The following is a 72,089-nucleotide window of genomic DNA, read 5'->3' on the forward strand; positions in this document are numbered from 1 at the left end:
AAAAGGTACAAGGATGCACCCCTGTTGAACTCTTCTCCTTAACTTGTGGGATGCTGAGCACTGGCCTCAGAGCCCTTATCTCACTGAGGCCAGTGAGTTCTGGTGGAGGTCTCCTAAGAATTGCACATTCTTTACCTCAACACCACGTTCAGAAAACTCCCCAATTTCTCTCTATGAACCTGGTCAAAAGCTGAGCTAAGGTCAGTAACAGCTAAATGTGATAAACCATTTTAGCTACATTATCTTTGTTTATGATTAAGTGGAACTTTAAGCACCGATTAGGCATACCTAGAACTGAGACCCTATGTTCTGAGACGATGACATCAACCTGTTATGAACTATTCGCTCCATGATCTTAACCACCGAATCTCTCAGGGCGATCTTTCTGTCACAACAGGAATTATCCTGAGGGATAAGCCCTGGCAGACACCGCTGACTATGGGTGGGCGGAATTTGTATAGTCGCGCTACGCACAGCTCCGCGAAACAGTATAAAATCTCTGCGAGAATGCGCAGAGTTCCGCGAACATGCGGAATTGCTTGTTCCGCCCGTTTGCAATGCTTTTTTCCTGTTCGCGAACGCTGTTTGCGCGCTCGATGGGGGAATATCTCACGGACACTCATTTTCAAAGCAGAAAAAAAGAAAAAAATTCCGCGAAGCCGCGGATCATAGACTTTTTGCCAATTACGCGTTTCTCGCCGAGTGCAAAATTACCCAAATTCCGCGAGCGGAATGGAATTTACCGCCCAGGCCTAACGCTGACAACATCCTTGGGTGTGAATGTGAAAGATGGTAGCAGATCCTCTGTGTTCTTCTTGTGAGGAAGAAGGTGATCTATTTAAGCTGGCCCCAAGGGATGTTATTGTGGCTGAGTCTTTCTTTCAGCGTGTGGTGGGATATGGTGTTGAATGCAGCCAAGAGGTCGAGGAGGATCAGAGCTGCGCTATCTCCTCATTCAAGCATTCGAGAAAGGTTTGGATGTCGTCAGTGGCTGTGATCAGGGTGGTCTTGGTGCTGTGATTGCGGTGGAATCCGAATTGGGAAGCGTCCAGTGGCTGGTTGTGCTCCAGGTGTGTTGTGACCTGCATTCACTATTGTGCAATTTCTAGACTGGAGTGTTTTGCTATATTTTTTATCACAGACATGCACATTCTAACATATTGGCGGGGTGTGCTAGTGGAAAGCTTTGTGCTGCCTTTGTTGCTGGGTCAGTGCTTAATTTGTAAAAAAAAGAAGTGCAGGTGCTGAAAATTTTGCCATGGAGGCCACAGCTCACTTCTTCCTCCGGTGAGCCACACTTTCAATACTCTCACTGCCTCAGTCTCTATCTTCTAACCTTGATCTGTTGTCTTTCCCCTAAGTCTTTGCTCTAAGAGTCTATCCTCTCACCTCTCAAATTTTCTATCATCTTTGTCACACCTGGTGTGTTACCTTATTCCCTGTATTTCTGATTTGCCCTCTATTCATTCTAGCCCTGCCCTTTTTCCTCTTCACTTTTATCCATGCTCTGCTCTCTTCTACCTCTTCCCGATCTTGGCTCTTTACTATCACTCTTCTAACAGTGATGGAGAAGTGTGGCTCACTGGTGTGGAGAAGTGTGGCTCACTGGTGTGGAGAAGTGTGGCTCACTGGTTAGAGGAGGCAGACCTGGAAGCAGAGGTCAGCCCGGGACCAGGGTTCAATTCCTGGCTCGGCCTTGAGTCCTAAAAAAAAAAATGTCCATGGACTCGACAATTCTCGCTCCGGTGCCTACTCGATTCACGGGTTCACCCTCTGCGACTCTGGGCAATAGCTTGCTTAATCTCCACAATGGCCCCTCGCGGCAGGATGCCTGGCTTTCACCTTGCGGATACCCTGCCGGGGTCATCTCACAGGGGAATACCAGGACGGGTTCCCTAAGCAAGCACTTAGAAACCGCTTGGTGATTTGCGCTATATAAATTCCTGTACATTTACATTTACATTTAGCTGTGTCTCCGTTTTATCATTTGTCTGCTTTTTTTCCTGTGTCCTACATCCTTTCATTCTAGCTTCTCTCTTCTTAATGCTCTTTTATTCACATCATGGCTGCTTTCTCTTTGTATCTGATTTGCTCTCCTTTTCTTCTACTTAGCTCTGTCTCTTCTCTCTCCTCTCCTGTTGTTTCTTTCTCCTCTTTACTCCTGCTCTCTCTCTCATCTATAACACTGCGGCTGCCTGTGACCCCAGTCGTCAGCCTGTACATGTTCCTGCTATTTTGAACTCTGCGTTTTCCTGTTGTCATTCCTAAAGAAGTGGAAGATGGCATGTTTTACTTTCACCTACACCAAGTGTAAAAACAAAATGTACACCAAATGAAAATGCTTTTTTGCATATATTAATCAGTGCAGTATGACTGGGTTTATTGCGGAACAGACGGCTGCTCGAGCAGAGCAGGTGATGTCACTGCTAGTGCTGCCTGTAATTAGTAGGTCCAGGGATGGCTATAGCATCTGCATCTACTGCTCAGCTTTCTGTGACCCCGCCTGCTACAGCGCAGGCTTTGTCCCCAGCAGTAATGCTGCCAAGTATGGCTGTGGTGCCTACTGGACTCACGCACTCTCAACAATTACCATGCTGGGGTGCAGCGCACAGATTTTACAGGTGATGACGAGGTGCACAAAAGTTGTGTTGGGCCACAGCCGCATCGAGCTTGTTGAGGATAGCAGCAATGCAGGGCTGCAGGATATGCTACTCTGGCTATGCAGCAAGTGGAAAGTCCACATTTACTTTCATTTATTCTTCCTCAAGAACCCTGACCCCAAGTTCCAAATGCGGTCTCGCAGCTTCCTTGTCTCAACTCTGCCATAAGCCAACCCCCAGCTACAATTATCCAATGGGAGGCTTAGGCTCAGGCAGTGCCTTACACTAGGGGAATAGAATGCAAGCCATAGCTTGTCGATGACTTCTTGGATTTGTGATCGCGTGATGACATCATCACTATCATGGCGATACACAATCATGCCTGCCTGGACAGGCGTATGCTGGCCTGTCTATGAACATTTACCAGCCAGTCACCCTGCAATGTATGTTATTCTTTTTATTTTGAATTTGAACAATTAATATTGAGACCACCACCTGCAGGGTCAGAAATTTTAGTCCCGGAACTGTGAAAGAAGTGCCGGTGCCGAGCACCTGAAAGCACCTGCTGAAATTAAGCACTGTGTGGGGGCAAATATTGCAGCTATGCTGCAAAACCAACCCGTGGTAACAAAACCGCCCCCACCCTAGCGGCCCACCAGGGAAACGCCTGGTGCCCGCTATGCCCAGTCCAGACCTGTTTGTTATAAGCTAGATGCGAATATTAGAATGCCCTTGACATGAGTGACTAACTTTTGCAAAAGTCGAACGCATTGACTGTTGTTTTAACGTTTTGTTCAAGAATCCAAAAAGAAAAGAAAAGCATCAGGAGCTTTCTTTTGAGACCCTTTGGACTCCTATGAATTAACTTGATGAAGAAATTAGTGACCGTCAAAAGGTTCCTCTCTGTATTATTTAATTTATGTTATACAAAATGGCTGCCTACAACAGCAATGCACATGAGGAATAGCACAATAAGCAAAATGGTATCTTTGACCAGAAAACACACGAACATACAGAATACAGAGGTAGAAAAAAAGGTGTTTTGGCCAAGCAGCACACATGAAGAATAGTATGCTTGGTGATGTGGCTGACTTGCCAGGCACACCGCAGTGAAGATGATACATGAAGGATTGACCATCAAAATAAGAGGCAAATTAGCATATTAGAGAAGCAAGGACCTAACAACATAATGCATTGTTAAACTTTGAAAAAAATCTAGGACCATAATTAGTCCTCCAGTGCATCCACCTCATATATTTGTATAAAGCAACAACTGCTTTAAAGCATGGTTATCAAGTGACTGATTTAAATTTTTTCGCTTTTTTTCAGATCTTTGTGTAACTTTTTGTCCTGTAAATGTTTGTGTTGTATATGTAGGACGGTCACCTGATGAAGGCTACAGGCCGAAACGCGCGTTGTGTGGTTTAACAGCATATTGCCTACATCTGTAAATACATCGACCAATATTACGTTATGTATATGTTTTTTTGTATTTTTCTGTTTATATAAAATCTATGTGTCTTGAAAATTTTATGAAATAAGAAAGAAAGAAAAAAATGGATAAAATAATAATTTTCTAAAAAATATCAAAAATAAATTATATCTCAAACTCATATTGTATTTATCATGTGCTCTATTTGAACGTCATTTGTTATATGAAAACGATATGTTGATCACTTTAGGGCAGTAGATATCCTATTGTTTGCTAATTATGTCCTTTACTTACCTGTTTAGCCACCCCATATAGGAAAATTCGGAACATATCTAGGGCCACAATAGTTTCCCTGTCACCCCAGACATTCAAGCAAACACGCACAAAAAGTGCCCCAAATGGACTCGAGGCTCCATTGAATACAGAGAATAAGGGCAGGAAAACTGAGGAAAATGCCTGTGGCTTTCCATTGCTCCTTTGAAGCACAACACATCAAGGGGACACACAAACAATAGCAGAAAAGCCAATGTGCATTTTCCCCCAGGACCTCTAACACGTGGAGAAAACCAGAAGAAACAGAAGGAATTTTTGCAGAAAAAGAAAGAGCAACATGTGTAGCCAATCCAGCGCCTCAGCAGGCAAACAGTGGGCACCCCATTGTCTTCTATCACAGCCAGAATCCAACAGATACTCAGTTAAGTTTACAGATAAATCAATTAATAATTCCACTGCAAGCAGCACGCAAAATCACGATTGATGATCTAAAATGCACTAAAAGTAAAACTAAGGCCACTCCCCCAAAACAAAAAAACACACAAAAAAACATTCAGCAGACAAATGTCCAGAATACCTGGAAAAAATGTGGGCCACACTTAGGTTCCACAACATCACCTGAGGTTTATTGCACCCAGAGCTCACTAGCACCGTGTATTCTTTATTAGACCTACGGCCACACCAAAACATCCTAAAACTGCATGATTTCAAAACAAATAATGGGATCGGACCAAATGCTTCTATGCGAACTATACTAGGAAAACAAAAATTATCTGTCACCCACTACAGAAAATAGCAATGCAGAAAGAAAATATCAGTTGCCCTTCTGTCCGACTCGGATATTGACCAACATGCATCCATCCACTTCATCAACAAACAATACATAATCTCACCAAAAGTAGAAACACATATTCATGTTTTCCCTTGTTCATTAATCAACAGCCTATCAAATAATATTTCTTGTCTGTATTTTCACAACAGTCCTGGGAAAATGGAGATAAAGTATGATACTCTATTGCAATATCATAATGGACAATGCTCAGACAGCCACTAAACAAGAGGGCGGCGAACAGCAGAGGATGTTGGTGTAGTAAGTAAGAAAGTATATTGGCTGCTCCACTTCGTGGCCCTTCTTTTATGTAGAAAAATATCACTATATTGTTTGCAAAACACATTTTATGAAGGTAAATCTCACAAATAAAAATAACAATGTTGCGATAAAAAGGATACTAACATCCATTCAATTTCAAAGACACAAAGTAAACACTGCAAGCGCAAATCCAGTTCTCAATACAGCTATCATTCACAAAAATGATATATCCGGTGCAAAATGAATCTCTTGAGGTACATATCCATCCACAGCCTAACACTTTTTCAGCCAGTTTGTATGGAGAAAATGTTAATGAAATATTTCTGAAATGCGGGATAAATCTTTGGGTTGGTGTCCATCTACACAAAGTAAATAATCAGGATCGTCACAAAACTTGGCAGGCAAAAACACATTTTGAAAAGCCCTATAAAAATCGGCATGGGCTTTTCAATAAGGTGAGGTCTGGTTCTACATGGAGCTAGCAGGAGTTGTACTAATGTTGCTCAGTCCTCCTCCTCTTTGTTATTTTTCAGCAACTCTGGCAATGACCTGTCAAAGTCAAAGCAGAAGTGGAGTTTTGGAGACCAGAACACCAATTAACTCACAGGTAAGGAGACACCATTCCTAAAAGAAAATCAAAGCAGTGAAATACACATACAAAAGGCGAAACTGTAACTTCCCAATGCCCTGGATCTATGCTTCCAAATTGATTTTTAACCATAAGTTCTAGCTTACCAGTGTAAAGAAGTTTTGGACTCTAGCAAGAGTTCTGTGAATGCTGTCTTAAAGAGTTCTATGAATTATATCTAGGACAATCCTAACTGAATTCACTGAGAGATACTGTGTTGCAATGTTCAGAGGTTTTCTGGCTAGCTATTAGTTGAATGTGCAAAGACACCAATAAGAGAAATATCCACAAGTGAATTGTGGCAGGTTCCCAATTGCTAGAAATATCCACAAGTAAATTGTGCCTGGTTCCCAATTGCTTCAATTCTTTAGAACTGCCTCTTTTGGCAGTGATTCTTGCTGTGGCATTGATACATGACAGTACTTGTCACTTGATCTTTTTTAAACTCTAGTTCCTAGGACATTTCCTCTTGTTGCACTTGTTCAGCATTCTAGACCACAAAAGCTTCTGTCTTCTACTCTGTCCCTGTGTCTGAGTTTCTGGTCTGCCTGCATAGGAATAATAGCAATCCTGATGCTCTCAATTGATCAACGTTCCAAATACTACTTAATGAAGAAAACTGAGTATAACAGGAAGAACTGTTCGAGATGGAGAATTGTAAAACATTGGGTCTAGACCAGAGAGTTATTTTTGCTACAATGTGAATGCCAGTAAACTCCAAATTCTGGACTTTTCACAATCCAATGATGTGGCCAGAGTTGTGTAGAACACTGGATTGCCATCTGCTAACATGCTTTCAAGTTTGACCTTATAATGGCCCAAGTTCTTTGCATTAGCAAATTTCCTGCTAAATAGAAGTGATCCTTTTCTTTCCTTGGACCCTCCCTATGGAACTCTCTTACTATCACACTACGGGAGAAAACTGTTTACGGTAGCATCCGTAGAAGATTGAAGACTTGGCTATTTAATCAGTAATTTCCTCATTCTTCCTTTCCTACGAGGTTGGCGTCGGGAAACCCTTTGGGGTAGCTGCTCACCTTATAAATTTAAATAACATAACATCCTCTCCTGTGCGACCTCATAAAGCTTCTTTTGGGTCCTTCTAGAAGTCCATGAATGGTTTAAGAAAGACATTAAAAAGTGAAAGTAATGGAAGAGCCACATGTGACGGGAACATAAGCAAAGCATCTGAAAAACTGAAACATAAACCTAGAAAAAACAAAGGCCTCATTTGAGTTTGATGGATATGGAGTATCCAACAAGAATCAGTGTATTCCCGGTTTGTCCAATCATTAACTTCCTCATCTCATTTGGAAGTGGAGGAACTGAGTTTCTGATTGTAGAGCCTCAGCCTGTCCTGCCATTAGACACCCCATGCCGGCGAACAATCGTCCACAAAGTCACTAGAGAGCAGGTTGATTTTAGGGTTCTCAGCACATGTATAATGACAGCTGCAGAGACTAGGATAAAACCTTGATCTAGGCTTTCACCTTTGCAGTTGGCCAAAGCCAGTGAAAGAGAGAGAGACATGTATGTCAGTGATTGGGGGCACTAAAGTCCTCAAGGTGAATGTTCCTGAGTTGTATCTGGTTTACAGTACTTCATATTAGAAACAGGGCATTCTTAATGACCTGAGGAAAACTCCAAATTGGATAATGTTGAGTTGAGACTTTCGATACCTCTGTGTTAACGTCAACCTGACTGACCACATAGCGGTTTAGTCACAACATCAATAAGTGCTCACAGCCTCTTTCAAGACTGTCCGTAGTCTTTCATTACTAACAGAGTAACAGTCATTTCAAGATTTCGAACAATTCAAGACGTGTCATAATGTGCTTTCCCTTAAACATATATATATATATATATCAATACAAATGATGCTTTACTTTCAGCACGTAAACAAGCCAATGGATGGGGATCTCCAGGTGCTTCCATCCTTCACCACTAGACCAGGAGGAGGCAGTGAGCCGGAAACAGTTCTCGGTGCTCTGTACCCGATGCCTCACTCACTCAGTAGTGCTGCCAATACAAGGACTATCCTATGTACTTGTCTACCTCTTGTTCTCCGCCATGTAAAGTATCTTCCAATGTATTGTTACTTCTGAACAAAGGACACTGTAATGCATAAAAGAGGGGCGCTGCCGACTGGCACAGCTCCTGGAAGACAGTTAAAGGCAGCCTGCGGGTGTTTTCCCTGAAACCGTCAGCAGGGCGATACTTGATGTCTGTCTGTAACGTTACCTGTGGAGGGCTGGCTGGGTGAGTCACCCGGCTTTGCATACATTGTAGACGTTTGATTTAGTATGCACTGTCCGGTTGTATACTCAACGGCTTGACGGTATAGATTTAAGAAGCGTGTGCCACTGCTCGTCATCACAGTTAAGCCTCTGAGGCGCCTCAATGAAAACCAAACACCGCGAAACCAAGAGTCTATTCTTGCTCGCTCAATGACCGGGCCGGAATGATGAGGGTTGTGCTGGCAGGTCAAGTTACCCTGTTCATCTCAACAGTTTCTCCCTCAAATAGAACCCCCTAGAATTACACCGCGCCGCAGAACCGAGACTCTCCATTGGCAACTCTAGACAACAGATTCACGTTTCAGTCAGCCCCGCCTTCAGGCAGGTAAGAATGCACAGTTCAAACGCTTTGCTGGTTCAGATGTCTGTGCAATTATTACGTGTCTTTCCTACTAAGGCTTAGCCCTGGAGCTGACAGCAGCGTCGCCTGATCAAGCTACAAAGATGTGCCTGGAGCTGTATATTCGGAGCTCAGGAAAAAACTGACATTCGAAAACCAAACTCAGAATAACATACTGCTGTGACAGTATATTGCACTATTCCCATTGTCTCGTGTTGCTGTTTTTGTTGCAGTTTACATCAATGTGGTTACATGTACGTTTTCCATTTGTTTATTGTGCAGCATACCACGTATGTCTCAGCGTAGTGTGTTAACTCTGAGTTGTAAAAAATGTTTCCTGCTTTCATGAACACGTTAGACACAAACAAGACACAATTCGAGTTTGATAATCATGTTCCATATAAAGGGTATATACGGAAGGGCATTATATAGGATAACTTTGGAATTATTGCCTGATGTCACTAGTTTACCGTTTTGTTATGATGAACTAGGTCCTATGATGCCTTTAAGAAATTGAGTTATTAGTTGCAAAGAATGTGAGTCCTTCGCATGTAATGGGCCCACAATTGTCTAAGTACCCAATTGAAGCACCTGACTTTCATGGCAGTTGTCATGATCCTCCGTAGGGGAAGGGGACGTGGCGTCACACCAGACACCAGGGAGGCTTGGTGCGGTGTGCATGCTGGAATGAATGAGGCATGATTGCAATACTCTGGGGTTTGGGGCTGCCTATATATGCCCCTCCCCCCCGAGAGAGCCGGTGCTTGTCAATCACATTGTTAGAGCCGTTGGTTCTTGGCTCTGTGATGAAGTTTTCCGGAGTTGCCCCGCTGCAAAGCTCGTTCCCTCTGATGAAGGACCATTGTGCCGAGCCCTGTTCAGCTGTGGAAGAAGGGAGCCCAGCTTTGGCTCCGCGGTGTGTGTTGCATTTGAGGGATAGGTCCACCGTCCCGCCGAAGGCCACATGCTGTGGCCTGGAAATGTGCTGCAAATAACCACACTTACACCGTGTTAATCTCTAGGTGCGGACTGCTGTTGCAGCTCCGACCATCTTTATTCATATGCGCGCTGATGCCGGCTGGCGTGAGCGCAGGGGCGGGTAATGGCTGGCGCGCATCAGCATCAGCAGTAAACGCTGGTGCGCTGTTACATCCCATCTCAACTCAGTCCTTGACTGGATCTCAAGAGTCTCGTAGTTCACTTACTTGACCTTCAGGCAGGTGCTCAGCAGAGTGTTCTCGCTCAGGGCATACCTGGAAGGGCCCTGGCCGGTGCTGGAGGCAGGGAACAGAGTGATGGGTGCTGGCGACAGGTCGGGAGTTTCACGGGTGGCTTCTAGACTTGCCGGCAAGGCGGTCACTTCTGGGTGGTGTTTGTCAGCGACTTGGAGCTCCCCTTGGCTGACCTCCATCTCCCCGCGTGGTTCATGAAGTCAGTAGGAGGAGTAAGCATGTCCACTTGTTTGAACCACAAGATGTTGCGGGTCACAGTTTCTCCCTCCTCCTCGACAGTCACCAGGGTTCCTTGTCTTTTAATCACTGTCCAGTACCCTTGCTCGTACCGCGACTGGAACTTTCCTCTGGGCCGCCGGTCCTTTATGATGACAGTGTCCTCTTGCTATAGTTGGAGGGAGACCGCTCGCAGAGCTTGGCTAGCGGTGTTATTGCGCTTCTCTCTCCTTCTAAGGGTGTGCTCTTCATCAAAGGGAGGAGGAGACCATCCTGGTGCAGTGGGAAGCCCACCCCGTTGGGTGCTGTTGAACATTAGCGCCCAGGGTGCTTGGTGCATTGAGCAGTGCGGTGTGCTCCGATGCTCCCGCAGGAATCCCTGCAGCTCTTGTTCTGGATCGCTTTGTTCCGCCACTGCAATGTGAAGAGTCTTGTTTATCGTTCTCATGAAACGTTCAACCTCCCCGTTGGCTTGGGGCCACTGCAGGGTGATGTGCTGGTGCCGGATGCCATGGTAGCGCATGAATTCGTGGAACTCCTGTCCTTGGAACGGGGGCCCATTGTCACTGCAGAGCTCCTCCGGACATCCAAACATTCCGAACATCTTCTCTAGGGCAGGGCCAACATGCAGGAAAGCCGTTGAGTACACGACTTCCACCACTGGATACTTGGAGTAACTGTCTAGTAGACCTGGTATTTTTGGCATGGTTTCCCCCTATCTTTTTGCCTCTACCTCCTGTATTTTTGATGCTGTGCTGGATTTCGTTTTTGCTGGTTTAGATGCTTTGGGCACTTTGCCACTGCTGTTCAGTGTCAAAGTGCAAGTGGTCCCTGTCTAAATTGTTATTATGATTGGTTATCCATGATTGGCATATTTGTGTCACCAAGAAGTCCCTAGTAAAGTGCACTGAGTGTGCCAGGGCTGGTGATATCAAATGCTACTAGTGGGCCTGCAGCACTGATTGCGCCACCCGCATGAGTAGCCCTAAAATGGTGTCTCAGGCCTTCCACCGCAGTGCCTGTGTGCAGTCTGTGAACTGCCATGTCCTCCTGGTCAGTGTCCCCACTGGCCAGGCCTAACCCTTCCCTTTCTGTACACATTGGTCACCCCTATGGAAGGCCCAAGGTACCCCCTTGGGCAGGGTGCAGTGTATGTTAAAGGTAGAGCATGTACTGGTGCAGGTGACATGCTCTGGGAGTGAATTACAGCCATTTTCATTTTTCACTATTATAAGGCTATCTTGCCCCATAGGCTATCATGGGGAATGCTGGCTACCGTGGCTACCATCATATCTTCCCATAGGAGCAAGATGGGACGTAAAAGTCTGGTATCCCTGAACTCAGAATTTAATAACACATCTTTTAGGAAAGGTTGTTTTTAAATCCTGTGTTGAGAACAGCACTTTTAGAAAGTTGCTGTTCTCTTGTCTGACCTTTCTGTGTGCCTTGGCCTGTTTGTGAATTGACTGTCTGGTTTGTGAGTGACAGGGGTATGTGGCTCCCAGAGTCTGAGTGGGCCATCCCAGGGCTGAATAGCTCCATCTGCATCTAGAGTGGTGGGAGGGGCTAGCACCTGGGCCTGAATAGGGCTGTACCTGCCTTCCACAAGGCTGGCTCCACCTCCTGCTGGGCAGCTGAAGACCCTGTCCATCTCTCTGAAAGGAAAGGAGAGGCCTGGAAAACAAAGTGCTCAAGGAGCACCCAGAACTGGTTCAGACCGGGCTCAGAGCCCTCCTGCACAAAGGGATCAAAGACTTTTAGGGGTTTAAGTACAGGACCCCTGACTACAGAACATTAGATCATCCTGTAATCAAGAAGGAACCTCTACCAAGGAGAAAGCTGAAACTGAAGAAGGAAGACTGTCCTGCTGTTGCTCTGCTGGACTGACCTGCTGTTGCTTTGCTGCAAAGGAGAGGGGAAGGACTTTGCTTTTGGTGCTGTGTCCCCTTGCTTGAAGGAATCTCCAAGGGCCTGAAAAGAGCTGGCTCCCTGTTAAGAAGTCCCAGGAACAAAAGGATTTCACCCCCAGCTTCCTTGAACTCTGCTGAGAGAGTTCTGTCCTCCCTAGAGTGCTGTGGCCAGTTGTGTTGCCTCTGGAACTTGTACCTGTGTTGGGAAGCTGGAAACCAAGCTTTTAAAGACTTTCTGCACGTTTTGTCGCATCGCTCGCTTGCGGAGCGCATCCCCGTCAGTGCGAGGAAATTCCCGCCGCTACGAAGGCCGAGATCGTCGCCGCGCCTGTTGCTGCTGCCAGAGTCGTCGTATCCTTCGTTTACGGGATGCACCAGACCGGTGAGGGAAGATTACCATCACTGCGAATGTCGTCGCAGAGCCTGTCGTCGCTTGGTGAGATCGTGGCACTGCTTGCTGGGGGACCGCATCACGTTTGTTGGACCTGGCCCTTTTTGGCAGGTTCACCCTGAAACTTTTTGCTTTTTCCTAGCCTGTTTCTGGAACCTAGTGTTGATGGTTTTAGGCCTTTGCGCACTTTTTCACTGTGGTACAGTGTAAAGTGCGTGTGCTCTCTGTGTATGTGTGGTGAGTGACCTGCCCTCCCATAGGAATGAATGGGGAATATGTATGCCCATGGTAGTTCCTGATGTGTGGGGAGTGCAGGGTCGAGTTTGATATGTGCGAACTCGTGAGATTGAATGCTGCGTAATGGTGTATGCTGCATGATTGTGCCTAGTCTAGAAGTGCCACTTTTAAGAAGTTGGCATATTTGTGTAGTCTGTGGCTGGCGTGTGATTGGCTGGTGAGCCTAGCCCAGAAGTGCCTGGGCCTTCTTGTGGATTGACTGTCTGGTTTGAGGATGACAGGGGCTGGGGAGCCCCAGGAGGTTGTCTGAGTCAGCCCGTGGATGAAAGGCAGCATCTGCTGCCAGGGAAGTGGGAGTAGATAGCACCTGGGAGTGAATGAGGCTGTGCCTGCCTGCCACAATGCTCGCTCCACCTCCCCGCTGGGCGACTGTCACCTCTGTCCCTGATACTGAAAGGACTTCCCTATAACCAGTTCTAGCTGGTTCTCACACTGCCTGCACAAAGACTTCAAAGACTTTTCTCTGTATAAGAAGGGGCTGTGTCCCCTTCCAAAATGTTCTTGTTTTTGGACTTGAATCTGCCAGGGGCGTGCTGCTGCTTGGGCCCAGGGGAATCCCTGGGCCCTGCCCAGCCCCTGGACACCTGATGGACTTTCCTGGATGCCTGGAGGACTCCTGGGGGACCCCTCTGCCTTGCTTGGGCTGATGGGGGGGACTAGGCTTTGCCCCCTGGGAATCTCTGGGACCTTTGCAGCATGGAGAAGCTGCATTTTCCTGCAGGGAGCGCTTGATTTGTATTTCTAGCGCCTGGAAGCGCTGTGCTTCCCCCTGAGCGCCTGGGAATGCTCTGCCTGTTTTCTAGCACTTTGGAGCGCTTTATTTCCCCCAAGCGCTTAAGAGCGCTTTATTTTGCTTGTGAGCGCTGTAATCGGCCCCTAGCGCTTGGAAGCGCTGATGTGCCCGGCGGCTGACCTCGCCGCATATTGGCTCTTAATTATTGAGTATGCGGGAGCCCGCCCCGTATTTACAGAGAAATCACCGCGCTGCAGCGCGCCCCGGAGCCTGGAGGCTCGTCCAAGGGGCCGCGCTGCCATTGGCTGCCCAAGAGGAAGTCAGGCAATCCTGCCTGGGACAATGTGGGCGGGGCCTGCTTAGACAGGAAGTCCGGCAGGCGAGAGGAGCGAAGGAAGCTGTCTGCCGGGTACCCCGGGGCTCCCGAGTGAAGGGAGAGCCCCGGGGAGAAAGAGAAGTCCGGCGCGAGGGCAGCGAGGCTCCCAGAATGGAGGGTGAGCCCAGAGAGAGGAGCAGGAGCTCGTGGACCGAGCCCCGCCGCCCAGGACCGCCACCGGAGGAGTCAGGAAGCAGCCGGTGAGTGCGGGAGGGCTGGGGGCTCAAAGTAAAGGTCAGAGCGGCCCCGGATGGCAGCGGGCCGCTCCAACGGTGTGTAGAGCCTGAGGAGGCTCCCGGGGGCATTTGAATTTACACGCCAGAAAGGCTCGAGGCGGCATCTCTGGTTTCTTGAGTCCAGGAGGGACTCCAACGACGGCCGCATTTTGTGTACGAGTCCCGAGAGACTCGAGGGGCCAGTTCCTTGTTTGATGAGCCCGAGAGGCTCCCCGCCCGCATTTCTTCAAAGGCAGAGAGGCTCCAGGCGCCCTATTGATTTCTGAGAGCCCAGGGAGGCTCAAGAAGGTGCCGCAGTTGGTCACGAGGCCAGCGAGGCTCAAGGGGGCACAGTTGTTTTCAGAGCCTGTGTGGCTCCAACGTTTGACTATGTGTAGTTTAAGAGCCTGCCTGGCTCCAACGTTTGGGACATGTGTGGTGTCCAGAGCCTGTGTGGCTCCCAGTTGGCGCAGCTTTGGTTCTAGGGCCAGTGAGGGCCCTGGCGCAGTTTTGATAATTCCCAGCTGCCCAGCAATTAGTGGGCAGCTGCACCATTTAGGTCTTGGAATGTTACCAGGTGCCCAGCAAGTAGTGGGCACCTGCACCGTTTAGGCCCCTGACATTGAGACACAGGGCGTCCTAGCCCCAACAAGGCCAGTTGGCCTAGGGACTGCCACAGGTGGTGGCTTATGTAGGTTTTGCGCAATCGTGTGGTTTTTCCTTGCACCTCTGAATGTTTTAGGCATCATGTGTCTTTGCGCTATTGAGTTGTGTTTTCTTTCCTGGCACCTCTGAATGTTTTTAATGCATCATGTGTCTTCCTTGCTCTCACACCGCTGAATGTATTTCTATGCATCATGTGTTTTCTTTCCTTACACCTCTGAATGTTTTAGGCATCATGTGTTTTCTTTCCTTGCACCTCTAAATGTATTTTTATGCATCATGTGTTTTCTTTCCTTACACCGCTGAATGTGTTTTTATACATCATGTGTTTACCTTTTTCCCTACACCTCTGAATGTTTTAGGCATCATGTGTAATGTGTTCTTGCTGATACCCCAACATGTATTTTATTCTTAGGTGGTTGTTCTTTCCAGTACAGGTGGTCCTAGTGAGGTCCTGGTCCCCTGCGTGACATTCTCCTAAGGTGTTTAGAGTTGTGTAGGTGGTACTTACCTGTTCCCAGTAGTTACTGGATGTGATTTATAACTGTTATTTTATATACTTTTATTCTAATTTCTGACAGTATTTCTATTTCTAAAAGTGTTGATTCTGACAGTGGCCTATGTGGCCCTGTCTTGTAAATAATCCCTTATGAATATTGCCCGTGCCAGTTGGCACAATGTACATGTGTGATTTCTATCTGATGTTTTTTGACAATACAAAAGTTATTTTAATATAACCTTGTGTGGAGTTCCTTTTGTGGTGTGCCTAGGATGATGTTGCTGTTGTGCGCTGGCGCAAATGCTTTACACATTGCCTCCAAGTTTAGCCTCACAGCTCGTGCCTAGCTACCAAGGGGGTTAGCAGGGGTTATCTTGGCGTGTGACTCACTTGCCCTGACTAGAATGGTGGTTTCTGCCTGGCTTTGGCATCAGCCTTAGCCTACCAGAAATAGCCAGTTCTAACATTGTTGGTCAGCGGTGCGGATTTGGACTTGTGTTTGGGCAGTGCCACAGCGACAGCTGGCTACATTACAAAACTCTGCATTTTTCAAATAGTCACATGTTTGGGATTATTGTTTGTGATTTTGTTTTTCCTCAAGAGTGTCATTTTTAGATGGTGTTCCTGCGCTTTATGTTTAGTGGCAGATGAGAGAAAGTGACAAGGCGGGACGCCAGTAGAGGGGGAGGTTCCCATAGATTAGGAATCCCTTGCTGGGTTCAGTGGCCAATCCCTATCCCTGTCCCTGTGGGGGTAGATGGAAGAGAGGGAGTGTCGTGGAGGAATGGCTTGCTTGGGAGGGTGGTTATCCCCTGAGTGTAGTGTGTGTGTGTCTGGATTCCCCAGTATGGTAGGATCTAGTGGTGGCAGCTAAAATATGTCCAGTGCGTGAAGTCCCATTCCCAGTTCCCAGAGTATGGTGCCTGGTGCTCAGTAAGAGGGGTACAGGTTGAGAGTCAGGGGCAGTGAGGAACAGTCTCGCCAATCTGGAGGGGGAGTGTGTGGATGAGTGCTGTGTTGAACTGGAGGAGTGGGTGTGAGTTTTTTTTTAAGGAGCTTGCACGTGAGGTGTACCTCTGGTGGTGTGCAGGAGGTCCTGCAGAGGCACTGGACAAGAAGGTGGATGACTGGCGGTATGCTAGGTGTCCTGAAGAGGCATAGAGAGTGATTCTAAAAGTAGTGGCTTGTGTATCTGATGATCCTGTGTAGGTGAAGAGGTTCATGTGTAGCCAAGCTAGGTCCCAGTAGGATGGTAGGGGTGTAGGGACTCACGCCCTGTCTCAGTGGAGGCGGAGTGAGTGTGGGACGGTGTGTCCCACGTTGGCCCGAAACCCTGTCTCTGGGCCTGGAGGGTTCCCCCGGGAGCGCCAGGTCAGGGGCCTAGGCTGTACTTACAGGTCATTTGAGGAAGATCTTCCTGTGTCTAGAGGACGGGGAGTGTCTGTAACCAGAACTCCGGCGGTCCTGGTGTTGGGTAGTACCGCTCCTAAGTGGAGGGTGCAGAACTCTGGAAGGGGGTACAGAGGGACGGTGTACTACTGACCCCGGTACAACCTAAGGGTTTAGATCCTAGTTTGGGAGATTAGGAAGCTTCCAGGTCAAGAAGGAATCTCTGCCAAAGTAGATCAGCTGAAGAGATTGAGGGGGCTGCCCTTGCTGTGTGATCTGGGGCTCACCTGCAGTGTGTTGTTTCTACTAAGATGGAGGAAAGGGGATTTTGCTGTGTGCTGTTTCCCCCCACCTGCTTGAAGAGGAACTGTGCTGTGTGCTTTGTACCTTAGAAGTGAAATAGTTTCCAGGTGGTAGACCAGTGATGGAGTGAGGTCCTGAACTGAAAGGAGAATTGTGTTCTGGTGAGTGCTTCCCTGTGAGGGTGCGGAACCCCAGAAGTAGAGGTAGGGTGGGGCATGCTGCCCGTGACCTCTGGTCAGCCTGGGGGTGTGGTCTCTAGGTTGTTGGATCAGTGAAGGCTCTGCAAAGGGCAGGCCTCACTATCAAGCCCAGCAAGTGCCAAATAGGGCAGGGATCTGTGGTATACTTGGAACACCAGGTAGTGAGTGGCCAGGTGGCACCCCTACAGGCGAAGATTGATATCATTCTGGCTTGGGAGCCCCCCAAGACCCAGACAGAGGTGAGAGCCTTTTTAGGTCTCATCGGGTATTACAGACGGTTTGTCAAGGGGTATGGCATCATCGTTGCCCACTTGACAGAGCTGACTTCCAAGAAGCAGCCCAAGAAAGAGAATTGGACCTGAAGACTGCCATGTGCACAGCACCGGTGCTCAAGGCACCTGACTTCTTCAGTGAGTTCATAGTGCAGAAAGACGCTTCAGGGCATGGTGTGGGAGATGTACTCTCACAGATCACTGACGAGGGCTGGGACCAACCTGTAGCTTTCATTAGCCGGAGGCTACTCCCCAGGGAACAGAGGTGGAGCACAATTGAAAGGGAAGCATTTGCTGTGGTCTGGGCTCTGAAGAAGTTGAGACCCTACCTGTTTGGGACTCACTTCCGTGTTCAGACAGACCACAGGCCCCTCAGATGGTTAATGCAGATGAGGGATGAAAACCCAAAACTGTTGAGGTAGTCCATCTCCCTACAGGGAATGGACTTCAAGGTGGAACACCGCCCTAGCACAGAACACGCCAATGCTGATGGTCTGTCCCGGTTTTTCTGCCTTAGTGAAGAGAACTCCCAAGAGGGTGGGTAGTTCTCCCCATTTTCAGTTGAAGGGGACACGTGTTAGACCTGGCATCTTTGGCGTGGTTTCTTCCTATCTTTTTGCCTCTACCTCCTGTATTTTTGATGCTGTGCTGGATTTTGTTTTTGCTGGTTTAGATGCTTTGGGCACTTTGCCACTGCTGTTCAGTGTCAAAGTGCAAGTGCTCCCTGTGTAAATTGTTATTATGATTGGTTATCCTTGATTGGCATATTTGTGTCACCAAGAAGTCCCTAATAAAGTGCACTGAGTGTGCCAGTGCTGGTGATAAGAAATGCTACTAGTGGGCCTGCAGCACTGATTGTGCCACCCACATTAGTAGCTCTAAAATGGTGTCTCAGGCCTGTCACCACAGTGCCTGTGTGCAGTCTGTGAACTGCCATGTCCTCCTGGTCAGTATCCTCACTGGCCAGGCCTAACCCTTCCCCTTCTGTACACATTGGTCACCCCTATGGAAGGCCAAAGGTACACCCTTGGGCAGGGTTCAGTGTATGTGAAAGTTAGAGCATGAACTGGTGCAGGTGACATGCTCTGGTAGTGAATTACAGCCATTTTCGTGTTTCACTATTGTAAGGCTATCTTGCCCCATAGGCTATCATGGGGAATGCTGGCTACCTGCATATCTTCCCATAGGACATAAAAGTCTGGTATCCCTGAACTCAGAATTTAATAACACATCTTTTAGGAAAGGTTGCTTTTAAATCCTGTGTTTGAGAACAGCACTTTTGTAAAGTTGCCTGTTCTCTTGTCTGACCTTTCTGTGTCCCTTGGCCTGTTTGTGAATTGACTGTCTGGTTTGTGAGTGCCAGGGGCTGGGTGGCTCCCAGTGTCTGAGTGGGCCACCCATGGGCTGAATAGCTCCATCTGAATCTAGAGTGGTGGGAGGGGCTAGCACCTGGGCCTGAATAGGGCTGTACCTGCCTTCCACAATGCTGGCTCCACCTCCTGCTGGGCGGCTGACAACCCTGCCCCTCTCTCTGAAAGGAAAGGAGAGGCCAGGAAAACAAAGTGCTCAAGGAACAACCAGAACTGGTTCAGACGGGGCTCAGAGCCCTCCTGCACAAAGGGATCAAAGACTTTTAAGGGAGTAAGTACAGGATCCCTGACTACAGAAAATGAGATCATCCTGGAATCAAGAAGGAACCTCTGCCAAGAAGAAAGCTGAAACTGAAGAAGGAAGACTGTCCTGCTGTTGCTCTGCTGGACTGACCTGCTGTTGCTTTGCTGCCAAGGAGAGGGGAAGGTGCTTTTGGTGCTGTGTCCCCTTGCTGGAAGGAATATCCAAGGGACTGAAAAGAGCTGCACACAAACTGGGAGGTGTGGGGGCAAAATACTACAGCTGTATGTGGTGCATGCACTGGATGGAGGGTATTTCAATCTGAAAAACATATTTCTAACCCAGACACATCAAAAGTACCTAAAAAGTTGCTCCAATGCGGTGTTGTGAAAGGTAAGACATATACTGATGTGTGAGACATGTCCTGCTAGTGAAATACAGTGTATTTCTTTTTTCACTATTGAAAGGCTATCTGTCGCACAGGATAGAATGGGAGTTTATTTATGACATCTTATAAGTGTAACTTCCCATTGGGATGAGGTAGAAAGATGGAGTTTAGTATGCCTGAGCTCAGAATATAAAAATACAAATGAAATCTACTGGTATTTATGGATAGAGGCCTGCACACAAATTGGGAGGTGTGGGGGCAAGGTACTACAGCTGTCTGTGGTGCATGCACTGAATGGAGGGTATTTCAATCTGAAAAACATATTTCTAACCCGGACACATCAAAAGTACCTAAAAAAGTTGCTCCAATGCAGTGTTGTGAAAGGTAAGACATATACTGATGTGTGAGACATGTCCTGCTAGTGAAATAGAGTGTATTTCGTTTTTCACTATTGAAAGGCTATCTGTCGCACAGGATAGAATGGGAGTTTATTTATGACATCTTATAAGTGTAACTTCCCATTGAGATGAGGTAGAAAGATGGAGTTTAGTATGCCTGAGCTCAGAATATAAAAATGCATTGTTTACTAAAGATGATTTTTATATTTTGTGTTTGAAAGTAGCACTTTTAGAAAGTGGGAATGTTCTTGCTTAGCCATTCTATGTTCTCTGCTGATTTGTGGATTGACTGTCTGGCTTTGGAGTGACAGGGACTGGGGATGTGCATTCACTGTAGAAAATCACTGGGGGGTTGAGGTCTGTCCTACCTTTCCTGGATGAGTCAGGTCTGGGCTGAATAGACCTGGGCTGCATTTAGAGTACGGGAAGGAGATTTCCTTGCACCTGTATGGGCCTGGTCTGTCTTATACAATGCCGTCTCCACCTCCTGCCATGATGCTGGACCAGAGAGGACAGAATTGGTTTTGAGTGAGCACAGAGCTTCTCTGCCACAAGAGAAAAAGGAGAAATTGAGTATAAATATTGGGACCCAGACCCCAGAACTTTAGAATACATCTGGACTCAAGAGGAACTTCTGCCAAGGAGAAGAGCGGGGAAATCTGAAGGAGAATTACTGCCCCTTTGCAGTGCGCTTTCTAGGGTTGGCCTGCAGTGGATGTGTCTGCCAAGGAGAAGACAAAGACTTTGCTGTGTGCTGTGTATCCTGCTTGAAGAAGATCTCCAAGAGCTTGAAGTAGAGCTTGCCTTCTGTTATGAAGTCTCAGGGGCACTAAGACTTCACCACCAGCTCCCCTGAACTTCCTTGCTGGGAGTTCTTCGCTGCCAAGAGGTGCCTCTTACTGTGTTAGCCTCTTGAGGTTGTTCCTGCTGCTGGGAGCTGGGAAAATGGAGGCAACTAGAGAAGCATCATGCATACGCATAAGTTCCGATGCAACAACACTGTGTGGGAAGATTTCCTATGCATCGCCTTCATGCAGTTGAAAAAATCGATGCAGCACCTGCCCGCCGCTGGAGAAATTGCTGCACGCCAAGTCTCATGCACTGATCTTTGAAATCCAAGACCACCTTACCGACTCCGACTCAGGCCCTGCTGTGTGACTGTAAGAACCAATACATCATGGGATCATGGCTGGAGAGATCAACACAGCGCCGTTGCCACCGCCGCATCGAGAATAGACGCATCCTTGAATCCCCACACATCGCACCAGAGTGCCAAGTCTACAACAACGCCAGGGCTGCAGTAAGAAACCAACGTATCACCTCCCCACACAGTAAGGAACAGACACATCACCTCCCCTGCGTGGCAGTAAGGAACCGACTCATCACCTCCCTTCCCTGCATATAAGGAACTGACGCATCACCTTCCCTGCAGCTGTTTTTGTTTATGATTTTGACGCATCCAAGTTATTTTGTGTTGAAAGTGTTGCATATAGTTTGCTATGGACAGAACTGTTTTACCTTCTGAAAGTCATATTTTGATTATTGTATATTAGAGTTTTGTCATTTTGGTCTTGTTTGGTTTAGATGAAGATAACTTATTTTTCTAAACTGGTGTGGTGTCCATTTGTAGTGTTTTCACTGTATTACTGTATGTTTGCACAAATGCTTTCCACACTGCCTCTGAGATAAGCCTGTCTGCTTGTGCCAAGCTGCCAAGGGTTTGAGCAAGGGTTATTTTAGAAGTGTATCCCACTTACCCTACTAGGAAGAAGGGTGGACAAAGGTGCAAACCCTTGCAAACTAGACATCCCCATTTCTAACAATAGGCCACGTGACTCTTCGATTGCATTTATTGGTATAGCATACTTAGCAGTAATTTTGATATGTAGAGTGCATATAGAAGCCCTTTGACAGTGCTCAGAGAGACACACTCAACTGCTGTAATGTAATCTCCATAGGCCACAGTCTATATCTTAGGCTTTGGCTACATTTAATGTAAGGTATTTAGGATAAGACATGCCCTTGACAGTGTTCATCAAGGTAGTTGCCACTATGAACCACTGCAGTTGGGGGATCATTGACCAGCCTGACTCACTATCCAATCTACATGACTATCTCTGCCATCCAGCTTACCAGCATCTGTAGCCGCTCCAATAAACTGCACATTATTCAATCGTTTAAGTGTCCAAAGCTGGTAGACAATGTGGGCCAAAGGTACATTTGTGTAAAGACTTCCTAGCTGACCTGTTATTGCTCAAGACTATTTTACAAATGATTTTGCAAAGGGCTTTGAGCTACTGCTGTGGTCGCTGGTCCCAAATTAAAAAATGTGGGTTCATCGTTCTGCCAAAAATTGTGCTACCTGTTGGATCTTCCTGTCTTTACAAAATGACTTCACTGTCACTTAGGGTATTGTGGCTATTGATCAAACAGTATTCATCTACCATTTCAGGCCTGGCTCATCAGCATGGAGAAATGTTTGGCCAGAATCATCGACAAATCATGGACCTCTCACTGGATAAACATCACCTTGGACGCACCTTAATATTATTTTGGTACTTCCTCTCTTCAGCAGCAGCCTGTATGTGCTGCACCATCACTCCTTAAGAAGTGCTCCAGTAGATCCTATAGTTTGTACTATATTTTCAGCATGTCCGCTCTTGAAAGGTGATTTTCAATGACTGTGAGTATTAAAGTAACCACCTTACAGACTAAAATTAAATATCAGAGTTATCACTTTGTGGAGCCCTTCCTTGCTACTTCTTCCTTCTTTGCCCTTGCTGGAGATTTTTGAGAACCAAAAGTATAACTAAGTTTGAAGGTAAAACCTCGGAACGGAGTGAGGCAGAAATTCCAACCTACTTTCTCCCACTTTGATTTTTGGCACTAAAACCCAGTTCAGAGGGAGCTCAACAATGATGGACATGACTTTGTGGGACCTTGAAAGTTGCATCCTGATGAAAGACTATGATGTTTAAAATAAAGCCTAAGGTCCAAGGTTAAAATAAATGTGAATGGTAAAACACATTGGTTGGCTTCGATCTCCTCTCCATCTCAGTGGATCTAAAATAGCATCTACGTCCCAGTCAACTGTGAACAAATATTTTTCAATAATGCTTTACTTTTTGCTAGTCATTCTTTGCCTCAAAAATATAAAAAATCATACCCCCAGTTCCCCAGATTGATTTCAATCATTCTGGTACTTCTTAAGATGTTATACTGCTCAATTGATTCCGGAGTAATATTTTATTGTTTTCTTGACTTTAAGATTGTTGGTACTGCTTGAAGTTAACACACATTGGGGCATATTATCAAGGGCTTTATCTCCGCTTTTTTGGCTTTAAACACCAGTTAGCGACAGCTAATAGGAGATAGTGACCATCTTGGGCCCCGCTTTGCATGTCAGTGATATTTATCACTAATGACATGCAAAGTGGGCGTGCCAAGATGTTAGCGACTGGAAACAGTCGCTAACATCGCTATCTCCTATTACCAACTTTTGGAGATATTCGCGCTAAGCGCGAATATCTCCAAAAGCTAACACCTGCCCAGGAGCAGTTCTTAGCCATGTTATCCAATGGGAGGTGGATAACATGGCTAAGAGCATTTACTCGATAATGCATGAATATCGCTGACTTTTCTGCGATATTCATGCATTGCGGCCGTTTTTTATCGCATTTGCGATAAACCTTGCTAATAGCAAGGTTTATCTGCGATAAAAATCGCCGATTTGCGGCGATAATTTTTGTCTCTAAACAAGTTAGAGACAAAAATTATCTCTATTGGTTGGTAATAAGCCCCATTGTTCTGTGGAACTGCATGGTGCTTGAACCATAGCTACCAAGGGTTGAGCAGAGTCTCACTGAGATTTGTGTGGAGACATAACAAGCGTGTTATTTTAGTTGGTAAAGCTTCCCTTTCCCAGATAAATAATCCACTTTCTCACAAGCTTTTCCTAGCCTCCTGTGTCACTGCTTCCATTTGCACAAACAAATAATTTTCTCTGTATGACCCCTGGTGATTTCCTGACCAGGAGCTCTTCATCAGCAGTGCTCACAGGACCCCCATGGCGGGCCTCTCTGCCTGCCCTCCTCATTTACAGAGACCATGAGCTTCTCACATGGTGGCTGTGTATTACAGCAAGAATCCACAGTGCCTACTACTTTAAGCACTACAGCAAGACCAGTTGAAGAGAAGTACCGAGTTCCATATCATTCATGGCTCTTAAACAAGTGTTCTCTCCACTAGGCCAGGGAGAGAGGTATGGAGCTGATGCATCCAGCCCTGGAGAATGTTCAAAGTCTCCAAGATAACACACCAGGTGTGGGCATACCCCTAAGGCTCTTGAAGTGTCAATGTGGTACTGGTCTTTCATTCATCCTTACCAGGCTCCTTTACAGCTGTCTGTGTCAGCACAACAGTTGAAAATAGAGGCAGAGCATTCTGTGAATTGTGCATACCACACCAAATCTTGTGATGCCATATTATCTCTCCACTTCTAACTGATATTCAAGGAACCAGCCCATCACCTGTCCCACACATGTACAGCATTCTGGGTCAAATAAAAATAAAATGACAATCCTCCCCAAAATCAGAGCCCTTGTTTCTCAGGGCTCCTCACCACCCAAATGTGACTGGCCTCTTTCTTTTTAGGTATGCACCAGAGACAAATGTTTTTCCCTTCCCCATTGTTAGAACTTATTTAATTAACTGGCAGGTGCCAATGATAACTAAAGAGATTCCAATCCCACCTACTCCTTCCAGTAGGAGAATCTTAATCTTCCTTGATTCACAGGCACATTTGATTTGCCCGATGCTGGAGCATAGTAATTTACTCATTCAGCCAGGCAGCTGAAAGGGCATATTTCCTTAAGTTCAGGCTCAGGGAAATATGTTCCTACATAATTATATCAAGAATTTCCTCTTAGTTAAATTTGACCTTGCTCATAAATTGCAGGCCCAGGAAAATGTATGCAAGGCACCAACTCCTTTGGACCAGAACACTTCACTACATGGTCCATGTACCAAGCCAGCGTAATCATATTAACACCCTTTAAACGTTATATTTTATTCAAAATGTATGGTTCTGTTCCTTTCAATTAGATTATATTAAATTAGATTCAACCCATCTGCCACTGTATTTTTTATTTGCAGATTTCAGTTTGAGTAAGACAAAATCATTCCTCATTCAGTCTTCTTGTAAGCATGAGCATATGAGTATAAATACTTGTCATGCCCACTTGCTTAGATCCCCTTCCCTTCGCTCTCCACAGCAGCTAACCTTATTTTAGAAGGAGGGCCCTGGAGGATGCAGTACAAAACCACACTAATCAGAGCATTAAAGTGGGTGAATCGATGTTTGGTAGAGAAGGATTTACCATAGTCTTACACAGGAACACCCATGGAAAACATTCTTTACCATGCAATCTTTTCCATGCATGCCCTAACCACGCATCCTTTACCATTCAGATGCCTCTACCACACATCTTAAAAATTGGTTAGTTAAGTAAGTATATTTCCAAAAGGAGGTAATTTTAGGGTTCATGGGTGGGTAGTGGTAAAGGGAGTTCAGGGAAATTTTAGGGTTTAGAAGCGTGTCATGGTAAAGGGAAGTAAGGATCATTTTAGGGTTTGGAGTGGGCAGTAGTAAAGGGAGGTAAGAGTAATTTTAGGTCTCGGGGGTGGGTAATGATAAAGGGAGGCAAGGTTTAGGGGTTTAGGGATGAGCAGTGGTGACGGGTGGTAAGGATAATTTTAGGGTTCAATGGTGTTCAGTGGCAAATGGAGGTAAGGGTAACTGTTAGGGTTTAGTGGTGGGTAGTGGTAAAGGAAGGGAGGAAAGGATACTTTTTAGGTTTTGGGGTGGGTAGTGGTAAACAGTGGTAAATATAACATTAGGTTTTAGGTGTGGGTAGTAGTAAAGGGTGGTAAAGATAACATTGGTTTTTAGCTGTGGGGAGTGGTAAAGGGAGGTGTGGGTACTTTTATAGGGATTAGGGGCGGGAAATAGTAACAGGAGGTTAGGCGTGAATTTAAAAGGGGTAATTTAGCGAGAGAGACAGGGAGAATTTTATTTGCCTTACACATGCTTATTATGTGTGGTAAAGCCTGCCTGGAAAAGGCATGTGTGGTGAAGTCAAGCATGGTAAAGGCATGTGTAGTGTCATACATTCACCCCCCAAGAGCAATTATAAATGTAACCCTATGTGGATAACTGACTGACATGGACATTGTCAGGGAGAAAAAATCAAATAACTTTCTCTGCAGCCTCACTGATAAACTGCTGACTGGATCTAATAGTACTTTGTTGCCCTTCCATCATTTATCAACACAACATTAATTTACAGTGCTGCATAGCTTCCTATATATCAGTATCAATATCAGTATTAGTTCATTTAACAAAACCTACTAATTCTACAGAAAATTGTTCCTGTTTGGTAGGGTAGTGAAGACAATTATGCTCCTGTCCGGGGATGCTAGACTTGAGAAAGAAACAAGAAAGAAGTCACTCAAGAAATGATGACATCCCAGACAAGGCCAGATGGGAGCTGCTAGTGCACTGAGAAAGAACACCCTGATGCATCAGAAGAGAACTCCCCACTCCTCTGGAAGGCATAGCCATGTGCATAGAGTCTCAACACGACCTTGCTACATTGGACGAGATCTCTTCACTACATGGCAGAGTAGAATGTATGCCAGCACTGCTGACATCTGCATCATGTCCTTTTTAGATCTTGCCTGCACAGTGCATGTGCTGTGCTTCGAGACGTATTGTTTCCAATTTGGTGGTCTTACAACCCGCCCACAGCATACCAATTAGGTACTTTCATTATCACTCTCATTTGCAATCATTCGATTACTGAGCTTGTTGGCTTCCATTCCAGTCTTGTGTTAGCTCCTCCATTGAGCATGGCTAAATACATGTATTCTTCCTCGTCTTTATGCAACACTCTATTTGTTTTGTATATATATTTCAGTATTATTCCTGGACGTGTAATATGATTTACTACTTTGAACACAGGCACATAATTTCTTATTTATTTTGGTTTCACCCAATCTGCCATCTCTATTGATGCTTTAGATACTTACACCCACAACTGTACTTCTATGCTCCTCCACTCTATATCACTCTACTCCACTCTATGCCAGACTACTCTATGACACTTCACTCTACTCTACCCCACTCCACTCCACTTTATGCAACTCTACTCTACCCTTCCTTTCTTGTGTTAGCTACTATTTGGAACATGGACCAAGTGCATGTGTTCTTCCTCGTCTTTTTACAATACACTATGGGGCCCATTACAATCGCGGACGGACTTGCGTCCGTCCGCGAGCCCTGAGTAGGAGGGAACGTCCGCATGTGCTGCGGCGTTCCCTCATGTGCAATTAGGATGTGACCGCCACCCTGGCGGTCACATCCTCTATTTTTAACATTGCGGCGGGTGCTGCTTGAAGCAGCACCCGCCGCAATGTTAAAAATGAAAGCTGTGCATTTGCATGCACAAAGCAGCAGGCACCGCGTGGTGCCTGCCGCTCTGTGCACGCAAATGCAGGGGGGTACCACAGGTACCCCCATGTGCATCCCCCACCCCCCCCTTCACACCTGGGGGCCCGCAACGGGCCCCCAAACAAAAATCCGTATGCCTTTGCTCGGCGGAAATGCCGCCGTGTAAAGGCATAGAAATCCAGACATCCTAATATGGCTGGCGGTGTCTGAGAGACACCGCCACCATATTAGGCCTTTTCCGCCGCGGTTGTAAGCCAACCACGGCGGAAAAGCAGCGGACTGAAACCAGGACCCACCAGCCATCCTAATGTGGTGGTGGGTCTTTGGTGGGTCCGCAGAGGATTTTCCGTATCCGCCGGGCCGGCGGTAGCTTCCGCCGGCCCGGAGGATGCGGAAAATCCTCCATCGTAATGTGCCCCTAAATTTTTATAAGCATTTTGGGATTATTCCTGGACATGCAATGTGCTTTTTTACCTTAAACACAGGCATATAGCTTTATATATATGTTGCTTGCACCCTTTCTGCAGTCTCTATTTAGGCTGTAGGTACTTACTCCCACAACGGTACTACTCCATGCCACTCTATCCTATGCTACTCCACTGTATGCCACTCCACACTATGCTACACCACTCCACTTTATGCCACCCTATGCCACTTTACTCCACTCTACTCTACACTCTACTTTACTCCACTCTACTCTACACACTCCACTCTACGCCACTCCACTTTACTCTTTGCCACTTCACTCCACTCTGTGCCACTCCACTCTATGCTGCTCCATTCCAAGCAACTTTACTCTACACCACTCTACACAGTACTACTCTACACCACTCCACACCACACAATGCCACTCTACCACACTCCATGACACTCTTTTCCATGCACCACACTCTTTTCCACTCTACTCTATGCCATTGCATGCTATCTCACTCCATACCGCTAGTACCACACTACTCCATGCCACACTACCCCACCCCACTATATGCCACTCTACTCTATGTCATTCCACTCTATGCCACTCTACACCACTCTATGCACTCCACTCTATGCTACTCCACTCTTTGCCAAGCCACTCTACTTCATGCCAATCTACTCCCCACCACTCTGCACCACCCCACTGTGAGGCACTCTACTCTACTCTAAGGCACTCAACTCCACACTACTTCACTCTACCCTACTGTACCCTACTCTATGCCACTTACGTTTATGCCACTTACGGTTACGCCGCTCCAATCTACCTCATTCCATACCACTCCACACAATCCCACGTTACCGCACTCTATGCCCTTCCACTCTACGCCACTCCACTCTAACCCACTCCATACTACTCCACTCTGCATAATGCCACTCTACAGCACTGTACACCACTCTTCTCTATGGCACTCTATTCCACTTCATGCTTCTCAACTCTACTCCATGCTACTCTACTCTATGCCACTCTAAAGTATGCAAAAACAACAGTTGATGGACAGAATGCAGAACAATGTCATACATTCACCCCAGTACAGAGATCTGGGCCTAAATTCATCGTTTTTTTGCTCACCACACCACCCCAATTCAGACATGGCCATATGCAAATCAGCCTTGACCCTGTGCCTCATGGGAACAGTCTAGCCCGAACCGCCAAGCCATGTCTTCCTTGGACCGGAATAAAGCATCCTAGGACCGGTTTCTGGCTATCAGCCGTCTTCAGCCAGGATAGCTTGACTCCAGTGGTGTGGAGAGCACGGGACTCACGTCTGAGCATACCCGTCCCACTCGGGGTGACTAATGCAAAAACAACAGTGGATGGACAGAATACAGAACAATGTCATACATTCACCCCAGTACAGAGATCTGGGCCTAAATCCATCGTTTTTGCTCACCACACCACCCCAATTCAGACATGGACATATGCAAATCAGCCTTGACCCTGTGCCTCATGGGAACAGTTCAGCCCGAACTGCCAAGCTATGTCTTCCTTGGACCGGAATCAAGCATCCTAGGACCTGTTTCTGGCTATTAGCCGTCTTCAGCCAGGATAGCTTGACTCCAGTGGTGTAGAGAGCACGGGACTCACGTCTGAGCATACCCGTCCCACTCGGGGTGACAAATGCAAAAACAACAGTTGATGGACATAATGCAGAACAATGTCATACATTCACCCCAGTACAGAGATCTGGGCCTAAAGCCATCATTTTTTTGCTCGCCACACCACCCCAATTCAGACATGGCCATATGCAAATCAGACTTGACCCTGTGCCTCATGGGAACAGTCCAGCCCAAACTGCCAAGCCATGTCTTCCTTGGACCCGAATCAATCATCCTAGGACCGGTTTCTGGCTATCAGCCGTCTTCAGACAGGATAGCTTGACTCCAGTGGTATGGAGAGCACGGGACTCACGTCTGAGCATACCCGTTCCACTCGGGGTGACAAATGCAAAAACAACAGTTGATGGACATAATGCAGAACAATGTCATACATTCACCCCAGTACAGAGATATGGGCCTAAATCCATCATTTTTTTGCTCACCTCACCACCCCAATTCAGACATGGCCATATGCAAATCAGCCTTGACCCTGTGCCTCATGGGAACAGTCCAGCCCGAACTGCCAAGCCATGTCTTCCTTGGACCGGAATCAAGCATCCTAGGACCGGTTTCTGACTATCAGCTGTCTTCAGCCAGAATAGCTTGACTCCAGTGGTGTGGAGAGCACGGGACTCACGTCTGAGCATACCCGTCCCACTCGGGGTGACAAATGCAAAAACAACAGTTGATGGACAGAATGCAGAACAATGTCATACATTCACCCCAGTACAGAGATCTGGGCCTAAATCCATCGTTTTTTTGCTCACCACACCACCCCAATTCAGACATGGCCATATGCAAATCAGCCTTGACCCTGTGCCTCATGGGAACAGTCCAGCCAGAACTGCCAAGCCATGTCTTCTTTGGACCGGAATCAAGCATCCTAGGACCGGTTTCTGGCTATCAGCCGTCTTCAGCCAGGATAGCTTGACTCCAGTGGTGTGGAGAGCACGGGACTCACGTCTGAGCATACCCGTCCCACTCGGGGTGACAAATGTAAAAACAATAGTTGATGGAAAAAATGCAGAACAATGTCATACATTCACCCCAGTACAGAGATCTGAGCCTAAATCCATCGTTTTTTTGCTCACCACACCACCCCAATTCAGACATGGCCATATGCAAATCAGCCTTGACCCTGTGCCTCATGGGAACAGTCCAGCCCGAACTGCCAAGCAATGTCTTCCTTGGACCGGAATCAAGCATCCTAGGACCGGTTTCTGGCTATCAGCTGTCTTCAGCCAGGATAGCTTGACTCCAGTGGTGTGGAGAGCACGGGACTCACGTCTGAGCACACCCGTCCCACTCGGGGTGACAAATGCAAAAACAACAGTTGATGGACAAAATGCAGAACAATGTCATATATTCACCCCAGTACAGAGAACTGGGCCTAAATCCATCGTTATTTTGCTCACCACACCACCCCAATTCAGACATGGCCATATGCAAATCAGCCTTGACCCTGTGCCTCATGGGAACAGTCCAGCCCGAACTGCCAAGCCATGTCTTCCTTGGACCGGAATCAAGCATCCTAGGACCGGTTTCTGGCTATCTGCCATCTTCAGCCAGGATAGCTTGACTCCAGTGGTGTGGAGAGCATGGGACTCACTTCTGAGCATACCCGCCCCACTCAGGGTGACAAATGTAAAAACAACAGTTGATGGACAGAATGCAGAACAATGTCATACATTCACCCCAGTACAGAGATCTGGGCCTAAATCCATCGTTTTTTTGCTCACAACACCACCCCAATTCATACATGGTCATATGCAAATTAGCCTTGACCCTGTGCCTCATGGGAACAGTCCAGCCCAAACTGCCAAGCCACGTCTTCCTTGGACCGGAATCAAGCCTCCTAGGACCGGTTTCTGGCTATCAGTTGTCTTCAGCCAGGATAGCTTGACTCCAGTGGTGTGGAGAGCACGGGACTCACGTGTGAGCATACCCGTCCCACTCGGGGTGACAAATGCAAAAACAACAGTTGATGCACAGAATGCAGAACAATGTCAAACATTCACCCCAGTACAGAGATCTGGGCCTAAATCCATCGTTTTTTTGCTCACCACACCACCCCAATTCAGACATGGCCATATGCAAATCAGCCTTGACCCTGTGCCTCATGGGAACAGTCCAGCTCGAACTGCCAAGCCATGTCTTCCTTGGACCGGAATCAAGCATCCTAGCACTGGTTTCTGGCTATCAGCCGTCTTCAGCCAGGATAGCTTGACTCCAGTGGTGTGGAGAGCACAGGACTCACGTGTGAGCATACCCGTCCCACTCGGGGTGACAAATGCAAAAACAACAGTTGATGGACAGAATGCAGAACAATGTCATACATTCACCCCAATACAGAGATCTGGGCCTAAATCCATCATTTTTTGCTCACCACATCACCCCAATTCAGACATGGCCATATGCAAATCAGCCTTGACCCTGTGTCTCATGGGAACAGTCCAGCCCGAACTGCCAAGCCATGTCTTCCTTGGACCGAAATCAAGCATCCTAGGACCGGTTTCTGGCTATCAGCCATCTTCAGTCAGGATAGCTTGACTCCAGTGGTGTGGAGAGCACGGGACTCACGTCTGAGCATACCCGTCCCACTCGGGGTGACAAATGCAAAAACAATGCCACTACACACAATGAAACACAATGACACTCTGCAGCACTCTATGCCATTCCACTCTATGCCACTCTAAGCAACTCCACTCCACTCCATACTAAACCACTCGACTCTGTCACTGTACTCTTTGCACTCCATTCCAGTCTACGCTACTCTATTGTACAATAGTCTACTCTATGTCATTTCAATCTACATGACTCCACTCTACTCTATTCTATTTCACTCTGAGCCACTCTACTCAACGTCACTCTATGCCACTGTACTCTTCACTACGTAACTCCATACCATTCCATTCTACTCTTCCCCCTCTAGTGTACACTATGATTATTCGGCTCCTCTACTCTATGCCAAACCACTCAACGACAGCCCACTCCACTCCACTCTATGCCACCCCACTCCACTCTACTGTACTTCACTCCATGCCATTCTATTCTATGTCACTCTCTGCCACATTGCTTTACACCACTCCACTCTATTCCACTCTACTCTACGCCTCTCTTCACCACTCTATTCTATGCCACTCGACTGTATGTCACTCTATTGTATGCTCACTGGAAGCTCATAAGCTATAAAAGAATATCTTTTGTAGCTTATGAGCTTCCAGTGAGCCAATGAACTCATTGGCTATCACAAATATATACATTGACATATTATTTAGAGCAAAAAACCACAAAGATGGTCTACTTTGTGCCATATCACCAATGCAAAATCTAAACATAAAACATGTCCTCAAATATGTCGTGGCCTGGTCCAAAATGTAACAGGCACATGAGGCAAACAATTGACAGAAGGGGAAAGAGCCAAGCAAGATAGTGGCTCAAGTTTCCAGACATATAGCTCATCTTTGTGTATTTATGTTTACGCAGATGATGCCAGATCTAAGAAGGTTGAATTTCACCATTCAGAGACATTTTGCAGAGTTCGCAGTCTACCTACTTGCCACAGTATCTGAGCTTGACTGTCCATTTACACAATCCATCTTTTTGAATACTACATAACAATGGTCCTGGCATGCAGGTCAGGTGTACACACTTTGCAACTCATCAGCTCCCCCTGACTTGTCACCTATGTTAAACGCATAAGTGACTTTTCAGCTTCATTAATGTCCCCTTCATGCTAAAGCTTTCCATTAAAGAAGGCTGACAAAATCCGCATTTGACTATTTTCTCAATTGCAGGAGTTGGAACCTGTGAATAATGAGAAAGAAACTGACACTTTCACCGAGAAAAATGAAATGACCAGGTTAAGGTATATGTAGGTTTGCTGTTAAGTACGGGCCCCTTTCTGTTGCGTGAATGGGACACCTTCTGTACAGTGTCTTCCAGATACACCCACTTAGCTTCTGGCTACATTAAACCCCGCTCCGCCTGTACATTCTTGAGCCACTTGCCTCGGCCTAGCATCTTCCCGTTCTACTGGTCCGTGTATGGATGCCGCAGTCTATAATCTTTTTCTTTCAGGTCAACAAGGAATTATGCTTTAACGCGATATTAAGACGAGGGGTGCATGCGCAATTAAGGTCCTGCTGCCCTGAAAATGGATTTCAACTGCTTGATCGAGGTCAACAGATGGGTTACGAGGCCGGCCTCCGCAAATGAAATAAGCACTGGATTGAAAACAGAGATGACAATGTTTTCTTTTTTAAGGTTATGCAATTTGCAGTGCAGAAATGTAAGTCTCTTTAATACTGTAGGTAATTACTTCCATATAACTGATTTCCTTCTTTGAACACCGTGTTTGTTATTGTTTCTCTTAATCCCTATCCTTTTGTCTCTTTCTAGCTCTGGCTGCATAGCTCCAGCTCTTTATGTAAGTCAGTCCTTTTCAGCTAATACTTCATAATAAAACACAATTTTACCTAGAAATATAAATTTGATTAGCCCAGAACCTTATCAAATGAACCACCTGGCGCCTGTTATATGGGAATAGCTTGAGGGGTTTACATTTCCAAGGCTAAGGGCCTGATTTAGATTTGGTGGTAATCGAAAAGTTTCTAAATTCTGGTGCAAGTGCTAACTTCAGAGGATAAACCACAGGTGGGATATCCTCCACCATGCACCCCAATAATAGGGAACTATGTATGAGTGTATTTTTCTAGGGCTTTCACACTTCTGTATATAAGATGAATTTCCATTACCACCTAGGCGGAATATTTACAAGCCGCTATCACCACCACAACGTCACTTTGAGTGACATGATGACGATGGAGGCAACACTGTATTTACAAGGCAGCGTTAAGCCACTTAATGTTTCTTAGCGCTGCCTTGTAAATAAGGCACCCTTTCTCTCTGTATTTAGTGTGAAAGGCGTGGGCAGTAGGTGTTGTGGTGGACGTTCCACCAGAACACCCATTGATTGTGATGCTGCCTCCAATTTACAAGGGCAGTGCAGATAGGAGGCAGCGCCAACATTAAGACCAGGGAAAATCTGCTCTTAAACATGGGAAATGAGGAGAAATGCTATATTTCTCCTCGTCTTTGTTGTTTCCATGTGGGCTGCCTTGTGCAGCACATATAGAAAACAGCAAATTGCCTTTGATTGTTTATGTGCAGGAAGGTCTCCCTTCCTGCACATAAGCAAACATTTAAAAAAATTGCTATTTTGGAACTTCTATGTGTGCTGCATTAAGCAATACACCTAGAAGTTACAAAATGGCATTTAAACATTGTTTATGTGTAGGAAGAGGGACCTTCTTGCACATAAACAATCTTCTCCTCAACCTGGCACTAGGCAGCTAAAGTTAGCAGTCGCACAGGGGGAAAATCAGGGCTGCACCATATTCTAGTGAATGTGGTGCAGCCCTGCATTTCTAAAGTGACAAAGCGTGTCGTTAGCCTTCTTGGTTTAATGACATGCTTCGCCACTTTATTGTCAATATGCCCCTAGTTCTATGTCAGTCAAAAACTACTGATGTGAATTCATTTATATGTGATCTTTGCCCATAGTTTTCCGAAGTTATGTGCTTTTTCTCGATAACTTTTATAGGCAAGCATGGATTAAAAAAAATACCAATTGCCCTGGGGAAATTAGTTTGTACATTCACTTTCGAGTGAATGTGTCAGGTCAAAGGACACAGTATGGCAAAAGATAAGACAAAGTTGGAAGAGCTCATATTCAGGGCAATGAAGATTACACTCTTTGAAATATAAAATGACATTTCTCTAAGTCAGAGTCACAGCCCCAGTCACTAGAAGACTGGTACATGGATACAGACCCTCTGATCAATCGTGGGATTTACAGTATTTAGGCCTGAGTCACACTGAGCTTACTTGTCTTGCAACAACCTTTTATTTTGATTTTTTGATACTTTTATTGATTTCCTCTTCTTCGGTTCCTTCGGTCCACTTGTTCTCTCTCCTGTTGTGCCTTATTATTCCCTTACTTATTCTTTTGTTGGGTTTGTATTTCCCATCCAGTCACCTTCCTTCCCAGTGCTGCAGTGGTCTTCATCTTCTGCTCCCAAGTTGGTTGCATAGTACACCTTGGGCTACTTATAGCATTGAATATGCTTGTAACAGGTAACTCCTAATCTGTGGTATTTGTGCCGCGCACTTACTTTCCTTCTTTAGACTTCCACTAATTTGTGTCCTCTCACCTGTAGGTGGAGATTAAACTTGATGAATCTGATTTGAGTTGCTGTGTCTAGGAATCCATTTCAGATCTTCCAACTATCCACCTGCACGACTGTCTCTCTCTCTCTCTCTCACAGTTCCCTACCCTCTTTTCCTTCACTCAGGGTCTTCATTACAATACTTGACTTCATAATAAGGGGGTCTATGTAGAGAGGGATAGACTGGCTTTGTCACCATCATGTGTGCAAGCAACACAGAGTCCGTGATAGCCTGACACCTTTTTGTAAAACTACACAAAAGAATCATTCTTGACAATATGCCAAATGTCATGTCTAGCGAGAGACAAACAACAAAATAAGTCATTCACTCAAGAGTGACTGAAATAAAAGGTAAATACTCTTCAGTGTAAACTATGCGGTTTGTAAATGACATTACACATTTAAAACCACTCAAGCTACCATTTGCTCACTGACAATGAATACAAGATTACATTTTTAGTGGCTATGTGCGGGAATCTGAAGTGCTTCTGCTGTACTGTGTATTTACCTTACCGGTAATCTTCATGACCCTGATTCTCCTTTCTTCGTCCCAGTACTTACTTTGGCAAAGTGACTCATCTTCTTCAAAGCCGGCATTCTTCTCCAATCATGTATTTTTCTTTTCAATATTGAGGACTTTACCTATCAGGAGAAAACTCCTAACACTAATCCTTATGCAAGTAAGCCGTTACCCTCACAAAGAAGATTCAGATGGGAGGAAGAGATAACAAGTACTGGGAAGAGAAATGGAGAATTAGAGTAATGATGATTGCCGGTGAGTAATCTAGACATTACCTCTTTGTTCCTGTCCTACTCCCATTCCTTATGCTTGCAAGCATATCCAAGCAGTATGCCTTCTTTGCAATCTCAAGGGTAACAAACACAATTGTACGCAGGAGTTACCCAAAAATGTAAACTTTAACTTACAGTATAAATACTGATTCACAAATGAACAACACTCTTAAAGAAACCTGCTTTTTAACAAAACCTTGCTACCAAGATCATCTCGGAGTCAAGATCAATCTATATTGATTCAGAAAAGTTGATGGATTAGGCAAACTAACTGCGGAACAAATGCCAAAAGTAGTGGCTCCACCCCATTTATTTTGTGAACCTGCGATTATACGAGTGGATAGGGCATGGATGGAACCTGGAATATCTTGAACTGCGTGAGTGTAGGATAAAGCAATTTACTCCTTTATCTAATGATTTAATGATGACATTGATTGCCTATAACGACATTTGATTAAACCACCAAAAGTCCTGAACTCGGCTGTGCTGTGGAGGTATATTTTAACAGCTCTGACATCAACCGATAATATTTATTGCGCTTCTTGGTCTGAAACTGGATTAAGATATAAAACAGGAAAAATTATTTCTCGATTCTTATGAAAGGATTACAGTTTGAAAATAAAACCTGTCCATGATTGAAAAATAATCCAAGCATCAAAAAACTTTCAATAAAGAGGAGTGCACATTATTGCAGCCATCCATCTCTCCTAAATGTCTAGCCATATTGATGGCTATTAAAAACACAGTTTTGAAGGTCAAGAAACTTTTTCAAAATCTCTTTCAAACTTTCAAAAGATAGTTTCTGGAATGCTGACAAAAATAAAAGAATGTTCCAAGGAGCCACTCGTTTCTGTTCTTTTGCTCTCGCAATTCGAAGTCTTAGGATAGTCTGAATAATGTTGTTGGAATCTAAAGTACTCCATCAACAATCTTTGATTGCTGTTCACTGCATCCTTAATGCTGTTATTGTTAAACCCACATCCAACCATTCTTGAAGAACAAATAAACTAGAATCTGGTTGATACTGAACAGGAGATAACTTATTCTTTCAACTTCATCAGTCAAATGACACCCAATAGTGATCATACGATTTATTAGTTGATCCTCTCCTTAATAAACTAATGGAAAGGGAAAATGACAAAGGATACCACAGGTTTATAAGCCCTCTCATCTCAAATACCATAGCTATATCACCTCTGCAATATATCTTTGCATTTAGCAAATAGATAGGGTATCAGGGAAATCAGTGGAAATGCAAGTAGATGACCCCTTGGCAAATGACTCATTATTGCATCTGTCCTCAATGCCTTTAGATCTTGAAGGTGAGAAAATAATTGAGGCAGTAGTGCATTGCGACAACTGATGGAAAGGTCTGTTATTTTGATACCAAACATTTCACAAATCATTTGGAATATTGGAGCTAATAACATAAACTCCTGTGTGGAAGGAAATACCCTGCTCCTATTTCCCCAAGATATTTTCCCTTCTCCAAATGTGTACTGTCTTGGGTGACATATATGACTTTCTCTGGCTAAGCTAGGATTTGCTCAGCTACCTTGTTCAGAGACTAGGACCATGTCATGAACTGATGATTCAGGTATGTCATTGTGAATGTGGTGTTGGTTTTTACTACTAAGAATGCACTATTAATTTCATGTTTAAAGCACTTCTTCCCCTTTAACACTGTCATGAACTTCCTCCAATTGGGCAAATGACTTTTCTCTAGAGGTAATCATCAACCTAGGATTGACTTTCAGACCACCCAAATGTTCCTACTTCCTTTGTTATGATCATTGGATATGCGGAAGAAAGTGACATAACTGTCTCCAAAGAACTCTCATGATATGTGGCTTTTACTTACCTGTTGTTATGTTATGTTAATTAATTTCTAAAGTGCTTGATTACCCAAGGGTGTCTTGACACTGGCTATATTGGCAAAGCAGAGGAACCTGGAAGAAATAAAGAGACCTACTCAATATTAAATAACCAAGTATTTAGAGCTTACCTGAATGCTAGTAGGTTGGGTGATGCTTTGATGTACATCAGCAGTGCATTCCAAGCTTTTGTTGCTCCCAAAACAAAGGTTCTGCCTCCCCAATGAAGCAGTTTAAATCTAGGGACTAAGGCAAATTTAGCTGAAGCCAAACAATTAGTTGAGCATTGCAGACAGGAAAAGAGATATGCTTCTCTGAACTTCAATTGTGCTTAAGTCCTGCAATGCACAGGAGGACAGTGGTACTGCTTGGTAAGTAGCTTCAGCGGCATAAGCATACACTACCTGCGCCATGCAAGTGAAATCAAGACAAACTAAATTCCACAGCACACTATGGAACTCTTACAGCACATGTAGTTTTGGTGGTGTCCATCTTAGATTCATTTAGTAAGAGTTCCTCATAATTCAAAAGTGTTCTTTGCAAGGCAATCTTAGCGCCTTGTTGCTTCACTCAAAATATCTTTGCTTGAAGACTTGAATTCATTGTGATTTCATGGAGAATTATATTGATTTCAGAGAAGTGTTACACATTAGAGACAAAGGATTTATACTTTGATTTGCACTTTAATGATTACGTTTTTTCTCCCAGGATTATAAACTCTATATACTGGAGTCATCCTTTCAAGGATTACTACTTCTTTTGCACTTATTAAAAGGAGTAGTAGAACCTCGATGCTGTACAGAATATGTTTATTTCACTCGACTCATGTATGGTATTTAGGCATTAACAGTAGTGGGGAAGATAATGTATATATTGATGGCAGTGAAAGCACCAAAGTAATGAGTATTCATTATGTTACAGCTGAATAGCTACATATATTCAAAATCATTAAACAAAAGCAAGATGCAACAAGAAACAACGTGTATACACACAGAGTTTGTACAAGAAACAACGAAACAAAACTAATAGTTTCTTTTAGTTTGCGTTTGTGTTTTATTCGTGTTCTTTCTCTGACAGCTCAAGCACAGACAATGAGTTTCACCTTAACAAAGGCTTCCTCAGGGCTGCAAACATACCTTTTTGATAATTACACTTATAAAATACAATAAGGTAACTCCATATTGCTGAGAGATAGGCCTTGCAGTAGTGACCAAATAAATGTAAGTGTTTTCCACTACCTGGACATGTAAAACTTTGAAGTACATGTCTAACATTTTTAATACACTACACCCTGTTATTGGGGCTGTTCAAGGCTTATTTTAGGGGTGACTTATATGTAATAAACAAGAAGGTTTGGGTCTGGCAAAAGGTTTACATTGTCAGGTCGAAATGGCAGTTTAAAACTGAATGCCCAGGTTCTGCCATGACAGACCTGAGACATGGTTAGAAATAAAAACTTGACTGCTGTAACTGTACATCAAATAATACAGTGGCGAGTGTGCCTTCAGTGTCTATTATGATGTTACACGTTATCTGGGGCAAATATGAGAGCAAAATGATGCATTGTTTTTAGTGTTCAGGGCAGAGCAGCCAAAATGAGTCAGGGTTGCAGTAGAACACTTTATTAAAGAACTTATTTTGCAACACTTGGGGAATTTAGAGTATTTAGGCCTGAGTCACACTGAGCTTACTTGTCTTGCAACAACCTTTTATTTTGATTTTTTGATACTTTTATTGATTTCCTCTTCTTCGGTTCCTTCGGTCCACTTGTTCCCTCTCCCGTTGTGCCTTATTATTCCCTTACTTTTTTATTTGTAGGGTTTGTATTTCCCATCCAGTCACCTTCCTTCCCAGTGCTGCAGTGGTCTTCATCTTCTGCTTCCAAGTTGGTTACATAGTACACCTTGGGCTACTTATAGCAGGTAACTCCTAATCTGTGGTATTTGTGCCGCGCACTTACTTTCCTTGTTTAGACTTCCACTAATTTGTGTCCTCTCACCTGTAGGTGGAGATTAAACTTGATGAATCTGATTTGAGTTGCTGTGTCTAGGAATCCATTTCAGATCTTCCAACTATCCACCTGCATGAGTGTCTCTCTCTCTCTCTCTCTCACAGTTCCCTACCCTCTTTTCCTTCACTCAGGGTCTTCATTACCATACTTGACTTCATAATAAGGGGGTCTATGTAGAGAGGGATAGACTGGCTTTGTCACCATCATGTTTGCAAGCAACACAGAGTCCGTGATAGCCTGACACCTTTTTGTAAAACTACACAAAAGAATCATTCTTGACAATATGCCAAATGTCATGTCTAGCGAGAGACAAACAACAAAATAAGTCATTCACTCAAGAGTGACTGAAATGAAAGGTAAATACTCTTCAGTGTAAACTATGCGGTTTGTAAATGACATTACACATTTAAAACCACTCAAGCTACCATTTGCTCACTGACAATGAATACAAGATTACATTTTTAGTGGCTATGTGCTGGAATCTGAAGTGCTTCTGCTGTACTGTGTGGTGCACAGACATAATATCGACTCCAAAATATCGTTTGGACAGAATATCGAGTTGTAAATATCGTTTGGACAAAATATCGACAGGACAGAATATAGACAGCCAAAATATCGTTTTTAAGGTAAGTGAAGTAATATCGACTGTAAATAATATAGAAAGTGAAAATATCCAAGTATATAATCTACATAGTAAAAAATATCGTTTTTTAAATAATATTTAATTATTTATAGTGTTTTTATGTTATAATATGTGTGAAAAGTGTGATTTTATGTTATAATTATTTTTAATTAATGATTTTTTTTAAATTATTGTGTAATTTTATTCTGTAGCGGGTTTTGGGTTTATAGGGGAATAGGGTGGGAAGTAATTTAATTATAATTAATTAAATATGTAAATTTATTAATTGGTAGTAATAATTAATTAATTGGTAATTAAATAATATTTGTTAATTATTTAAAATTTAATTGGTAATTAATTTAATTTAATTGATTAATTGCTAATTATGTAAATTAAAATAATTTATTTCCTGTAGCGGGTTGTGGGTTTATAGGGGAATAGGGTGGGAAGTAATTTAATTACAATTAATTAAATATGTAAATGTATTAATTGGTAGTAATATTTAATTAATTGTTAATTTAAAAATATTTGTTAATTAATTAAAATGTAATTGGTAATTCATTTAATTTAATTGATTAATTGCTAATTATGTTAAATTAAAGGGGTATTTTTAGGGTTCAGGGTCAGTTTTTGTTTTTTGGGTAAAGGGGTATTTTTAGGGTTCAGGGTCAGTTTTTAGTTTTTGGGTAAAGGGGTATTTTTTGGGTTCAGGGTCAGTTTTTAGTTTTTGGGTAAAGGGGTATTTTTAGGGTTCAGGGTCAGTTTTTAGTTTTTGGGTAAAGGGGTATTTTTAGGGTTCAGGGTCAGTTTTTAGTTTTTGGGTAAAGGGGTATTTTTAGGGTTCAGGGTCAGTTTTTAGTTTTTGGGGTACAGGGGTACAGTGTAAAAATAAAGTAAAATTAAATTTACATTAATTTAATTTAATGAAATTAAATTAAATTAAATTATATTAAAATAATTTTAAATAATTGAAATTAAAAAAATTATTATATACTTACCAATACTTACGTTGTAATGGTAGTGCGTTGTAAAAGTTGCGTTCTAACGTCATATATCCACTGTTGCACTCTTTGGAGTGGGAATAGTAATTTTAACCCCTACGCTATCCAACGCTTTCCCTACTGTTGCACCCACTGGAGTGGGAATAGTAATTTTTACTCTTTTGTATTTGTACGTTAATAATATTGGCTATTATATAATTAAATTTTGTTACTATATATATATATGTTTTAAGAAATATGATTAAAAAAATATTATTTTTTAACTTTCATTAATTATTTAATTATTAAAAGTTATTTTAAGTATTGTTAAGTATATTTTAGTAATTAATGTTTTATATTAATGTAATTAAACATTGTTTTTATTAAAGTCGATATTTTTTACAACTATATTTTTGTAAACGATATTTTTAACTCGATATTTTTGTACTTACCTGTTTGTAAATAGAAACTCGATATTTTGTCTCTCGATATTTTGTCAACGATATTTTTGTTGGTCGATATTCTGTCCCTCGATATTATTTCAGTGATCCGTACTGTGTATTTACCTTACCGGTAATCTTCATGACCCTGATTCTCCTTTCTTCGTCCCAGTACTTACTGTGGCAAAGTGACTCATCTTCTTCAAAGCCGGCATTCTTCTCCAATCATGTATTTTTCTTTTCAATATTGAGGACTTTACCTATCAGGAGAAAACTCCTAACACTAATCCTTATGCAAGTAAGCCGTTACCCTCACAAAGAAGATTCAGATGGGAGGAAGGGATCACAAGTACTGGGAAGAGAAATGGAGAATTAGAGTAGTGATGATTGCCGGTGAGTAATCTAGACATTACCTCTTCGTTCCTGTCCTACTCCCATTCCTTATGCTTGCAAGCATATCCAAGCAGTATGCCTTCTTTGCAATCTCAAGGGTAACAAACACAATTGTGCGCAGGAGTTACCCAAAAATGTAAACTTTAACTTACAGTATAAATACTGATTCACAAATGAACAACACTCTTAAAGAAACCTGCTTTTTAACAAAACCTTGCTACCAAGATCATCTCGGAGTCAAGATCAATCTATATTGATTCAGAAAATTTGATGGATTAGGCAAACTAACTGCGGAACAAATGCCAAAAGTAGTGGCTCCACCCCATTTATTTTGTGCACCTTCGATTATACGAGTGGATAGGGCATGGATGGAACCTGGAATATCTTGAACTGCGTGAGTGTAGGATAAAGCAATTCACTCCTTTATCTAATGATTTAATGATGACATTGATTGCCTATAACGACATTTGATTAAACCACCAAAAGTCCTGAACTCGGCTGTGCTGTGGAGGTATATTTTAACAGCTCTGACATCAACCGATAATATTTATTGCGCTTCTTGGTCTGAAACTGGATTAAGATATAAAGCAGGAAAAATTATTTCTCGATTCTTATGAAAGGATTGCAGTTTGAAAATAAAACCTGTCCATGATTGAAAAATAATCCAAGCATCAAAAAACTTTTAATAAAGAGGAGTGCACATTATTGCAGCCATCCATCTCTCCTAAATGTCTAGCCATATTGATGGCTATTAAAAACACAGTTTTGAAGGTCAAGAATTTTCTCAAAATCTCTTTCAAACTTTCAAAAGATAGTTTCTGGATTGCTGACAAAAATAAAAGAATGTTCCAAGGAGCCACTCGTTTCTGTTCTTTTGCACTCGCAATTTGAAGCCTTAGGATAGTCTGAATAATGTTGTTGGAATCTAAAGTACTCCATCAACAATCTTTGATTGCTGTTCACTGCATCCTTAATGTTGTTATTGTTAAACCCACATCCAACCATTCTTGAAGAACAAATAAACTAGAATCTGGTTGATACTGAACAGGAGATAACTTATTCTTTCAACTTCATCAGTCAAATGACACCCAATAGTGATCATACGATTTATTAGTTGATCCTCTCCTTAATAAACTAATGGAAAGGGAAAATGACAAAGGATACCACAGGTTTATAAGCCCTCTCATCTCAAATACCATAGCTATATCACCTCTGCAATATATCTTTGCATTTAGCAAATAGATAGGGTATCAGGGAAATCAGTGGAAATGCAAGTAGATGACCCCTTGGCAAATGACTCCTTATTGCATCTGTCCTCAATGCCTTTAGATCTTGAAGGTGAGAAAATAATTGAGGCAGTAGTGCATTGCGACAACTGATGGAAAGGTCTGTTATTTTGATACCAAACATTTCACAAATCATTTGGAATATTGGAGCTAATAACATAAACTCCTGTGTGGAAGGAAATACCCTGCTCCTATTTCCCCAAGATATTTTCCCTTCTCCAAATGTGTACTGTCTTGGGTGACATATATGACTTTCTCTGGCTAAGCTAGGATTTGCTCAGCTACCTTGTTCAGAGACTAGGACCATGTCATGAATTGATGATTCAGGTATGTCATTGTGAATGTGGTGTTGGTTTTTACTACTAAGAATGCACTATTAATTTCATGTTTAAAGCACTTCTTCCCCTTTAACACTGTCATGAACTTCCTCCAATTGGGCAAATGACTTTTCTCTAGAGGTAATCATCAACCTAGGATTGACTTTCAGACCACCCAAATGTTCCTACTTCCTTTGTTATGATCATTGGATATGGGGAAGAAAGTGACATAACTGTCTCCAAAGAACTCCCATGATATGTGGCTTTTACTTACCTGTTGTTATGTTATGTTAATTAATTTCTAAAGTGCTTGATTACCCAAGGGTGTCTTGGCACTGGCTATATTGGCAAAGCAGAGGAACCTGGAAGAAATAAAGAGACCTACTCAATATTAAATAACCAAGTATTTAGAGCTTACCTCAATGCTAGTAGGTTGGGTGATGCTTTGATGTACATCAGCAGTGCATTCCAAGCTTTTGTTGCTCCCAAAACAAAGGTTCTGCCTCCCCAATGAAGCAGTTTAAATCTAGGGACTAAGGCAAATTTAGCTGAAGCCAAACAATTAGTTGAGCATTGCAGACAGGAAAAGAGATATGCTTCTCTGAACTTCAATTGTGCTTAAGTCCTGCAATGCACAGGAGGACAGTGGTACTGCTTGGTAAGTAGCTTCAGCGGCATAAGCATACACTACCTGCGCCATGCAAGTGAAATCAAGACAAACTAAATTCCACAGCACACCATGGAACTCTTACAGCACTTGTAGTTTTGGTGGTGTCCATCTTAGATCCATTTAGTAAGAGTTCCTCATAATTCAAAAGTGTTCTTTGCAAGGCAATCTTAGCGCCTTGTTGCTTCACTCAAAATATCTTTGCTTGAAGACTTGAATTCATTGTGATTTCATGGAGAATTATATTGATTTCAGAGAAGTGTTACACATTAGAGACAAAGGATTTATACTTTGATTTGCACTTTAATGATTACGTTTTTTCTCCCAGGATTATAAACTCTATATACTGGAGTCATCCTTTCAAGGATTACTACTTCTATTGCACTTATTAAAAGGAGTAGTAGAACCTCGATGCTGTACAGAATATGTTTATTTCACTCTACTCATGTATGGTATTTAGGCATTAACAGTAGTGGGGAAGATAATGTAAATATTGATGGCAGTGAAAGCACCAAAGTAATGAGTATTCATTATGTTACAGCTGAATAGCTACATGTATTCAAAATCATTAAACAAAAGCAAGATGCAACAAGAAACAACGTGTATACACACAGAGTTTGTACAAGAAACAACGAAACAAAACTAATAGTTTCTTTTTGTTTGCGTTTGTGTTTTATTCGTGTTCTTTCTCTGACAGCTCAAGCACAGACAATGAGTTTCACCTTAACAAAGGCTTCCTCAGGGCTGCAAACATACCTTTTTGATAATTACACTTATAAAATACAATAAGGTAACTCCATATTGCTGAGAGATAGGCCTTGCAGTAGTGACCAAATAAATGTAAGTGTTTTCCACTACCTGGACATGTAAAACTTTAAAGTACATGTCTAACATTTTTAATACACTACACCCTGTTATTGGGGCTGTTCAAGGCTTATTTTAGGGGTGACTTATATGTAATAAACAAGAAGGTTTGGGTCTGGCAAAAGGTTTACATTGTCAGGTCGAAATGGCAGTTTAAAACTGAATGTCCAGGTTCTGCAATGACAGACCTAAGACATGGTTAGAAATAAAAACTTGACTGCTGTAACTGTACACCAAATAATACAGTGGCAAGTGTGCCTTCAGTGTCTGTTATGATGTTACACTTTATCTGGGGCAAATATGAGAGCAAAATGATGCATTGTTTTTAGTGTTCAGGGCAGAGCAGCCAAAATGAGTCAGGGTTGCAGTAGAACACTTTATTAAAGAACTTATTTTGCAACACTTGGGGCATTTAATGAACATGATAAAGAACAGGATTGAGGTTTTGCTTCTAACCAGTTCATGTTTAGTGTCCCAGTAATTGGAATCTAAAATCCTAACTTATGGTGAAGCCAGATTTTAAATTAAAATGTTTAAAATGTCACTTTTAGAAAGTTAGAAATTAATAATTCTGGTTCTACTGACGGGATTTGTGTCATTTTGTTCTTGTATTATTTATTACATTCTGCTCTATATTTCTAATAGTTTGTGGGATCTTTTTAGGTCTCGTCCTGCGATTGCAGGCCAAAGGCCTGCTGTCGCAGAGCGAGACTATTGCAATCATTCTGCCTTTCAAGGACTGAAAGGGAGAGGACAAGAGACTGGCACGCGCACGCATGAAGCAGCCTGCCGGGATCAGGTCGCGCGCGTCAACACGCGCTCCGATTCCGGCAGGCTCTTCAGTCACCATGGATCACTCTCACGCACGCGCACACATGTAGACACACTCCCGACCCCCCCTCACCAACTCACCGTGCTCTACACACAGACACATGTACACAGACACATGTACACAGACACACGCACACACATCTCCCCACTCACCGGTCTCTTTCTCCGGGTTCCGTGTCTCTCTCTCCCGCACTGGTATCTGCTGGTCTTCACCCGGGCCCCCTCGTCTCTTTCTCCGGGTTCCGTGTCTCTCTCTCCCGCACTGGTATCTGCTGGTCTTCACCCGGGCCCCCTCCTGGGACCCGGGACTTCAGCTGCCACTTCGTTTTCGCTCCGGGGCTCGCTCCTAAAAACGAAACTTTGGAATGACGCGCATGCGCAGGCAGCCCCCGCCCTCAGTTACAACCCAGTACTGAGCTGCTTTTACTTTCGTAGTCTTCCGTGTTCGCTGCGGTGGCTGCTGTTGTTTGTACTTGTTGTATGAGGACTTCCCCACACTTTCTTGTCATTCTTAATTCCACCACACAAGTCATCCGGGGCTTGCCTGCCGTTCCTGTCCTACTCCCCATTTTTTAAAATATTTTATTTCCCTTTTTGTTTGACCCCGAAGCTACTGTTTACTGAGCTGCTCGCTTAACTTTGTTATTCTCCGACACACTTTTTTCTTTTTCGTTTTCGTTCAGGCATAGGCATTGGCTATGACAGAGAGTGTAAATCCAAGCTGTCCACTGGTGCATCGTGATGAAATACATGAGCTTGTGCGACTCATGAGTATTCTTTGGTTGTGACGCATCTTGCCAGCCGAAAGTTTGGCTTTTACTGTTCCAACTTGGCTGTTAAACATGGCATAACAGTGCTAATGCAAACTAATATTGTCAAAGCCAACAAGTCACCTTCTGAAGTCGAGCCAATTGTATTTGCCATTGTTTGTTTTTTCTCCATTTTCGTTTAGATGCTTCCTTTTACTTAATTCATTTCAACCTTTACAAATTCTAGGAGCATTTTCCAAGCAGTTGTTGGGATCGTCAAAATGAATTGTAGGTTTCTTCAACTCCCAGGAGCATTTTCCAAGCAGTTGTTGGGATCGTCAAAATGAATTGTAGGTTTCTTCAACTCCCTTTTGTAAAAGCCCTGTTTGTCTTTTTTTTAACATTATGATAAATGAAGTCTTGTTATAATTCAGTTTATGACGTAGTAGAAATGCTTTGTTGCTAATTTTTGGTTTACCACCACGTAAGGCATTTATTTAGAAATTTGTATTTTCCATTTCCACATTATTGATTAAATTATTATTTGTAAATGTTGCAATTTTCCGTGTTGTGTGCACATGTTTGCTGTTTTACGGATTTTATAAATTAGATGTATTTTTTGGGGGCCTGAACCATTATTTTTTTCATTTGTAATGGAAGGAAAGCAGAGTGTTGCGAACCGTTCCTCTTCTAGCTGCCTGCCTCCCTCAAGACAAGTGTAAGGTCTTCATTGGTCGACGTTTTAATGAAGACAGGTAAGTTGACAAGTTTAGTGTTAATTCTTTCATGCTGTTGAACACTTATTGTAGCAAACTTCATTAACAAGTGCTTTATTCATTTAGAATTTAGTTAGGGTTTGTAGGAGTGGTAACAGAGAAAGCTCTTTGACAGAGATTACAGACATGTTCAGAGGAATTTTAACAAGCATTGACATAGCCAATAGGTCTCGCCTTTGGGACCTTATAAGTATTTAGCTATGCAGCACAATATCCTTAGTGCAACAACATCAACTGTTGCATGGGTAAACACTTATAAGGTCCCAAAGGCGAGACCTATTGGCTATGCCAATGCTTGTTTGTGTGGTGTTGTCACTGTTTTACTGTTTGAAGTGTTACACATATACTTTACACTTTGTCTCCAAGACAAATCTGGCTGCTCTGTGTCAAACTACTAGGAGGGTGAGCATAGGTTAATTTGGGGTTTGCTACTGCCCTACCCTGACAAGGACTGTGTTTACTGCTTAAACAGGGCTCACACACCAGTCAACCAACAACTCAAATTCTCACAAGCCTTAATTATGTGTGAGATATCGGCATTTCAAAATAGAAGGGACTCTGCTGAGGGATGTTTTTCAGGATAGATCTGAAGGTTGCTTAGTTTTCAGTTCACATTGCTTTAGCAAGTTAGAGTTTTCCTCATTTCAGAAGGGAGCGGCAATTATACCAATTCAGGTGTCTTCCCTTTGATCTTTCATCAGCCCCTTGGTGTTTTCTAAGGATGATGAAATGTGTTGTAGATTTTTTGAGAGAAAGAGGTGTAAAGTTGATAATTTATTTGGATATAATTCTGATATTGAATCAGGATGTGTGACTGAATAGATTTTGGCAAATAATTTGTTGAAGTCACTGGGACTTATTATCAATGATATAAAGTCATTCCTGGTTCCATTACAGAGGATGGAATGTTTGGGTTTTATAATAGACACAGTGAAGGTACAGTGTGAATCACAGGAGAAGAACGCTTGTCTGATAAAACCCAAAATAGGATGTTTTATTAAAAAAAGAGGAAGTAGGTTTCAGAAAGTTGGCTCATGTGATTGGGTTTCTGTCTTCACACTTCAGACCTTTTGTCCAGGGCCCTTACACTACAGGGCTTTGCAGCTTCTGGAAAGGTCAGGCTTATAAAAAGGTCTTCAGTATGGAGACAGGGTGGCATTGCCAACAGAAGCTCGGACAGAGTTGGATTGGTGGATTGAAAATGTACAAGCTTGGAATTGTTGAGGTATTTTAGGTGTAATACCAGAATATGGTTTGCAGACAGAAGCAAACAATCTAGGTTAGGGAGCGAATTTAGAGGATCAAGTTACATGAGGCAAATGGAGTTTATTAGAGAGTCAGGATCATATCAGCTGTTTAGAGATGAGGGCAGGTTTTTTTGTGATTCTCAGGTTCATGGAAACAGATTCAGGGATGTTCAGTTTTATTGAAGAAGCTATCTGAATTATCAAAATAAATGTGGGAGGATTGTTTGAAACATGAGATAAGTTTGACCGCTCAGTATGTGGTGGATTCCAGTGATTGAAAGTGGAGGGCAGAGGTGTTTCAGGAAATTCAACAAAGTTTTGGTTCTCTAGAGGTGGATCTATTTGCTTCTCATTTAACTTTTCAGATAAAATGGTATGCAAGTTGGCATCTGAATCCAAGAGCAGTAGTTAAAGATGCATTCAGTCTAAATTATGAGAAAATGAAGGATTATACTTATCCTCCTTTCTCAATGATACAAAGGGTTTTGTTGCAGGTGAAGAGACAAAGATGTCAGTTGGTGTTGCTATCTCCATTTTGGACAACTCAGGCGTGGTTTCCATTGGTGATGGGAATGGTGGTAAAAATTACATTTCTGATGTGGCCTTGTAAAGGATTATGGGTAAGTGTAGAAGAATAGGAACATCCTTTGGTAGATTCATGCATGCTTATCATTCTAGGAAAATGTCAGAAATTCAGGAAAATGTGTAGAACATTTTGGAGAAGCTTTGGAACTACTCAATGAATCTTGGGCGCCTGGAACAAAGGAGACATAAAGATGCCCTTGGAAAGTCTGGCTTTGTTAGTGCATGTCGAGGAGTTTAGATCTAGTGGAGGCTGATGAGGTTATAATTGCTAATTATTTAGCAAAAATAATTGACAAAGGTCTTAGTTATAGAACAGGTAATTGTTACAGGTCATCAATAGCAGATGGAGATTTACTTTTGGATGTCATGTAAGTGGGCAGAAGTCTTTTGATTTGTAGGGTCATGAAAGGAATAAGGATTAAAAGGCCTCCTAGGCCTAGTATGAAACTCTTTGGGATGTTGAGTTCAGTTTTATATTGTCTGAGAAGTGGCATAGTTATAGATTTTCGAATACTAGATAATTATTTTGGAAGTTGGTGTGAAGCAATAGCTTTTACTAACCTCCTGGTGTGTTTTTATGTCAGAAACACAATTTTATCTCAGTTTTGATGAGCACCCAATACTTTGTGTTATGTGGTGTATCAGAGAGTATGAGGCAGAATTTTATGAACATATGAGTGCGGGTGGGGATCACTTGTTGATTTTCCATGCGTTGGACCTGTCAGCCTTAAGGTGAACTTCCCCTAAACTCTTTGCCTTCCTCCTCAATTTTTGATGATCTCGATTATGCTGGCTTTAGACTCGGTACACTATACCCGTGCTAAGCAGTGCTAAAGTGCATGCACTGACTCCTTAAAATATGGTACTATTGGCTTGCCCCAGTTGGCATATTTAAGTACCTAGAAAAGTGGTACTACTGTATCCAGGGCCTGTAAATTAAATGCTACCAATGGGACAACAGCACATATTTTTCCATCCAACTAAGTAGCCCTTTAGCCATGTCTCAGGCCTGCCATTGCTGTCCTTGGATGCAGTTTTTCAACTGCAAGTCGACCTGGTAAACTAAAACCTTTTGTCTTATAAAACCAAAAACAAAGGACCCAGTCTCTTGCTGCGTGGAGTTCTTAGTTATCCTTGTTACTTCACTTTGAGGGAAAACCAAAAAGTTTTCTGTGAAACCCTCACCCACCAGCATTACCCCTTGGTGGCATGCTTCATCATAGGGTCCCTCCCATTCTGCTAGGAATGGGGCATGCTGAGACCAGACTCACTATGCGGGAGCACTGAAAGTAATGACTATGTGAGGCAGGATGTTCTACTAGGGAGGATTGAGGTAAAGAAGGTGTGTATTTAAAAATACCTGGATAGTGGGGGATGCTACTTTTATTTTTACCCCCAGTCGGTATAGTTAAAAAACAGGGAAACAACTTAGGACTTATGGGATTTAATATGCCCAAATCCTTTTGCAGCCTTCAATTTGCGAGGGACCTCCTGGGGGCTCTTTTCCACTCCCACGCTGGGTGAGTAAGCTGTTCAACATTACCAGCTCTCCCTCACATTAGTTTGAACCGTTTAGCATAATCAGCGCTTCCTCAGGTTAGTTGGAACACATGTTGATAACTTCCTTTAATTCTTTCAGGCGGTCATACACCACCCATGCCCTGAAGAAGACCCACTTTGACATTTAAATAGTGCCCTGTCAGGGTCAAAACATCGACAAAAACATATGGTTCAGCTATTATCAAGTCTCTTGGCTCAAATTAATCAGCGAAAGTGCTATTCACCAGAGACATTGTTCTCTTTTATCCTTACCACCTTTAGTTTTCCCTGTTAAATTGTATATAATCTCACCGTGTACATATGATATGCACCTCACCATCATCACTGAGCACCCAATGTCACTATATTACTTGTCACTTGTAAATGTACTAATTTTGACAACCCTTTCAATTTTTGTAAATACATTTGAAAGCTTCAATTTATATAAAATAATAATTTCGCAAACACCTACTAGCCAGTGTTTTTGATTTTGTGTTCCAAGCGCATTCAAAAAATATGCTATTTTCTAAAAAGCAATTTGATATCATTCTTTGATTTTGCATAACGTATAATTTGTTCCATTTTTGATTTATTCTTCGCATGTAAAGTAATTATTCTTCCCCAACAGAACCCCTGTAGCTTTCTGTATATGTACCTAGGTTCTGAAGGACACAGGGTTACCCCATTGTAGTTATACCAAATCCTAATGGTCGACATGTTTCTAGCCTACCCCTGTGGCTATTCTTCAGGAACTCGTATCTGAACTCGTATTGGTGTACCTAGTTCTACAGTTGGTCTGCTAGACCCAACTCAAATACAGTGCCACAATCGCACAATTACACTCACGTGCTATACAAATGTTATACCACCTGGTAATCCTACTGTGATTAATTTATCACTGCTGAAGCCTAGGCTCCATGGATCACCCGGTGGGAAGTTCCGCTTTTAGTCACACACTCGTCAAAGCCTGAACTGCGTCTGATTACTTAAAAATGATCCACTCGGGAACCGCATCTTTCTTGTCTTAGCCATTTGTTTCCTGCAGCCTGTCTCTGGGTCACATGACTGGGTGTAGTTGACAGCCAGGCTTCGTGCATTCCTAGACAGCCACACACAACAGGGAGCTTAGGTGTGTTTGGATGAGCAAACACTGACAAGATGGGAGGGCGTATCTGGGCACAGCCATACTTACATTTGATTAGGGCTGCAAACCCTCTGCAGTTAGTCTGGAGCCAAGGCAAGGAAGGCAGGACACCTGTGCACTTCAAAGGCACACCGCTATAAGATTCTCCCCATTTCAAAGGCACAACTGGGAGTACATATTGAATCTCAGACACCAAATCTTCAGTACAGTTCTGGACCTGTGGATATTCTGCCAGGAAGAAAGACTGATGTGATGCTGAAAGGTCTGCTTCTCTGCTGGACTTCTGCTCTGAAGAAGTTGCTGCCCTGTTATACTGACCTGCTGCCTGCTGCCCTCTTGTCTGGGTGAGAAGGACTGGACCTGCATTTGTTGAACTTAGGACCCCAAAGTGCCTCCAAGCACTAGTTGGATGCTCTCATGACTAGAGCTTCACGAACATAAGGCTCCAACAAAGTTGAACACAGCACCTGGATTCTGCCATCTGTGAGTTTACCCTGCTGAGTGGTACCGCCGCAGTCCTTGCTCCTTAGAAGAGAGTCTAAGGTGCTCTGCCAGCCTCTGTGGGCCCAGATTTGACACATCTCTGCTGTGTGGTGAAACCCTCAGCAGAACTGATGGATCGCTGCATGGATCAGACCCTTCTCAAAGAACCGCATTGACTTTATAGCCTGCAACCTCTTTGGAACCGCCACCGAGTGATGCATCTACAGCACAGGCTCTCGCATCCCTTGTCAACAGCAGCATTAACGAAAATGACAGTCTTTGCTTCACAACCTCGTAGTTCCTTGGAACCGATGCATCACCCTGACTGAGTCACACATGCTCAAGCCCTCTTTGATAGGAACTTTGATGACAATGCAAGACCTCGTACCACAGCCTCACTGCATCCTTAAACTGACCCCTCGCTTCGGGTGCGAGGTGCCTCTTCGATACAGATCCTCACAACTCTCTGCAAACCAGGATTTAAGTTACTCTGTTCAGCAGGCATAACTGGGATCCCTGTAGCCAGCCCGCTCTCCATCGCAGTAGGCCTGCACTTGTGACTTTGTCCTGGTCCGGCATGACCAGATATCCACAGTAGGGGTATTGTGCTTTTGGCAATAATTTTACTGAAATCTTTAAAATTTAATATATCTGTTTCTAATGATTGGACTTTTGTATTGGTATTGTTTGACTTAATAAAAAATGTCTTTGTTTTCCTAAACAGGCGTGGGATCCTTTAGTGCTGTGTTTTCATTGTGCTACTGTTTGAAGTATTGCACAAATACTTTGCACATTGCCTTGGAGTTAAGCCTGACTGCTCTGTGCCGAGCTACCCGATGTTGAACACAAATTAATTTAAGGGTTTCTTGTGACTTCACCCTGAGAAAAATGGTGTTTGCTGCGTGAGAAAGGATTCAGCCCCTCAAACAGTAACCCAATTTGTTACGCCATCTGAAAACCTTTGGTATGTTTCTTCTGTGACTATTGCACGATGTGTTCAAACATTTTATGAATGAAGCAGGAGTAAATCTTTCTGTGTTTAAAGCTTACTCTGTGAAGGGAGCTGTGGCTGCTTCAGTTGTATCAGTCCAAACTCTGATACAACTGAAGCCCTCATTCAGCTAAAATCTGGGGGCGTGACTCAGGGGAACCAGGAAGATACACCATCTTCATTCAGTTTGATATTACAAACACTAAATGATCACAGACAAGAAGCGCAACAGCATTTTCTGCAGCTGAGAGAAGACAATTGCAGAATGCAAAATTCCTTGCAGGAGATGGCAGGTAAACTTGGGGAACTGACCCAGGAGATCACAGAGTTGCACCAAAGGGTCCTGGGGATGGTGGAAGACTCGGCACGCACAGAGACTCTTGCAAATAAAGATGAGGCTCAGAATGCAAACATGCAGTCCAAGCTGGAGGACATGGATAACCGGCAACAATGACAAAATCTCAGACTCTTTGGGATCTCGGAAGGGGTGGAAGGAGCAAATCCGAGGGCATACATTGTCCATTTATTCCAGAAGGCATTCCCTGATCTCTCCAACTGGGACTGGGACTCTCAGCTGCAGAGGGTCCACAGACTTCTGATAGTTCAGAGGAACAAAGGGGGCCAATATCCTCAGCCCTTCTTGATCTATTTGGACAATTTCTTATTGCGACAGGCCGTTTCCTTGAAGGCTAGACCTAATTCTCCTGTAACAATAGAATCTGTCACTTTTTTGTAAGATCTGATTTAAGTAAAGTCACAATGGAAAAATGGTGGAAGCTGCGCCAGTTCATAGAGCCAATCAAAGCTCTAGTGGGTCAGGCTTTCTTACAAGAACTAGCGTATTTAAAAGTACTTAAGGGTAGCCATAAATATTTCTTCACGGACGAAAAAGAAGCTGAGCAAGCACTGGCCAAATGGCATTCTGAAGCTACAGATAAGGCATAGAACAATAATTAGTAATAACTCTGAAGTTGTGAGGGCTATAGCTGGTTAAGGAGTCTCTAGCTAGCCTAGCAAGGATACCAAGGATTTTCTTTTCTCTCTTCTGTTTTCTTTCATATTTTTCGATTGGCGTTTTCTTTCTTCTCTTTATCTGTTCTAATATATTTTATTCTATTTAGTATAACGCACAATAACATCAATCTTTAAAATGTGTTAGGTAGAACTAAAGGTGAGGGGTTGACCACCACTGTTGCGACTCTGTATGGCTGCCCTGACAGCGACAGCTGTTCATAGAGGGAGATCCTCCTCTAGGGGATAAGGGGAAGGGGGAGGGTGGACCGAGAGGGTCTGGGGTGGTTGGATTCACGGGGTAGGGCAAAAAAACATTAAAAAAACAACATGAGAATAAGATGTGTAGAATATGTTAATGAAAAGATTATCTTGGATATAATGATCAAGGAAGAGGGTATTAAATTATGAAGATGCATCGGTTAAGATGTTTAGCTTGGAAAGTAGCAGGACTGAATAGTAGAAACAAAAGATGACTAGTCTTTGAAGAGTTAAGAATGTATAATCCTCAAATTGTTCTGATTTCGGAGACACATATCTCTTACAAAGATCTGAATCTGTTAAGGCAACTAGGCTACTATGTAATAACATGTTCAGAATTTAATGATTCAATTCGCGGAGTAGCCATTCGTAAACAGAGACACCTCCGAACCGAAATTGTTAAAACAGCTTCAGACAAAGGGGGAAGATGGGCTATTGCTCAATTAGTTTTGGAGGGCTGTAAATATACGTTTTGTGTTTTATATGGTCCAAATATAGATGATCCCTCTACTATCGATCGGGTGAACATTGAGCTGCTGGGTTGGGATGGAGAATATGTAGTAATGGGTGATTTTAATTGCATCATGAATTATGATATAGATACCACCAGATGAGGAGCTTTTCAGCGGATGCGCAGGTCACGTGCTGCAATCAGAGAAATGGGGCGTATACATGCTATAAAGGATGCTGGTGGGTATTACACCCAAACATAGCAGGCTATACTTATTATTCGGAAGCACATAAATTATGCTCATGTATAGATATGGCCTGGGTTTCAGATAGGGTTTGAAAATCAAGCGTTATGGAGATCTGCCCTAGGGTCACTTCTGACCACAATCCAATTCATCTCTCCTTTAATATATTACGAGAAAGGCAAGGACCACAGCTTTTCTCCATCCCCCAGTTACTTATTCTTAAATAATGAGTTTGTAATGCAACTTAAGAATCATTTGAAAGAATTTATTTAAATAAATATTGATTCAGCCTCACCAACAATGGTATGGGATACTTGTAAAGCTAGTATAAGGGGCTTTACTCAGCAATTTATATGGAGACAGAATTCTGAGGATAAGAAAGAAACTGAGAAAACGATTGCGAATATACTCTCACTGGAAAACCAATTAGCTGAGGCGCTACTCCAGGGCTCAACAAAAATAGAAGAATTGGCTATAACTTGGTGAATTTAAAATCTGCCTTAAAAACACATTTAGGGAAAAAAGCTTTGCAAAATTAACTAAATATCATCTATCTCAATATGAGAGTGGGGAAAAAATAGGTAAGATCCTGGCATATAAAGTCACAGATGACAAGGCCAAGACGCTCATAAAGACAATCAAAGGACCTAATAATCTGATTTACAATCAGCCTGGGCAGATTCTGGAACAATTCGCTAATTATTACAGAGTGTTGTATACTCCGGAAAGCTGTCCTGACATGATCAACATACAAAGATACTTAGAAACCAATATAATAAAATAAGGGGAAAATAAAGGATTTGATTTATTAATTGAGGATGTTACGATGGATGAAATTAAAATTGCAATCACTGCTTTGCCATCTGGCAAAGCTGCTGGAGAGGACTCAATACCACTGGAGCTATATAAGTTATGTATGGATGAGCTACTTCCACTTTTTAGTCAGGTAATCAGTGTTATCGGAAGGGAAGGAAAAGCTCCCAGCTCATGGAATACTACACAGATTGTTTTAAAAAAAATAATAATAAACCAGCTGATGAGTGTGGGTCTTACAGACCCATATCACTCATAAATACTGATGCAAAAATATTTGCAAACATTTTGGCCACTCGTCTGGCTCCACTAATGCCTAATTTGGTATCCTCCCAGCAACATGGGTTTATTATTGGTAGGGACACAACGGCTCATATAAATACGGCCGTAGCAGCATTCGATGTTGCAGAGACTAAGTCAACCCCACTCGGTATGATAATGCTGGATGGTGAAAAAGCCTTTGACCGAGGGGTGGGACTTTCTCTGGGCAACAATGATAGCATTTGGTTTTAAAGGTCAGTTTTTGAATTGGATACAAGCCTTATACGATCACCCTATTGCTAGAATCAGCTATGCGGGGATACAATCTTCTAAAATCTTAATATCTCGCGGCACTTGGCAAGGGTGCCCTTTGTCACCCTTGCTGTTCGCGCTATCAATAGAGCCATTTCTCTCTGCCTTGCAAAATCAACCCCGGTTAGCTCCTCTTGTTTTAGGTCCAAACTTGCTTAAAATCACTGTTTACGCAGACGACATCGAGATATATACTACAGATGTGACGGAAGCTATACAGGCTATAATTCAAGAGGCCAGGAGCTTCAAGGCGGTCTCAGGATATAAACTGAATACTAATAAAACCCAAGTCTTAATGAATTATACATCCTCGGTTCCAATACAGGGAGTATGTAATGTCGTTACATACCTAGGTGTCAGAATTTCTGCTAAAGTAAGTGAAATTAATGTATTAAACTATGAAGTCCTGCTCAAAGAAACAGCTAACTCATTAAAAAAATGCCATAAGGTACCGTTAAGTATCACTGGTCGGATAAACCTTAGTAAAATGAAGATCTTGCCTAAATTTCTCTATCTGTTCAGGTCCATTCCACTACGTGTTGATAATTTTTTTTTAAACACTTAGAAAGGATCTTTAGTAGTTTCATTTGGGGGTACAAAAAAGCAGGCCAAGCAATTTCTTTGCTCAAGCTTTCAGTTAACCAAGGGGGTCCTGATTTCCCAGATTTTAAACTATATTTTTGGGCGGCCTTCCTTGGTCGTCTCCGTAGTTTACTAAACCTTAGTAATGAATACTTTTTTTAAAGGTTTATGTTAGGTGAGGATACTAATATGTTTCTTTTTAGAATTAATGACCCAAATTATTTTAAAAGGGTCAAATTCAAGACCGCAAGAGAAAGTGCAAAAATCTGGAGAGCTATTCTCGCTACTTGCAAGACATCATTCTTTCATCCTAAACTTCCCTTGTGGGGTAATACAGGTCTTCCTGAAATTTTCCATGATTGGACCAGGAAGCTTTGGTCTACTTTGGGAATAAAAACCCTTGGGGACCTGTATGATCATAGGGGGTTTATGACTTTTGAAACATTGAAGGCCTTATTTAATCTAACAGAAGGCATGCGGTTCAAGTACGATCAGATTCGAGATTATCTTGTTCGTAGTATGAATCTAAAAGACATCTCGGACTCTGATATTTGGAACTGCTTTACACGGTCCAGAATAAATCATTAAACAGTAATGGATATAGAAGTCTTAATTCATACAAAGCTGATGATTGTACAAGACTAGCAGAGAGATGGAATGTAAAGATGCACTAATATCACTGCTAATGTTATCGCCACTGCTTTCAGCAGTATTAATAGATCGGTACATTCTTCTAACTTAAGATTACAGCAATATAGAACAATATGTTCACTGTATTACAAACCAGAAAGGATAGCAAAATGGTCTTTAAATAATTCCATTAGTGACCGGACAAAATGTCCAAAATGTGACCTAGCAGCCACTGATTTGAAACATATGTTCTTCTCTTGTCCGGAACTAATGGAATTTTGGTGAGGAGTTGCTCAGGGGTTGATGCAGAAACTTGGGAGATTTGTATCTTTCACAGCATTGTAGGTAATGCTTGGTGGGCAGACTGCGAGTACCCTTCAGAAAGATTTAATAACCATTTTGCTAGCTTGTGCCAGACTGACTATAGCCCGGGTTTGATTTCACGAAGCCCACCGTCGGTGTTGACTGGTGGTCGCTGGTTAGAGAAACATATGATATTGAATCCTCACTAGCTAAAATGAGAGGAGCTCAATCATTAGGGAAATTGGAAAAGATATGGGCACATTTATTTAACACTAGTTTGACATGTATTTTGTGTTGCAAATTTGTATTTAAAAAATGTGGGTTTTTTTTCTCTTTTTTGTATCCTGTCTAATGACTTCTGGAAAAGTATATCTCATGTCCTTGCTCAGTTGGATTTATTATTTTTGCTGCTGGTTTGTATTTTTCACATGTTGTCAATAAAAACTATTTAAAAAAAAAGATGAGGATGATGGTATTCAAGGAACTTACATGGGATGTCAGTGTTCTATTCTTGTTCTATTCTATTTTGTGTTCATGTTGAGTTCTACTATTTGGAATTTGAAGTGATGCTGCTGAAACTTGTTGAATAAAAGGTTTTTGCATAATGCTATCCTCCTTGTCTTCAATAAAATCAAAATTGTATCTGCAGTAAACCACTGAGTCAGCATTGTCTCTAGCTATTGTGCTATTCCCACCACTGATTACAATGGTGTTGGGATCAGGCTGTTCCTAGACAAATGCTTTGAATGAAATAGTATGTACAGATCATCTGCTTTTAACACTGAATTCATCATACCTGATTGTGCCAGAGGTGTACTGGGCAATACCTGGTTTAGTCTGGTTTGTTGATAGGGCACACACTTTCATAACAAATGTAGATTCCAGGAGGCATCAGGTAGAGCAGCTCCTGGAAAGGACAATAAGTTAAGGTGCATAGTTTGATATGACTCAGAGCTGCAACTCAAACATTTATGGCAAGGTGGTATTACAGAAATGGATAATGATGATGACCATGTGCTTAACAATGGAGATATGAGAGTTAGATATGAGGAGGTGTTGCAACAGCTGGTTAGTGCCTCTTCGGGAAATATTAAGCAATTCGGAAAGATAGTGAATGACTCATTTTTCTCCAACTGTCCCAAGGTCACCGTTAAAGTAATTATTTCAGAACATGACTGGGTCGAAAATTTTAAGAAGCTATATGATTCCAATGAACAAACACCCAGAGAAGGCTGTACATTGGATGATATAGGAAATCAAGTGAGTTCAGACCACTTCATGATCTTGCTTGGGAATGTTATCGCTGCAGTAATTAGATTACAAAGTCATAAAGTACCGGGACCCGATGGAGTATCTGTCAATCTTTATAAGGGCAATTTGGCACTGTGGTCCCCTGTTTTGGTGAATCTGTTTAGGAGTGTGATTAAGGATGCTCTGCCTAAGTCATGGTCATGGGTGACAGTCGTTCCTATTTTTTAAAAGGGGGACAGGAGTGATCGTCATTGTTATCACCTCATTTCATTATTATAATTGACTGCGAAGAAATTGGGTAGAGATTTGTTGGATCATTTGGTGACTTGGGCAATAGAAAATCATATTCTTTCCTCAGTGTAGTATTGTTTTAGACAAGCTTCAAGGACGGTAGATCAGCGTCTGAATCTCCACCTGATTCTCAGTAAGTACGTGACCACCAGGGAGAGCTGTCTCTTCCTTGCATTCATGGAATTAAGTGCAGCATTTGACAATGTTTTGAGGGGGAAACTGTGGACCATGTTATTGAGTAAGGTGGCCAACCCAAAAATTATTCACCTTTTGTCTCAACTGCACACTGGTGTGGAAGGTAGGATTAGATGTAGGCCATAAAGGGGGTGCACTTCATTAATTAAGATCAAAAAAGGGATCAGGCAAGGGTGTGTGTTGGCCCCTTTCCCTTTTAGTTTTTACATTGAGTTAGGAAATGACATAATTTAAGTAGATGCAGATCCCCCTAGGATATGGAATCGCTATGTACCAGTCCTAATGTATGCAAATGACTCTGTACTTATGAGAGGGGACTTAAAAAAATATTTGACCATTTTGTGGGATTTTGTGTCTGATTCAGGGTTGTCAACCAATTCTCATACTATTTTTTGTGCGACCGCATAGCCACATACCTCCATTCCATATTGGTGATTCTTCTCTCAAAATTGTTCCCACCTTTACGTACTTGGGGATCCCATTAGATTCTTGGAGGACTTGGGTGTACTTGATAAGTGTAAGGGTTACACAGTTGGAGCAGGCTATTGTGGCCCTTTTTAAGTTTGCCTCTAAGTTAGGGTCCATGCCACTGGTTGCTGTAGCAATAGACACATATGGTGCCACTGTATGGGGCTACACAGACTAAACAGTGTTACAAACGAGTGAATACTAATTTTTGCATAGATTATTGTCACTTACCTGTAGTTCCCCCTCATTAATAATGCATAAGGAAGTAGGATTGAAGTACATTGGGGACATCATAAGAACGGCACCCACTTATTCTGGCTCTCCATGTGGTCAAGACCTGAGGCAGTACTGACATAGTCCGTACTGCCATAGCCAGTGACTAATGACTGGTTTAAACGTTCAATGCAGAGTTCTTTATAACCCACTGCTGATTAATGATCAGTCAAGATTACTAATAAAAAAATAATTACTGGACCATATTGATGAGAAGAGGTGGGAGGAGCAGAAGAAGGGAAGGGTGATAACCTGCCTACCACTGTGTACCACACCTGGCATTGAACCATATTTGTTAAGCGTGCCTCATTATCAGAGATTTTTTCACCTGAAGTTTAGATGAGGCCTGGTCCATTTTATGGTCTCTTATCCTCCCAATGTTTTCTCCGAGAAGGACTTGGACATATGTCCATATAATGCGGTTACACTTCAATCTGAATTGCATATGTTATTTTTTGTGAGCTCTATAAAGAACAGAAAACATTTTATTTAATGCCGCTTCTGAAATGTTTAAACAGTAGAAAATGTAAAGAGGCTTTAAAGTTTCTACAATCATTCCAGATGGACCAAGTATGTACTACTGTGCATAGATTTCTTGTTCATGCTATAAAACACAGGACATTAGTGAGGAAGATATGATGAGCTCTATCAGGAACTAAGATCAAAGGTTGATTGAAAGAATTGTTTTTTATCAATAGTTTCTTGATTCAGATCCACACTGAGGCACTTTAATCAGTTTTAGATGACAAAATTATTTTATTGTATATATCTATGTGATCTTCAAATGTTTTAAACATTTAGGGGCCCATTAGGATGTACTACTGTGCATATATTTCGTGTTCATGCTATAAAACACAGGACATTAGTGAGGAAGATATGATGAGCTCTATCAGGAACTAAGATCAAAGGTTGATTGAAAGAATTGTTTTTTATCAATAGTTTCTTGATTCAGATCCACACTGAGGCACTTTAATCAGTTTTAGATGACAAAATTATTTTATTGTATATATCTATGTGATCTTCAAATGTTTTAAATATTTAGGGGCCCATTAGGATGGCGGGCGGATTGCCACCGCCAGGCTGGCGGTAGCCACCACCGGCCTGGCGGGGGCAATCCGCCCAGCATCCTAACCAGAATGACCCCCACCATATTAGCATGGCTGGGGGGTCCGCGGCGGACGTAAAGACCGTCCGCCGCTTTTCCGCCCTGGTCGCCTTGTGACTGAGGTGGAAAAGGTTCAATATGGTGGCGGTGTCTATTTTCAGTACATTTATAGAGCGCGCTACTCACCCGTGAGGGTCTCAAGGCGCTGGGGGGAGGGGGGTGTCGCTACTGCTCGAAGAACCAGGTCTTGAGGTGGTTCCTGAAGGTGAGATGGTCCTTGGTCAGTCGAAGGTATGCGGGGGAGGGAGTTCCATGTTTTGGCTGCTAGGTAGGAGAATGATGTTCCTCCGGTGGTTGTTCTGCAGATCCGTGGGACGGTGGCGAGGGCGAGGCTGGCAGAGTGTATCTGGCGGGTGGGGGTGTAGAGGCGGTTGTTGAGGTATTCGGGGCCATTGTCCTGGAGTGCTTTGTGTGCATGGGTGAGGAGCCTGAATGTGATCCTCTTGTTGACGGGAAGCCAGTGCAGGTTTCTCAGGTGAGCGGATATGTGGCTGTGGTGGGGGATGTCGAGGATGAGTCGTGCGGAGGCGTTCTGTATGCGCTGGAGTCATTTCTGAAGTTTGGCTGTGGTTCCTGCGTATAGGGTGTTTCCATAGTCCAGTCGCTGGTGACAAGGGCCTGGGTGACGGTTTTTCTGGTTTCGGTGGGGATCCACCGAAACATCTTACGGAGCATGCGCAGGGTGTTGAAGCAAGATGACGAGATGGCGTTGACTTGCTTGGTCATTGTGAGGGAGGAGTCCAGGATGAATCCCAGGTTGCGTGCATGGTCCGTGGGTTTTGGTGTGGAGCCCAGAGCAGTGCGCCACCAGGAGTCGTCCCAGGCAGAAGGAGATTGTCCGAGGATGAGGACCTCCATCTAGTCTAAGTTCATCTTCAGGTGACTGAGTTTCATTCACTCTGCGACGTCTTTCATTCCTTCTTGGAGGTTGGTTTTGGCGGTAGCTGGGTCTTTGGTGAGGGAGAGTATCAGTTGAGTGTCGTCGGCGTAGGAGATGGTGTTGATGTTGTGTTTGCGTGCGATGGCGGCGAGGGGGCTCATGTAGATATTGAAGAGGGTCTGGCTGAGCGAGGAGCCTTGGGGTACGCCGCAGATGATCTCGGTGGCCGATGCGCGGAAAGGAGGTAGGCTGACTCTCTGGGTTCTTTCGGAGAGGAACGAGGTGATCCAGTCCAGGGCCTTTCCTTGGATCCCTGTGTTGAAGAGGCGGGATATCAGGATGCGGTGGCATACGGTCTCGAAGGCAGCCGAGAGGTCCAGGAGGATGAGAGCGGTTGTTTCTCCGTTGTTCATCAGGGTTCTGATGTCGTCGGTGATTGCGATGAGGGCGGTCTCGGTGCTGTGGTTGGCACGAAATCCAGACTGGGACGGGTCGAGCGAGTTGTTAGCCTCGAGGAAAGCAGTCAGCTGTTTATTGACGGTCTTCGCGATGACTTTAGCCGGGAAGGGAAGAAGAGAGAAGGGGCAGAAGTTCTTGAGGTCTTCGGGGTCCGCTGTGGGTTTCTTTAGAAGGGCGTTGATTTCAGCGTGCTTCCAGCTCTACGTGGAAGGTGGCTAATGTGAAGGAGTTGTTTATGATGTTCCGGAGGTGGGGTGCGATGATGATGATGTCGGCTTTGTTGAAGATGTGGTGGGGGCATGGGTCAGAGGGGGAACCCGAGTGGATGGTGTTCATGACGTGGGTAGTGTCTTCAGTGCTGATGGGGGTCCAAGACCTGAGGATGGTGGTGGGGGTCGGTGGTCCGGTGGCTGGCGGTGGAGTCTGGGGTCCAAAGCTGTCGTGTATGTCTGTGATTTTGCGGTGGAAGAACGTGACGAGGGAGTTGCAGAGGTCTTGTGATGGTGTGATGTCGTTGTTGCGGGCGCTGGGTTTGGAGAGTTCTTTGACGATGCTGAAGAGTTCCTTGCTGTTGTGGGTGTTGCTGTCTAGCCGCTCTTTGAACAATGCCCTTTTGGTGGTGCGGATTAGCTGGTGGTGTTCTCGAGTGGCGTTCTTGAGGGCAGTCATGTTTTTGGTGGTCTGATCGTGGCGCCAGGTTTTTTCAAGGGTTCGGCAGGATTTCTTTGAGTTTTTGAGGGCGTTGGTGAACCATGAGGATTTCCTGTTATGGGACTCGCCTGGGAGTTTCTTCAGTGGAGCGAGGTCGTCGGCGCAGTTGGTGATCCACTGAGTGAGGTTGCGGGCTTGGCTACTAAATTGAGAAAAATCCTAATTTTAAGACTTTTGGTATTCACAGAAGGCATTTAGGAGTCCTAAAGTTAGGAGTCCTAACTTTACTACTACTAAATTGAGAAAAATCCTAACTTTAAGACTTTCGGTATTCACAGAAGGCATTTAGGAGTCCTAAAGTTAGGACTCCTAATTTGTGTGAATACCGAAATGAGTACGTGCCTTCTGTGAATACCAAAATGAGTAAGTGCCTTCTGTGAATACAAAATGGTAGTAAGTTTAGGATTTTGTTTTAAGTTAGTTCTGTGAATCGGGCCCGGTGTTCCTGTAGATGATGACGATTGCTCCTCCGGTTTGGTTGATGCGGTCCTTCCGGGTGATCTTGTAGCCATCCGGGATGGCTATGGCGATGTCTGGGGCTGAGGAGGCGTTCATCCAGGTTTCCGTGAGGAAGACGACGTCTGGAGCTGCTGTGTCAAGGAGGTCCCAGAGTTCGAGGGCGTGCTTGTGGATGGAGCGGGTGTTGAGGAGGATGCACTTGAGGTGGTTGTTGTTGATGTTAGGTCCGGTGGGAGGTCTGCAGGTTCGGAGGCAGGTGAATTTGCGGGCTTGGCAGGTGAAGGGTCCTTGGGTTCACTTCGGGGTTGCTTGGTAGAAGGCGGGTGGTCGTCCGGTGTTGAGTGCTTTGAGGGTGGAGGAGTTGTATCTCAGTCGTGTGCCCTAGCTCCGGCGGGGGCCAAGGGTTCTGGTGCTGGGTGCGGTCCAGGCACGGACGAGCGCAGATGGGCTTGCCTTTGGCGCGCCAGTGCGGCCTCCATATGTCGGTCAGTGGGAGGGAGGAGCAGCTGGGAGGTGGGAACAGGGGGGCCAATGGGAGATGGGGGGGTGGGGCCGCAGGGACGCAGTGGCGGGAAACAAAGGCAGGGGACAGCGAAAGAAGGGGGCGCAAGAGGGGAAAAACAGGCAAAAACGAGCGGGAAGTAAAAATAAAAAAGGCACAGAAGGGCACGGAGGAAGGGGGTACAAGCAAGGGCACAGAGGAAGGGGGTACCAGAGGGAAAGAGTGGGCAGAGAGGAGGGAGGCAAAGGCAGTACCAGAGGAGGCACAGGCGAGGCGGCTGAAACACGGGCGGATGCAGCAGGGATCAAAGGTCACACAGAGGGCTGCGTGGCAGAGAGGGGAGCGACGTGCCTGGTGACAGGGTCAAAGGTCGCTTTCTCTACCGCTGCGCAGCCTCCATATGAGGGTAAGTGGGAGGGAGGAGAAGCTGGGAGGAGGGAGCGGGGGGCCAATGGGAGACGGGGGGGCGGGACCGCAGGGATGCAGCGGCAGGAAACAAAGGCAGGGGACAGCGAAGGAAGGGGCGCAAGGGGGAAAAACGGGCAAAAACGAGTGGGAAGTAAAAATAAAAAGGCACAGAAGGGCACGGAGTAAGGGGGTACAAGCAAGGGCACAGAGGAAGGGGGTCACACAGGGGGCTGCATGGCAGAGAGGGGAGCGATCTGCCGGGTGACAGGGTCAAAGGTCGCTCCCCTATCAGACACCGCCAGCCATATTAGTATGGGTTGCAACAGAAAGCAGGAAAGGCAGGTGGTCTTCACTTCAAGGGCCCCCGGCGGGCCCCCGGAGTGAAGGCGAGGTAGGGGGTGCACATGGGGGGTACCTGTGGTACCCCCCAGCATTTGCTTATACAAAGCGGCAGGTACCACGTGGTGCCTGCCACTTTGTATAAGCAAATGCATACATGCATTTTTAGCATTGTGGCGGGCTGTGCTGAGAGCACAACCCGCCACAATGTTAAAAATGCAGGATGCGCCTGCCACTGTGGTGGGCGCATCCTAATACCCCCACGGGACCCCTGCCATTATGGCAGGCGGTCCCAAGTACCGTGAGGATGGCGGGCGGGCAAAGTCCGCCCATCATCCTAATGGCCCCCTTATTGTCTGTTTTTATGGTTGTTTTAAACCGAATAATTTGAATTGAATTGGAGAGTTAGAAGAGTGATGGATCTTCATGGCCATAATGTGAAATGTGTGAAAAGAGGGTCTGTGTTTTAACATAATGGTGGACATCTCCCTAGCTCACAAACAACATAAAATACTGGGTAATAGACACACTAATGTTGGTGGATGGATCGATTGATTGGGGCTGTTGGATCATTCGTGACTGGAGCTGAAGAGAGGGTAAGGCTAAAGTAGGTTCTTTTATAGGACATTTTTGTGAAGTAAACCTGAGAGCTGAAAATTTAAATTTCCAATGTGTATTCCTGTGTTGTATGAATCAAGGTGACATTTGTGTCAATGTTAAAGAGGCTGCTTTGCATGTGAGACAGTGTTGTGAGTAGTTCAGGGATCTTTAACAATTTATTACAACAGTATGATTTAGGCTGTGACAGTAGCCATCTACATTGCATCAGAATCTTTGGGTGGAGGGTAAAATCACATAATTAGAAACACAGTAGCATTGCTGAATTACTGTTTCTTACAGACATGGACACAAGCACAGGATGATATCTCTGTCACACTGTGAAATGGTACCACATGTAGTCGGGATTTTGTAATATTAGCCATAAGTACTTTGTAGATAGTTTTCAATGAAATACAAATGATCAAAAAATGACATAAAGGGTCTATCCATTTGATTGGGCCATCTGCGTTGTGGGGCTAATTTGATGCCATTTCCTTTACTTCTCATGTAGTTCGTATGAGATTCAGAAAGTAAGTGGAGGAAACTATAGCTCCAAAAGCAGATACAAATCTGTCACAATTAATGAGAACAAAGGTTCTGGTGCTAACATAGATCACATGACATCAACCATTTGAGCATTATATCCTGTGGCTCCCCATCTCTATAAGACCTACTTCATGTTTGATAGTGACCTGACTACCAGAGTGGTATTCTAAACATGTACATTTTGGCACATCCACAGTTGTAGAGTTAGTTTACCTGAGAGTGTCTTGAGTCCCAATAAGGTGACTTAGTAGAGATGGGGAGTTTGTGGTTAATTTAAATAGTTCACTTGTGACTTCATAGTAAGAAATCCTGAATGACACATGTAGTAGATATTATGATTGATTTAGAATGAGTATTATGGTTAATATGTAAGTCAATGAGAGGGTGTAAAGATTCGAAGGGGAGATGATGTTGTATCAGACTTGATACAGAATACTTATCAAATTCTGTCCTAGTGGCAGGTGTTGTAGTTGGTTCCAGTGGCACGGCATTAATGACAATAACAGTGAAGGTGGTAGCATGTCACAATTGTGGTTGCAACGGTGATCTTCACTGGAAGGCCAAATTGTGAACATGGAGCAGGGCATGCCATTGTATATTGATTACAGACAACACATGAAGCAAGATGGGTAAATACATATACGAATGCAGAGAATTGATGTAGATTGTAGATGGCATGCTAGTTTGAAAAATGGAGATGCCTTTTTACTTGAAACAAAAGTGTGGTGTCAGCAACATTGATGGATGTCTAGATATTTCAAGTTGGAATTGTGCCACATGCTGGATGCTAGTTAGTGTTCTTTGTAATCACAATAGTCCCAATGGACCAGGCAAAATTCAAAGACACACATGCAGAGTTTGTTATGCTGAGCATAAACGGCAACATGTTTTTTTTATTTACAAAGAGGTAGTAAGATATATAGGTCTTATTCAATAATGTAAGGGCCCAAATCCGGTGACCACTGGGGATGGTCTAGTAACTACCAACAACCGGAGAAAAATCAGATGGAATCATGTCCGGCAATCTCCTTCCAAACCGGCAAAGATGTACCAGCAGGTATTACCACTAATAGAGAGAATGAGCATTGTGGGACAGGGGGAGCCACTTGAAGAAGATAGGGATAACGTTAGAATAACACATTAAGATCTAGTGGCAACCCTGACAGATGTATCCCACCCGGAAGTTTCCAGGAGAGAAATAGAGAGACCTAAATGCTCTTGGGACACTAATAACTGCCGTAAAGCAAAACAAGAGCTTTTAATTGCGCTGAAAGGGAAAGATAGGTCATCTATCAAGTCAGCTAGAATAAATCATAGGAAAACCCTGCATAACGCAAAGAAGGAGTGGGAAACGGAAAGGTGGGAGGCCCTGGGGAGAGCGCTCAAATCTAATGATTTCAAATTGTTCTGGAGGTTAGTTAGCTCTGGTGAGGAGGGGGACACCCAGCAAAAGAGCCCAATATAGCGCCCGAAGTTTGGGAGTCACACTTTGGGGCCCTGTATGATTGTGATGTTGAAAACCACCCAAGCTTAGAGTCTCTAAGTAAAACTCTGGAGTCAAATCAGGGGGTAGGTGGTGACATCACGCTCCTGGATGTTCAGAACGCCTTACCAAGCTTACTCCCCAATAAACTATTTGTTGATTTGAAGTTCGCCTTTGATCTCGTGCCTAGAAGCAAGCTGTGTGAGGTGCTTGACGAGCTTGGATGTCCGCCCTACCTTCTCAATGTATTGATGAGGCTACACTTAGAAAAATCGCCCAGGTTAGGTGTGGCAAATTTGGGGAACTTTCCTCACGCTTCCCTGTCAGAAAGGGGGTCAGACAGGGCTGTGTCCTGGCCCCCACATTATTTTGCCTAAATGGGCTTATTGCTTTTCTAAATAACATAAAAGACACAGATGCACCGAAACTGGCCACTGGGAAAATACTGGCGTTAATGTTCGCCAACGATACTTTGTTATTGTCCAAATCAGCTGTCGGCATACAACGTACCTTGGATGGGTTAGCCCAGTTTTGTAATAAGAGAGGTCTAGAGATACATTTATCTAAGACCAAATTTATAGTTTTTAATCCTCCAAAGACCATGCGTCCAAATCCCTCTTTAAATGGCATTCCACTTGAAAAAGTAAGGACATTCGAATACCCGGGGATAACATTGTGTGAACAATTTGGGTGGGGTCCCCAGATTATTAAAGCACAGCTCAGGCTTACCCAGACATCAGTGGGGATATTGAAAATTCTTAGATTATCTACGTTTAAGCCAGCTGCCCCTCTGGTGGAGATATATAAGGCGCAAGCGAGAGGGGCCACATTGTATGGGGCAGAACTTTGGAGGCACAGCCCAACCGAAGATCTTATGAAGTTAGAAAATAACTTCATGCGTCAACTAATTGGCTTATCACTCAGTACCCCACTGGTTCCCCTTCGCATGGACTTGCTAATGAGGCCAATCGACCAAGAAATTTCCCTTAGGCCTTTGACTTTCTGGAGGAGGCTATTGGTAACTCCTGAGTTGAGTTCCTTTAAAGAAGAGTTAAAAGAGCTTCTCCCCAGACTCAAGCCTCGTAAAACACCCTGGTTGGCCCATATTAAAAGCTTTGCCAACCAGATTGGGAGACCCGATCTCTGGCTGTCCCCTGAGTCATCTTTCCTAAAAATATCGAGGGTGGATCTTGTGAAACAGCTTTGGCAATCAAATCTGTTGTTACTACAGGAGAGTACTAAGGAGGGCAGGTTGATCAGAGAGTTCTTACAAATGAAGGAGATGTATATAAAAGAACCCTTTCTGGATGTCATTCAGCCACCCATGGCGAGGAAATTGTATGCATAATTTAGATGGGGGAACCTACCTCTGGCAGAATACACAAGCTCCTGGGCCCTGGAGAATTTGATTTCTGCCCTTGTTGTAAATGATCGGATGAAACTGAGATGCATGTTTTATTCTTTTGCCCGTCATACGCATTACCCCGCAAATGCTGGGTAATTCAGCTATGGAAAAACCTAGGCTTTACCCGCTGTACCGTGACATTTAGAGTTTTAAAATATAATACCGAACCTGTAATTATATTTGTGGTACCTTGTTTTTTAAATGATATGTGGCTAATTAGAAGAAGATTGTTATCAAAATCTGTATAAGGGAGGATTATATATATAAAGACTCCTGATTCCGCATAGCCACTGTGTATTTTTAACGTTTATACTGGTTATTTTTTTGTCTTCTGTTGTATTTTTTATTCAACCATGTATATATTATGAATTTGTAATGATTGTATATAGTGTATGTAAACATGGGAATGCTAAACTTTGCACTTTTATGGCCTCATAGGCCGAAATAAAGTTTTTACAACAACAACAATAATGTAAATTAAATTACTTAAAATAAAAAGATATAAATAAACATAATTTAATGTAAAGAAAGTCTAAAAATAAAACATATTTATTATTTATTTCTAGAATATTTTAAGACCCTCTTTAATTTATACATTAATGTTGCATATGTTACATTAGGTTTAATTAATTCTATACATGTCTTTGATACTTATTAATACATAATATATTTTTTACTTTAGATGCATATTAATATGCACGTTAATAAATACTTACCTGCAGTAAAAGAAAATATTATCCACTAATACTATTATTATAAGTGATATATATATTTACTCAAAATGTATTCATTTTTTAATAAAATCATAACGTTACATCAATTCTAAATTCGAAAAAAGCATTACAATTATAAAATTTTATAACTAAATGATAAATATGTATTATTTTAAGATTTTTTTACATTGAATTGAAAACTAGATTAAATAGTTTAATTTCATTTAACATTATTTTCTATAGAGTTTTATTTTAAGTCCCGTGTGATATTGTATTCAATTGGAGGGTGTTGCAGTACCATAGGTTGGACATATGTGGTGCTGGATTAGGGGCTCATTACGATGGCGAGCGGACCTGAGTCAACCCGCCATCGTTGAGGTGTTTGGTACCGGCTGCGATCCCACCACACAAATTACAATGCTCCCGCCAGTGTGGTGGGCGCATCCCGGGCCTTTAACATTGCGGACGGTGCAGCTGGCTGCAGCACCGTTCGCAATGTTAATATTGTATGCACTGCATTTCCCTGCACTAAGTGGCAGGGACAACCCGGTGCCTGCCACTTAGTGCTGGGAAATATTGGGGGGTACCATGGATACCCCCCAGTGCACCCTCCAACGCAGAGGGGGGTCGCAACGGGGCCCCGAATCCAATCACCCCCAGCCTTTCCATGGCAGTTGCACTGCCATGGAAAGGCTGGGTGTGACCAGCATTGTAATCTGGTGGACAATGCCTGGTAGGCACGGTCACCATTTACAATGTCCTTTCCGCTCCACCAGGCAATCGTAACGATTGCCTGTGGTGTAAGCGTGGCGGGCGTTCTTTGCCCTCGCCTCATTTGCAGAACGATTCCCCTGCCATCGTAATGTGGCGGGGGAAATTGCCAATCAAATGGCAGAGGGCCCGCCTCCACACGGCTGAT

This window comes from Lissotriton helveticus, chromosome 5_1 (genome assembly GCF_964261635.1).
Source record: "Lissotriton helveticus chromosome 5_1, aLisHel1.1, whole genome shotgun sequence".
NCBI classification, from domain to species: Eukaryota; Metazoa; Chordata; class Amphibia; order Caudata; family Salamandridae; genus Lissotriton; species Lissotriton helveticus.